The sequence below is a fragment of the Gobius niger genome (assembly GCF_951799975.1).
Source record: "Gobius niger genome assembly, chromosome: 8".
Taxonomy (NCBI): domain Eukaryota; kingdom Metazoa; phylum Chordata; class Actinopteri; order Gobiiformes; family Gobiidae; genus Gobius; species Gobius niger.
Window position 1 is genome coordinate 18,232,055 of NC_136859.1, and position 61,914 is coordinate 18,293,968.

Consider the following 61,914-nt stretch of genomic DNA (forward strand, 5'->3'; position numbering starts at 1 on the left):
CCACCATTATGATTACTGGATTCTCTAATGTGTTGTTCAAGCATTTTTAATTTGGCTGAGCGCTCACAGCGGTGCATTATGGGCCCCCTTCATTTGAATATTTTGGCACTTCACAGAGATGTCTATTGTGTCAGCGCATACCTCTGAGAATTGGTTCAACCTTTTTTTTTTTTTTCGTTCAGGTTTAAACTCCTCACCCTGAACAGTCTGCCTCTCTCAGCATCTTTGGTTCACTGATTTGAAAGCACCGGGCTATTTATGCTATGCTATTATGTAAAGTCGCACTTTCTTTGTCGAAATTTTACCCTTGGATGAATAACCAAAGCTTTTAAAATACCTCTGGTTGAAATGAAGGAATTGATATAGTGCTGTGATCTTCTTTTGTTTAGAGTCTCAGTACCAGAGCCTTAACTTTTGTTAGAGGGCGACGCTATGTTGGAAGAATTAAATGAATGCATTGTCCCTATTGGAAAATTTTTCTTTTGCATGTGACCCATCCCTCAACCTATGCGACCACAGCTCCAGGGCACCCATCTTCTAGTAAGTAAGTAAGTGCTTTATTTTGTCATTGTATAAGCGTACATAGTGGTCAGGTGTTAGTCCTGAGCCGCTGCGACAGAGCTGCGCCACCTGTGTGTCAACCTGACCAGCATGTTTTTGGAGGTAGAGGAAACCGTAGCACCCGGAAGAAACCTGGTTGGCTGCTTCAGTCTCCGTTTGTCCCTCTTTCAGAGCGTGGTGTCCTGCACTGGTCAGCTCCTCCACCTCCTCCTTCCTCTTCCTCCTGCGCATCTCCCTCTGCTCCACAACAGTCTTTCAACATCTTCTGGGAAGAGCTTAGCAGTCAACTTATCTGTTTTATTCTCCAATGAACGTCCATTAGCCAGTAGAAGGCATGTGTGGCTTAGCTGTGAGGCTTGCCCGGATACCTCCTTGTTTGTTTCCTGCAGCACCCCTTGTGATGCAACCACTGTGCTGCACATATATGGGCTCTTAGTGCCTCTTCAGTGTCTCAGAAGGTCTCAGAAGAAGAAATCTCAAATGGGTTTAGCTCTTCTGATCTTGAGCCAGGAACCTGGACGGTATTTACCTGGAGAATGACCCTAGTTTTGGGTCAGGGCTGACAAATATGAGCTCATACTGTATCTCCTCTTTCATTGCATGGCTAATGCTTAATTAAGCCATGACTTAATTAAAGGGTATCCAAACGTTCCCATTTTTCATATTGTTATCACAGTATAGTTATTGCATACCGCAACGCTTTATGTTTGGCGCTGTCCTAATACTTATTGTCTTGTGGGAATATAGAAATGATTATGCTGATGATTTGATAATACAAGTTCAAATGAAAAACACTGGCCACTGTCTTTGTTAGCACCTCCACACTGTATTGCATTATGAGGAAACTACTTAATTGTCCCATTTAGAAAGCTTGACCTTGCTGGAATCTAATTAATTAGTGTGGTATGAAGGTTAATTAGTAACGAAGGATGTCCATGCATCATAAAGCCCCTTGTCTTAACCCACTGTGGCAGTCGGGCAGAAAAACAGTCATCAGTCATCGCCTCGGTGAGAGAGCGCGTGAGAGAGAGAAAAAAAAGTCACAAGCGAGACTGCGGCGTTTACATCAAAGTTCATTTCTGTCCGGCTCCTGGTCATTGACCCTCTGCGCCATGAAAGGCAAAGGATCTACCTGCTGGGATTGTATGTTTGAATAATCAATGTGTTAATGGGATGTTGTGTTGGGCTTGATGGATGAGCTGTATGATGCAAGAGGTGTCTGGTGCACGAGAGCAGAGAGGAGCAGGGGATCAACGAGCGGGAAAACTCTCTGTGGCCCCCCGCAAACATCTGTTAATGAGGTGGATTTTTCTGTCTCGTCCACCTTAAATAAACAAAACAAAACGAAATGACTTGTTTTTTAAAGCTCTGTTAACCTCTTAACCCTCTCCTTAACCGAGTGCATTTTCTCTTGTTCGGCTTTACCCAAATCTAAAAAGTTACAGCCTACAAAAGTCATCTAGGCTTCTTCCTCATTGTGATTGTCGTTGTTGTCGTTTCTGGTTGTGTTTTCATCACTTTTTTTGTTTTGGTCACGTTGTTGTGGCTTGAGTTACGTTACACTGTGAAAAAACAAACAAAAAATGACCAAAATGTGACAAAAAAAGCAATGAAAACGTGACGAAAACGTGACAAAAAACAAGACAACAACGTGACAAAAAATCTGACAAAAATCTGACAAAACGTGACAAAAACAAGAGAAAAACATGTCCAAAAAAAAGAAGAAAAACGTGACAAAAACGGCACAAAGATGTGGCAGAAGCGTAATAACAAAAACAAGGAAGAAGCTTAGATTAGTTTTTAGGTCTTAGCTTTCAAATGAGGCGTTACACTGGCCTATAGGCTGTAAGCTCTCCAGTCAAGAAGCTTTAGATTTGGGTAAAGCTGAAGAAAATGTGCTTGGTAAAGAGGTTAAATATTTTGTCATATAACAGAGATATTACTAGGTAAAATAATAGTATAATTGAATCCCAATGTGATTTATGGATTTATAATTCTTGTTGGTTTAAGTTTGTTTCACTAAATAGCACACCAAGATAAAAATAGGAATTGTAAAGAGGTACCCAAAGTAAAACAGTTATAATAAAAGGAGGTTATTGCTAATTCACGTTAGTCAGATGAGCTAAACTTCATGTTCCTCAAAATGATTTTACATTAGCACAAAATAGCTTTTTGGTCAGTCTATGGAAATCCTTGTTAAACTATTATTATTATCTCTTTCTCACTTAACAGAGAGCAAATATTCTAATATCAACATGAACATAGAAGGTTGACGAAAGCTTTTCCCTGGATGAAATCCCAGTATGGCAGTGTTTGTGTCTTGGTGAATGTTTTTAGGACTCTAGGTGGATGTTTCTTTAAAAACAATTGTAATGATTTTACAACATTGCAAAATAAGGTTTCTCTATGACTATAAAAGCTAATCTTGTTTTATAGATGCCCTGGTATTATGCTTATGCAACCCTCGTACATTAGCATTACGGGCTTGTGATTTAATAGTCCAGTATCAATGTTATGCATATTGCGTCTTTCTTATCGGCTTCCGAGGGTCCCTGGCCTTCGGTTAAGATATAAAAGCAAGCCATTTGTTATTCCTCTGATCCCACAGGAAGCTGTCTTCAAAAGCCACTCGCTCCGGCTTTTTATATGACCCATAATCAGAACGCGGGAAATGTTTCGAGCAGAAGTGATCTCAAACTGCTGAGCGGCGCACTTTTCCCCCCATATATATCTATAGAGCTGTAATTGACAGGAAAGGTAGCTATGAGGAGGGAAGGAGCGGGCAAGAGAGGGGTTTCTTATTGTTGCAGGTGTAGGATTGCTCTGCTGTCGCTGAGTCTGCATACTGAGCCTGTGATTGGGACGATTCAGCACTGGGAAGAGGAGATTCCCGGGCTCCCAGATTGATTGCCTGCCTGTCATGGCATCTGTACTGTACAAAGTGGAGGCCTGATTGGGCCAAATAACAAAGAATTCAGTGCACCGTGAAAGGAATGTAGATCATGTCCGCGCATTTGATCCTGTCCTTCAGCTTAAAGAGAGGCATCCACGCATATACTCCATCTTACAGTGTAGATTTTGCAATTCAATTGGTATGTTTTGGGTCTAGACAAAGAAGTACCCCGTAATGAAATTGCAGATTCTAGACTGCTGCAAAAATACAATTTTCAACAGAGTAAAGAATAATAATAACTAAAGCAGTGTGATAAAAGACTATGGCCATGGGACAGATAGCCTGTAATGAGTCTTAATTAACTCTAACTAATCAGTATTGACTCTAGTGACAGTCTGAACCTGAGACTAGACCAGAATTCCCAAGCAATGTATCACCTGGTGTAAAGACTGATTGACAACAAAGTGAAACAGGAAAGACCAAGCAATGGACTTGGTGTAGATAGGTTGTACCTAGCTTTGAACAGAAGATCCACAAATCTGTCTCCACTTGCGTAGCGAATACAGTTAGCAAGTAAGTAAGTAAGTAAGCAGGTGCTTTATTTGTCATTGTCCAAGTGTTCATCCTGAGCCGCTGCAACTGAGCCGCTGCGACTCTGCCATTGTGGTCCGACCTGATAAGGAGGTCGGGGAAACCGTAGCAATCGGAGGAAACCTGGCTGGCTGCCTTCAGTCTCCTCTGACTCCTCAGAAATGGTGCAGCGCCTCCTGGGTTTGTCCCTGTGTGTCCTGCACTTGTCAGCTCCTACAGCTCCTCCTTCCTCTTCCTCCTGCGCAGCTCCCTCCGCTCCACAACAGACTTTCACCATCTTCTGGGAAGAGCTTAGCAGTTCATCTGTTTTATTCTCCAGTGAATGTCTATTAGCCAGAACAATAGAAGGCATGTGTGGCTTAGCTGTGAGTCTTGCCTGGATACCTCCTTGATGGTCCCTTTTTGTTTCATGTCACACCTCCACTGTTCTGCAGGTGTGGAGGGCTCTAGGTGCAGTAAGTAACAAAGCAATTTTATCTAACAATGACTTTGTAACGGACTCCTATGTCTTTGACAATATCTTGCCTGGCCTGGCCTGAAAATCTGCTCCAGACAGAGTTTTCTGATCCACATAAAAAGAGAATTACCTCAACACATCACTGACCTTTCCTTCAAATGCGACCATTAGTTGTTTTGTTGTACATCTAACACAGATCAAATTCAAACCAAATAGCAATTACATGCACTTTTACCCATTTTCAACAATAACAGCAATTTGGTCATGCCCCATTGCCTGAAATAGGATTTGCATTAGTATTCCTGAGTAAACTATAGATCTACGTACAATATCTTCCATCCATGATGTACACAGCCTACCAATATTATTGAATTATATTGAATGTTGTAGTAAAACAAATTTTTCACAGGCTCACTTTGCCATGTTTAGTCATACTGCGTGCCATTTTGACATCTATAGACCCTATTTCTTTGTATTTCATGCCTGTAGATGGGTGTCAGCCAGAAAAAAAGAAGAATGCATATAAAAGCTGATGTAAGATGAGGAATTGAAAAGGACTGGCAAGCGTTGCATGGCAATGAGAACAGGGACACTAATTCTTTCATTTGATGTCCTGTAATTATGGCGTCCACAGTCCCGGCTGGCACACTATCCAGATTTATGTCCCTTCCTATGCACTTGTGTGCGCGTGTGCACCTGTGTGTGTGAGGCAGATAAAGTCTGATAGACAAGGGAGAGCCAGCAGACAGTGGAGCGCGTGAGAGTAAGAAATTTAAAGAGTGTTATAAAACTGTAGAGGAAGGCGGTGATTACTATGATATAAGGTGGTGGCTGAATACATTTACATGTTCTCAGTGACAGACTCACCTTGTTCCAGCTCATGTCTTTGAGATTACAGCATCAAGATGCACAGTGCACCCCATCTGTTTCCATCCCTTCAGCTTCCTATCAAACAAAGTCTATTTCTCTTTTTGCTGAAGATGCTGTATACTAACATTGTTCAAATAGCAATTTTATGTATGTTAAGATATTCGAGGCGTTCACGGGTGTCACTTAGCTAATATTTTGCTGTATTGATTTCCTATAAAACATGATAAATCACCTGAACCTTGTGTGGTTTAGAGATTTTGCCTTGATACAGTAAGTGATCAGACTGAGGCTGAAGATGACTTAGTAGATAAGGTATTATCATGTAACATGGAGGTGCGGAAAATTGAATTATTTATCCGTATTGGACTATGAGATCATCACTTTATTGTAAGACTATGAATTATTTAATCTGATCTTATTTTTCTGTCCAGGGCTTTAACTTCCTGGACAATAGATTGCAAAGAGACAGACAATTGTTCATTTTTGCTTTCATTTATCAAGAATAATAGATTTACTAACTCTAACATAACATGTTATTGGACAGAAGCCTATACCAATAACATGAATGTTAAGATTACATTTACAGACTGGGCTGGCATGAAGAACAAACCCACAACATTTTAACTTCAGGCGCAAGCACTATGACTATGATAAAAAAAAAAAAAAATGCTACTAAAGAGTCTTCAAAGGCCATTGCAGTTTTGTGAACATTTCCTTGAAGATGAAACACTACGGTCGTTCGTCATTCTGTTATCTTCTGGCTGTTGCCTTCAACTTCTGCTTCATATAAACTCAGTGAGTCCACTTGACAGTCTTCATGTTGATGAAATTAGCTACTACTTTAAGCCCTGTTTTAAGGGCTGACATTTCCCTCCATTTAACTGTGTTAATGTTTTTTCTAACTCCCCAAAACATAGGTGTGATTAATAATATTACTGAGGAGACACAAATAATTTGTGTTCCATTATTGCAAAGGTCAGTGTCACTTTTGACTAAACAGATCTTTAATCGTGTTTACATGAAAATTTGGTCTTTAAAACAAATGGCGGAAAGCAATTAGAGGCAATGTTTTTCTCAAATGTTATAAATTGCTGTTCTTCATCCTTTTAAGATGCATGTGACCCAGACTTTATGCCACTTGTATTATGCACTGACTGATCAATACAGCTCCTCTCATACATCACTTCTGAGCCTCTGTTCTGAGATGATTCCTCTTCCTTCTCTGCACTTCCTGAAGTCCATTAGCCTCACTTAGGTTGATGTTATATGGTGAAAAATAAAAACGGTAAAAGCCGTCCTTTGGTGTCCTTAATGACTGGCCAGTGCTACGGCTTGTTTGTTGATATTGTAACCCACCTCTGCAGTGACCCAAGAACTTTTAACCCTTTTAAAGATGATTTATTGCAAATACGCATTCTTTTTAATTATCCCAGCAGCGAGGTGTCCAACAGATTTGTAAAGCCATTACTGAAAATCAATACTCAGCTTTTAGGTGATGAATTAATTAATGAAGTGTGACGTTGGCTTTGAGTGAGTCCCATTGACGAGGAGCAGGAGCCAGTAGAAAGATAGAGATGTGGTTGAGGTGATTCCTAATGATTTCATATCAGTTGGTTTGAAGCATTTTAGCACGGCACTAATTGCACTTAATTTGTGTTGTGATTGGAATAATTTGAGGGCAGAAGAGGGAAACAAACATTTCTCTGCTGGAGACGGCTGAGTAATTTCCCTTTACGCCTTTGGCAACAAATCTCCCATACTGGCTAAATGGATCATTATCACCGAGCCAATCCAACTGCAAGAGTCGTTTAAGCTCTGTTCTGCATTTCAATTGTCCCATTTATCCAAGTCTAGGCCTCCTCAAAACCAACAAAACAGTGAAGTAACAAGTTTAGCAGCTGGGATAGCAAACTCAACATGTTCATGAAATAGTGCTGGACACACCAATACTGTAAATTAAATTTAGTAATACACCCATTTTGATATATGATTGCCCCTAAATTACAGTCATAAAGTCAGAAGAATTATTATTTTTTTGTATTATTTTTTTTTAGATCATTGTCATTGGGATAGGGAGAGTAATGTGTAAAACAGGGAGCGACACATTTGTAAAAGGACCTCATATCCACTGTCAAAAAGGGGGTGTATTGTTTGGGGCTGTTATTATTCCTAAGGACCCGGGCTTACAAAATCACGGTCTTGACCAGGCCATGGTTCCTGACCTGAATCCTACTGAAAACATTAACAAATAAATCATCAGAATATATGTAATACGAACAATCTAGTGCAGGGGTGTGGGTCGAAATTCAGCCCCCACAGCGGGTCGAGGGCCACATATACGTATTGTAATATATATAGTAAATAATAATGGCCTTGTTGCGCTTTAAAAGAGCAGACCACCGTTTTTACATATTGAAATATGTTCTTACCTTAGCTTAGACAAGTTTTTTTGTACCTGTCTGGTCTTCACGCATGCCTTCAGTCATGTGTTCAGTCATACTCCTGGTATTATTACGCCTTACAATATAGTTCCCCTTTTTATCCACTTAGAAATCCACATTTTTTAATTTTGTGTAATTATACTTCATAGTGTAACACTTCACGTAACCATATTTAAATAGGGAAAACATGGAAGAGCTTGGTAGCTTCTATCTTCACCTCGTTTGGAGCTATAGAGGAGAGGAGGAGATGCTAAATGCTAACGCCGTCTGTGCTGTGTGTCTGAGGGCACACGTGAAGACCAGACAGGTACAAATGAACTTGTCTAGGCTAAGGTAAGAACATATCTCAGTATGTAAAAACGGTGGCCTATTCCTTTAACAGCCTGTGTCGCACGTTTTTCATTATTCATTTACTCCACACTCAATGGTGGTAAGTTACTATTGTAGCCACAGCTGCCCTGGGGCAGACTGACCATTTACCACATGGCTATAATATGCTGTTTATATCCTGATCTATTATTATGTCAGTTCCCTCTGCTGGACACATGTGAAAAAAAAAGCTGCCCCCTACTGGCTGGAGTGAGCATTCTGGCTATTTCTTTAAAAAATGTATAACTCTGCACAGGAATGGGCTAGAGAAATTCATACTCAGAAATTCATGCTCTACAAGGGGCCAGATTAAATCTTGTGCTTGACACATGTGATCTAGAGAGTTTCTTTTTATTGAGGGATGGTCTTGAATTTATGCATGTTTTCTTCAGCCTTATCAGCAGTTACAGGAGTAGACTCAGAACAGTATCTTGACCATCTTTTTTTTTATATTTCTAGTATCATGTTAAAATGTAAAAAAAAAATATATATATATATATATATATATATATATATATATATATATATATATATATATATATATATATATATACATATACATAGAAAAAAATACTTGTGTGTGCACCGATTTGTTGCTTTTGTTTTGTTAAAAAAAATATTCCCCTTTTCACAATAATGCTCTTTTTTGTTTGTTTTCTCAAGTCTGGCCTCTGTATTTGTAACTTGCTTCATCTTCTACACACAATACGCATATTGCCAAATGCGAACATTACAATTTCCCTATGTCTCAATTAAACCGGCTTATGGGGTGAAAATGACCACTCTTACTCTGAGTGAACTACAGTGCAACTAATAGTGCCCATTATTCACGGCCCTACAGCAGAGGTCACTGCCATGGGGTTTACTCTTTTTTTTTTTTTTTTTGCCTCTCTAAATTGGAAGTCAGGAGAAAATGAATTGAGACACCCACACGTGGAATGAGCTATAGGTTTGACTTTGACTTGTCCTCAAAGCTGCAAAGTGAAAAAAATACTTTCATATGTGTCATGTGGTCTGTTGGAGATTGCACTGGAGGTCACTGAGAGGTGTTGATGTCACGGGGAATTGTAGATGAAATATTATGATGTTGCGTTTTGTTTTTTTTCCTGTCCCTCCTTATGTTGTTGTTGTTTCTGGCGGGCTATTTTGGTTCTCCGCAAAATGTTCACTACAGACTGATATTGCTTTGACCTTAGAGAGTGTCATAACAAAATGGATCAACTTTTTTTAACACACGACTTTGAACACAGATGCAATAATGTTCTGCAAATAAATTCAAATTAGAATGAAGAGAACAAGGAAATGCAGCACAACTAGTGCAGTAGACCTCTGCGAAGGCACTGATCCCGTATGTCAGCCTGTTCATTTCCCAACATAAAGAAAATAAATTGGCAATTAAAAATCCTCCAACCCCAAAGGTCCATTGCAGAAGTGAGTTGGCAGATGGAAAATGTTTTAGGACATCTGACTTGCCTTTAAATCTGATACTGTCCCACTGAAAACAGTTTTCAAGATTTACCTCGAGCGATTCACTAACCAATCCGTCCAGAGCCAGTCTTCAATTTCCCACAACTGCCACCAGCAACTTATCTGTGATAACACACACATCTGATAAATGGGGGATTTTAATGACCAATGGTTGAATTAAGGCGATGGGTCGGAGCCTGGAACTGTTTGTCACCTTGCAAGTTCAAGGACTGGCTTTTGGAAATTGAGACATTACTTTGAAAAATCCTCTTTAGCTCGTGGTTCACTCAGATGAACTTGACCTCGATTTACCACGGCAGGATTGGTTTATCACAAATATAGTAACTTCTAACAACTTAAGTCAAATCAAATAAAATGCGTGAAACGATAAGGGAGGTTTTCCGTTAATTTCTTCTATTGAGTAACATGATGTGCAGGAAAGAAACATGTAGGAGCAATTCCCCAATTTATTTCAGTCAATAGGTCAAAATAGGATCTTCAAGTTTGTGAATCAAATGCTTTTTGTTGCCTTTGTAGGTGGGCGAAGTCACGCATAATTTAAGTTAGACACAAAGACGTTTTTGTCAAGGCACCCCACATATAAATATTTTGTTTACATTATTTGTTGCTAAGTGTACATGTGCAAAATTGGAGCAGCAGCACAGTCATTTTCTTTTTTTAACTCGCGCAACATTTACATATCAGATTTGTGGCCCTAATACAGTGGGAGGAAAATGTATGTGAACGCTTGGGAATTTCTCACATTTCTGCCTAAATTGTTCATATAATGTGGTCTGATCAAAACATATAATTAAACAGAGTCTGCTTAAACTAATACCACGCACACATTTACATGTTATATTATTATATTATATTTTTAATGGCCATATCATGGCCATTAAACATTCACAGGACAAGGAGGAAAAAGTAAGTGAACCCAGGAATCTTGCTGAACTGCAACCGTTTTGTAAAGAGGAATCGTCCAAGATTCATCCTGATCGTTGTGAGCGTCTAATCTGCAACTACAGGAAAGCAGTTATTGCTGCAAAAGAAGCAGCCAGCTAATTAATGCATGGGATCACTTGCTTATTCCACGCTAGTGTGAATGTCTCAGGTTTTTCAGCAAAATATCTTCATAAACTTGTGAATTCATTTTTCTTTTGATGGTAGCGCATTGTCCAGGCCATGAGGCCTGCACCATACTTCACAGTGAGGATGGGGTTTTGATGTTGGTGTGCTGATCTATTTTTCCTCCACACATGACGATGTGTGTTCTGAACAAACAATTCTACTTTGGTTTGTGAAAGAGCACTTGGATGCTCCACAGCACTACTGGCAAAATATTGTGTGTCCAAATTTGAATTGTTTTCAGCTTGCACTTGCTATTTAGCACCTCTCTTGATAAATGTGTAAAAAAAAACTATGAAATGCTCCGTAGCTTCTTCTTTAAATCCACTTTTTTGTTTGTAGCCTGGCCGTGTTGTTCTCTCATGCTGTGTTGGTGCATGCTGTAAACAAATACAAAACTCTAGTACTACTGATGTATTGTGTTGTCTGTGACTGTATATAATTATATGGCTCTGCACACATAATCGTTCATGGTTGTGATTGCCATTACTAATGCATTATTACACTTTATAGTGCAGTGTTTCAGCCCCTGAGTGCATCTCGTATTACTGCATCTTTTTCCACCTTATCTACTGTATTTGAATTCCACTGATAGCCCCGGCCATCAGTTATGTTCACGGCTCTTGATATCAAATGCATTGCACATATAAAACTATTGCGCATCAATTACAATCTCATCCACGTTCCGGGCCACACTATTATGCACATGGGTCTGTTTCATTATTTTTTTCTAATTACGGGCGAATGGTGGCGTCTGATAGGATTTTATGTCTTTCACTGGCTCTATTGTCTGTCGCCTAAGATGGATTTCCCCTTGGGATGAGCAATATATCAGAGATGCAGGGCCATATATTGTTTTAAGCATGAGGTAATGTAGCGCAGATCCTTCCAGGTACCTGCTAATATCGGTATGTTAATTTATGAAGCGGTGTGAAATTGCTATATGTTACAGTCTTGCCTATTTATGGACTGTCTTATAGAGCCTTTAATGTTTTTTAAAAGGTTGACCGTTACCTTTATAATGGCCATATAGTTCATTTCTTTAAATATAAAAGAAGTCATTGAAGTCCATTTATATCATTGGAATGACTGCCAGTAATATCTATGTGTAATTTAACTGTCATTAGATAAAACTAATATTTTGTGTAATGGCTGTTAATGGAGTGATTTGTCATTACTTCGGGTTAGGATTAACTGCTTTTTGCTACATATCAGTAAAACGTTATTTTATTAGTTGGATTTTGTGCGTTTGCAAGTGAATGTTTAAGCCTTTATTCATTTATTCAGTCAACCACATTTCAAAAACAACAACACAAAAGAAAAGAAAAACATAAAGGGTTTATGCTTAAAGTCTAGGTAAATCCAGCATAAAATATCTTATACATGTCAAGTGCAACTTTGTTTGATGCCTTGTTCTTTGTCGTCAAGATTTGTTATTTGTCAGAAAATGGCCAGCTGACAGACAGATGGACAGTATCAATTTAATATGGGCTCCAACTCTTAATATATATTTATGAAGCACACTTGTACCAGAGCAGAAGGTGTTCCTATGGTGCTGTATAGAGGCTGGCTCACCGATAGACACAAACTGTAGTGGAACATGGGGCCATATTACTGTTGGCCACACACACATATACAGTGCAGTTGTATCTTCCTGGAGGTTGTCAAGCTTCACTTTTACCAAGGTCAACCCCAACTCCATGTCTCATTACGATCTACAGGTGCTCACCGAATCCCAATGCTGGACTGAATGCATTGGCCTGTGTTTGTTGTTGTATGTGGGCCGGTGTTTGGTGTGTGCTGGAATGGAAATGAGCCCTCAGAGCATGGCTAAAGGGCTCTCACCCTCTCTCACAAGATAGATAGGATCTTAACAAGCATGAGAGCAGAAGGGAAGTGTGCACGCTGCAGTGTGTGCGTCCGCCGGTGATAACAGTTTTTCACATTTCTATTGCATCAAATCTCAAAGACAATTCCCCTGATTTTTCTGTCTTGTGCTCTGGCTGGGGGTGAGCTCTGCCTCTGAATTCTTCTTCAAATATTTACCACAATATACCCTCACATTGCTGCATTTCTCTGTGTACAATCTTAAAATTAAAAGTGGAAAACTCAAGACACGAGAGTCACAGCTAAGAGAGCATACATATTATATATAAAGATTTTGTTTAATTTAGTTTATGGCCACAATAGGTAAATAGACTGCAGCCTCCCAAACAATGAGAACACACTTTCATTTGAGGAAAATAATTCATATTATCGTATAATGCGTGACATCTGTAGATTTTGAATTTCAACATCCGGGGCTTGGGACCAGCAATGATAGGGGCATTCGGTGATCTCACCATCATAAATAATTAATGATTCTTTTACTTTGTCACCCTGGCCCAGGAATTCTCCACCTTCACGGTTGGCCTCCAGGGTCGTTTGAGTAGCAAAGCAGGGGTAAGTTAGTTAGCAAGAATACTTGATTCATAAACATAGACTGTAAAAAAAAAAAAAAAAAGAAAGAAACAGCGTCTGCTCACTCCTCCCTGTTTAATATATAATAACCACGTTCGAAAGGGAATCCATGGCGGATTTACAGACGCCTCCTTCCCAGCTCTGATGGATCATGTTCCTAAAAAGGGCATAAGGGCGGGATCTGCACTGTAGACTTGGCCCTCGCGGGGCGCGTAGTTAGGTCGTAGCCGCGCCTGTGCCCTTAGCTCTATTGCTAACTAGGGATGGGACAATAATGAAATTTAGAGTAACGATTATCTTCGTGAAAATAATTTGCGATTACTAATATTATCACGATATTTGCCTCTGGTTTAAAAAATTCACTGAAACTGCAACTGATTTTACAGAAATTATGGGAATTGGGTAACGACATATTCCTCTGCAGTGTCTCCTATAATTGTCATATTGACTGAGACCTAATAAAGTATATTTAAACAAATTCAACTCAGAACTCATCGAAAGAAAACAAAATTGCTGTAAATTATAAACATAGAACAAAAAACAGCAAATCTTTAGCCATAATCGAGAGAAAGTCATTGTTGCTGGTTTTATAACGTAGCACGACATGGTGAATTGAACAATTATCTTTTAGCGTGACAATCACGTTTGTATTAAAAAATGTGGGAATTGATTAATTACCAAATTTTTTATCGTGATATAATGATATTATTGTTTATTGTCCCATCCCTAATGCTAGCGGCCTGTCAATCAAAGTCCAGCCCTCATTAGTATACGAGATTTCTAAAAAGTTCCTTAGGAAAACCCACCTCACCCCTTTAATTGTAACTAACACAGCATTATCACAGGAGGAATCTATCTAGCTGTAGAAAGTTTAAAAAAAATAAGGCAGCAGGCTTAACAGTTGTAGAACGTGCGTAAAGTGCAATGCTTTCTAATGGAAAACTAGCTTGTTTTGCCGCCCATATGGAGGTACTACTGTAATGGCGGGCAATGGTGAAACATTGCAACCAATGGCCATTGGTAATAACAGAGATTTTTTTGGGGAAAAGGCCCGTGCTTAGAAAAAACAGGGTCTCGTGAGTTTGTGCGGTGTTGATTGATTAGTTTGGCGACCCCTCAAGGAGAAAAGCTGCAAGTGAAGAAGTAGTTGTGAATATGCATTGTGAAAAAACCTATGTACTTTTGGTGTTCATCCTCAACAGAACAAGGTAGAGAGCACTTTGTCTTTCCCAAATGCCATCCATGTTGCTTTGGCTGCTTTATTCCTTTCAATAAGAATTGTGAACAAGTGGCATCATTACGCTCAAGCTTTGGTCGGAAATATTTTGGTCCCAAAACTGTGATAGGCTTCACGCTGAAAGTATTTTACATTCATGCCAAAAACACTACACTGCATCTGAAATGGAACAGCACAACAGGACAGTAATCCCATATTCAATTTTGTCAACTAAAGTGAATTTGCACAAGAACACAGCCAAAGCAAGAGTGTGCACCCTGATGTTTCACTGGAGTGGCAGAGCACAATGTAGATGGATGAGATGGAGGGAGGACCGAATAGCTGAGGATGGTAGGCAGAGGATATCCAGGATGTATTCACCCTTCATTTAACAGGCAAACTCTCCCCACCTTACAAAAAAGCATGAACATACCATATCATTTGACTTGCATGAAGTGATTTCTACATGCACTAAAAAGAAGACTGTATTTTTGGTATTCTGTCTGCTCCTGAAATGTCTTGCTACAGTGCCTGTTGAAATTGTATTATATTTCCCTTGTGCATTAGCTCAATTTCACATTTTTGAAAATTCTCCTGTCTGTGTATGTGAGAGCAAATCCTTGCTAGCATTATACTGGTGGTTCATTGCACAGTGAAATAGCTGGGCCAAATGACAAGCTAGATTCCAGCAGCAGTGGAATGTGGAGCTCCTGACATATTCTCACTATCTTTGGCAAATGGCCCGCAATTCTATTCCAATGAACAAGCACCTCTACAGTACGTGTTAGTACTTCACTATTATTCTGGTCTTTCGGCATCTCAAAGAGTGCGAATGTTGTCTTTAATAGATCTAGATTAAATGGTCACATGTGTGATCATTATCATGCACTGTACCAACAAAATAAATTAGATGAATAGATTTGATAGTTCAGTCGCTGAAACATGTCAAGCTAAACAGGGGTGTCCAGAGGGCCACATGCTGAAGTTTATACGGTATTGAGGGCCACAAACCCGTGCTCAATGCAGTGAAACATTCAACTGGGTGCATTTAAAGCAGACCTAAGTAACTCTTGCCCCCAGAGGCCATAAGCGCAACTGCAGGTGTTGTAGCAAGTTACGATTTTTTAACTTATTAATTGTCTTGGAGAGTAAATACTACTCTGACAGGAAAGGCTAAGGGAGAGAGGGATATTGTACATCCAATTATACAACGGAAATATTTTTTTTCACTCAAACTTGGCTGTGAATACTGTTTCAAGTGATGTTAGCCCGCAGTTAGCTTTGCCCGTTAGCATGTTAGCTTCTTCTTTGTGATTCTATTAGTGTGTATTGCTTGCTCCGGTCCGGTGGCAGTCAAGTTGCAAACATGGTTTTCTGGCCAGAGACACCAGGGGGAGATGAAAGACCCTCCAATCATCCCATAAACACTTGTATTACCCCCACAGGGACTACGGAAAGGATTTATTAAGGTAAACACGTTACTTAGTACTGCTTTAAGTTTTAAATGTGCTCCACGCATTTATTTAGACACGGAAGTTTAATGCAGCTCTGTCTCACAGAAAAACGTTTTAGGCTATAAGCGTGCAGAATGATTACATTTGCATTAAAAAGTACCATCTCTGGCGATTTGCGCCAATTCAACAAGAAGCGTAAGGGCCACATTTGGCCCCCGGGCCGCACTTTAGGAACCACTGAGCTCAAGAAACAATTTGTTGTTAGAGAAAAAAAGTTACATATCAACGGCTGAATCATTGAGTAATAATAAAGCCAAACAAAGAGATGTCTGTTAATAAAATAATAACAATGTTTGTACACTGGGGTAAACAACAGACTTCAGGAGACCCTCAACACAACCTGTGAGAGCCAGCCTGCTGTAAGTAATTAAATATGGGCGGGTGTTAATTTGTCCTTTCCCAACACCTGAGGCCTGTCCCGCCTCATTCCACAGCACAGACTCTAATAACCCCACCAGAGATGTGCTGAGTGGTGAAGTTCTTGTACATGTAAGACATCCTGATGTAATTATTTGTGAATGCATTATGTAACCATAATCAAAGTTAATTATCACATAAATAATTTGAATTATACAATGGTTAATGTCATTAAAAGCACTGTAATTAGAAACACTCGATTGTTTTAAAGGTCATATATAGATACCCACTACATAGAATATGCCTTCACATGCAATTGTGTTCAGCTTCCCCTGCATAGCAGACCCACATACATTTTTAATGCATGATCTCTGATTTCCAGCAGTATTTATATGGTTTGTTAGATGTGATTAGAACTAGTCTAATGGGCATATGTGAAATTTTCATTGATTTTTGCATCTCACTGCCGGGCCTTGTTTTCCTTTGTCTGTCTTTTTCTTTTAAAAAGTGTTCATCAGGAACTACAGTACATATTCCTATTTTCAATTATTCTGGCTGAGGGCAATATGTTTTAATGATGAGCTGACTCTCAGAGAGCAGTGCAGCTTTGCCAGCCCGAGCAGTAATGCCTTTTGCACATGTCAGGGTCGGGCCTATAGTTGTAATCTGAGGCTCATTACAGTCGGTGAGGGCCCAGAGCTCAACGGAACACAACTTCTCCCTGCAGCGCTGAATTACTTTTCCAGCACCAGCACCACCGGGTTCCCCTCGTTCTCGCTCAGTGTTGCTCTCCTTGTCTGCGCTGCTCCACTGTTTGTCTTTGATCTCAACCCTCACTTTCCTGTCTTCTTTTCTCCCCCCTTGTCTGTCTCAATCTCAATATCAGCCTCAACCCCCATCTGTGCTCCTCTGACTCCGGCTCCTGCTCACTATCTTCCACCCTTCGTTCAGTCTCGACACTCCTCAGGGGAGTGTGCGTGGAGCAGTGGATTTGCAGTTGGAGGCTAGTTTTATTGAGTTTGCTCAGGGTCTTGGAAAGGCCTATTTACCAATAAGGTCATGATGAGGTGCAGCAAGTTTATGAGCAAATCCAAAAAAATCCCCCTCAAAGCAGCCGCAGCAGTTGTTTGCCTCTTGCATCTTCTCACACTGTGCAAAGGCTGTGTGTTAGATTTGGAGATCCTTCACAGAGGCTTATCCTGCTTGTTGAAAAGTAATGTGGTATTGATAAAATTATGAATAACCTTGCTACATTGATTCCTCTCTGCATTGAAGTTTGTTTTGCTTCTCCACTAAATTAAAACACCAATGATCTGCTCCATAGCCTTCGACAAGGAAACGGGAGAAGAGAACATATCACATACAGTGACGGATTTTGCATTTGTGCCTCCCGTGGACAGCAACAGCTCTTGAAAGTGTCTGTAGTTTGTGTGAGCAGCTTTCTGTGTAGCTTGCCTCAGGGCCACTTTAGCAACAGACAAGTAGGACTTACGCTGAATAAATATTGTACTCAATAAAACGTGCATTTTGTGGTTTGACTAACATATCATTTATGATAAAAGTTGTTCAAACAAAATCTAAAACTAGGAGCAGATGATAGAGGGTGTGATCGGTCATGATCGGAAGGTGAGGGGTTCGAATCCTGCCTCCTGAAGATGCACACTGTTGTGTTCTTGGGGAAGACACTTCACCCACCTTGCCTAGTGTCTGCGTACATTGGTGTATGAATGAGAGCGTGAAAGGGTGAGTCGTTCCTAATGTAAAGTATAAATTGTATTGTATTGTAAGCAAATTGTATTTCCGTGTCATAATGGTAATCAAAAAATGTTTTGTTTCAATTAAAAATGTTTCAATTAAACTCATTGATGGTATTGTGTCTCAGGGCTCTTTGAATCACTGAAATCGATCTCAAATACTTGATAATTACTATGCCAGGTGAGCCCAGTTAATCGAAAAACACCTGAAGAAGGATGCTCTACATCAGGGGTCCTCAGACTTTTTTCTCTGGGGGCCACATTATTGTTCCTGACTGTGATGGGGGGCCGGACCAGGTTGGCTATAATATAGAATTGTATGACCCAGGACAAAATGCCTCATAGTGAAGTAGAGATGACTCGCCTGCACTGTCGTCCCCACGACTATATCCACAAGATCAACACTTGATTCAGGCTCATGTTTGTTTCACTGTAGTGGTTTGCAAAAATAGTAATCAAGTCTTCACACTTTCTTTTAATTTCTATTTATTTTTATTTCTTCTTATTCTTATTTTTTATAACTTCTTACACTTGTATTGTGCTTTACAAGCCTGTGTCACAAGTTTCTCAAAGTACTGTCGTCATTATTCATTCTCTCCACACTCTGTGGTGGTAAGCTTCATTTACCACGTGGCTATAATGTGTTTATATTCTGATCTCTTATGTAAGTGCCCTCTGCTGGACACCTGTGGAATTATTTTTTATTTATTCAAATTGCCCCCTAGTGGCTGGAATGAGTAAACTGGTTATTTAGTTAAAATATCCTAACTCCGCACAGGAATGGGCTAGAAACTTACTTTTTTTTTTACATACTCAGGCATTTGTGCCCTACAAGTGGGGGGCCGGATTAAATCATCTCGCGGGCCGGATTTGGCCCGCGGGCCGTAGTTTGAGGACCCCTGCTCTACATTATTAAGCAGACCGCCATTTTCAGGCAATGTGGGAAAGAAAAAGAATCACTCTGCTGAAGAAAAGCGTGAAATAGTTGAATGCCTTGGACTAGATATGAAAACCTTCGATATTTCACAAAAGATGAAGCATAATCATTGTACTGTTAAGAGATTTGTGGCTGATTCAGAGCACACACGGGTTCGTGCAGATAAAGGCACACTGAGGACGGTTTCTGCCAGACAAATAAATCAGATTAAGAGAACAGCTGCTAAAGTGCCATTACAAAGCAGCAAACAGATATTTGAAGCTGCTGGTGCCTCTGGAGTCTCCCGAACACCAAAGTGTAGATCTTCCAGAGGCTGCAGTGCATGAACCTTCTATTCAGCCTCCCCTTAACTGTTAATTGAAGCTCATGAACAGAACCTGCTGCAGTGGCCCAGAAATACATGACGACTCATTTTCAAACTGTCTTGTTCACTGATGAGTGCCGTGCAACCATAGATGGGCCAGATGGATGGAGTAGTAGATGGTTGGTGAATGACCACCAAGTCCCAACAAGGCTGTGACGTCAGCAAGGAGGTGGCGCAGTCATGCTTTGGGCTGGAATCATTAGGGTCCCTGACGATGTGAAAATGACCACTGATGTGGAGTTTCTGACTGACACTTCCTTCCAAAGTACAGAAAGAAGACCTGTGCTTTCCCTAACAAAATCATCTTCATGCATGACAACGCACCATGTCCTGCTGTAAAGAATACCTCTGCATCATTGGCTGCTATGGGCATAAAAGGAGAGAAACTCATGATGTGGACCCCATCCTACCCTGACTTCAACCCTACTGAGAACCTTTGGGGCCTCAAGCAAAACATCTATGAGGCTGGGAGGCAGTTCACATCCAAACAGCAGCTATGGGAGGCTATTCTGACATCCTGCAAAGAAATCCAAGCAGAAACCCTCCAAAAGCTCACAAGTTCAGTGGATGCAAGAATTTTGAAGCTGCTTTCAAATAAGGGGTCCTATGCTAAAATGTAGCTTGACCTTTCAGTAAATATGACCTACTAATCCTGCAAATTCAATAAATGAAAATGTTCTGTTCTGTACTACCTAGAAAATGTATTGAACCGCTATTGTGTAAAATAACTCTACTCTCTCCTCTAAATTCTTCATCTCAGAGACAAACCTTCTCCTGTGTGGACGAGCTTGTCATAAGCTTCTTTCGTTTTTTCAGTGGTCGGGCTTTCCACTGCTCTATTGTTTTGAAACTTCTCCAGATCTCATTGCATCAAGAGTGTTTCTCATCCTAAAGTTTGGCCATACATTTAATGAATCAACAATTGTTCCTTAACCATATTGATTTCTTGGTGCCGGTTCATATATCTAAGTTGGAAATCTATACAAAACATACAGGCTTTACAGTGAGCGCTGGCCTTTTTGCTTTGTCATTCAGTCCATTGAATATGTATAGGAATTGAGCTCTATGTGACAGATAAAAATGTGGGATTATGTTAAGAAGAGAAACTTTTCTTTGACTCCTCGGGGTATATATGGATAATTAATCCTTTACAGGGATTTGTGTCCATCAAACAAGAGTGAAATGTTATATAAGAAAAGTATATCTGCAGGAATTTGCTCAGCTGCGACTGATCCGTTCCTTTAGTCACTTTGATATAATGGGAGGGGGCTGACTGGCATGAGCAGGTTTTTGAATGTTTGAATGCACAAATCTCAGTCAGAATAGAGATATAAGTAGGCCATGTTCAATATTCATGCATTTGGGGCATGATGGACTATTTGGAAAAGCAAGATCTGACTGTAAGACACTTTTCTGAATGGATTGAACTAATGTAGTGCTCTTTTAATGCAACTTAAATATGATTTACCTCTACACACTTTCTTAGCAAAGACCTTGTAAGTTTGATTGATCCATGGGTTGGTAGCTTAAGCCCTTTGGGTTTTTTTTACCTTGTTTTTTATTTATTTAATTTGTCTGAGCAACAAATATAATACAATAAATGCAACAAAATACAACCACTCAAAAGGAATAGGATAAAGTGTGCACTTGTAAACTTCCATATCTTGTTTGTGTTATTGCTTCGAAGAGCTTGAGTTTGCCATAGGGAATACATTTTGAGTGAAGGGTTGTCTGTCACTGTCAGTCTCTAAGTGTCGGCCCTGCGACTTATTGCTCATTGTCTATGTGTCCTGTCTCAGGCCCATATCACTCCGTTACATGACGAGATGAATATTCATTTGACACTGAGGTGTTGGATTGACTCCATAATTATTTTTGATACAACTGGTCAAAGTTCAGTCAGTTACACATTGTGATAAATGTTTTGAGCTTTTAATCTTGAAAAATAATGTCGTTATTTCAGGAAAAATATACCTAAAGTTTTGTTTTGTGTTGTTTATGTTTGTTTGAGCAAGTCTGTTCAGTCTGTCTTCTTTCTTTCTTTCTTTCTTTCTTTCTTTCTTTCTTTCTTTCTTTCTTTCTTTCTTTCTTTCTTTCTTTCTTTCTTTCTTTCTTTCTTTCTTTCTTTCTTTCGACAGCTAATTTACAAAGGTACACTCAGCAAGTCACCCATTTCTGTTTCTTAATAATAATGGCTTATTGTATTGTGCTTTACAAGCCTGTGTCACACGTTTTTCCCAATCTTTATACTCCACACTCTGTGGTGGTAAGCTACTATTGTAGCCACAGCCACCCTGGGGCAGACTGACCATTTACTACGTGGCTATAGTGTGTTGTTTATATCCTATCTCTTAAAATATCAGTGCCCTCTGCTGGACACATGTAGAATTATTTCCTTATTTTTTTAATTTAAGTTGCCCCCTAGGGACTGGAATGAGCATACTGGTAATTCCCTACAAGTTCATAACCCCACACTCTTTCCCCCCCCCATACTCACCCATACCCATACCTATGTTGCAGAGCAATGAAATATAAACATTGATTGGATTTTTTTTTTTTTTTTGGGTCTCATTATCCAGCCACATACTGACCGTTCAGCGAAGGGGTTGTTTTTGTTGTTGCTATTTTCTCTGTTCCCACCTTGACCCTTTGATCTTGTTCCTCCGTCATTACTGCTGACTCAGTGCTTTGGTCGGAGTCTGTCCTAATCTGACGCTCAAATTGACATCCCCATGGCTCTGTTGGCACACAGGATTCATGAAAGCAGCGCGGGGCTATATGTCAACTCAACAATAATGGTTTTATTATACGATGATGCCTAAGTCCAACAGACAAGACATACAGTATGCAGCACTAAGAGCAGGGCCCAGATAGGAGTGCTGCCAGCGTGATGTATTTTGTGGTTGTTCTTGTTGGTAAGGCTCCAATTCCACTGTGTTCCTATTATGCAACCCTGCTGCAAGAGCCAGATAGAAGGACGAGAGACGAGAAGACATTCCTTATTGACTTATAGTGATGCTAAATATTTAGACAGGACCAGACGGAGGGGAGAGCAACAGTATGGGTCTCTGCTGGAGTGTCGGTACAGATAGACTTGATAAATTCACGTCCACTTTCCAGACTCTGTTCCCCGGCTTTGCTGCAGGAGGAAAGGTATATATTTGATCTACTGGAGTGACATGTTTAGATTTCAAGTCACTCCCTGTTGCTCAGAAAACGAACAAATCAAATCATAGTTTTTCCTCCATGCTGTTAACATCATTACGTTTTGAAGGATAATCAAATAATGCTCGATGTTATAGCCGTACCTCCACAAATAATGGACATCTCTGTAATTGTTTCTATAATGTGAGTTTGTAGCTACACAACAGCCAACACAAGGATGAGAAAATAACTTTGCTGCAGGCTGTCTTCCCACTGTTTGTCTATTCATTGGGTTGTTGTATCGAGCACGGAGTCAATTTGTTGAAATTTTCAACCCTACTTACAAATAACGGCGATGTAATAATCTTTGGTCATCACGGAAAATAATGGCCCAGAAGCAATATTTATACAAGGGAATAGTACGTGTGAGTGAGCAAGACAGATGAAAACATACTGGTTTTAATAGGTTTTTTATTTGGCTATGTAACATGCTAACTAAAGATCTCGCCTTTATTTTGACACTGAGTCCTTGGGCAAGACACGTCACTCACCTGTCCTCCTGTGCTCTTCTACTGATGTAACCCTGTAGTTTGATTGCCATGTTGTTTTTGGTGTTGGTCAGAGAGGCCGTGGGATGCTGCGTGTTCTCCAGACAGCCCCAGGGCAGCTGTGACGAGGTAGTCCATCGTCTGTTTGCGTCTGAGCGAGTCAATGAATAATGGATTAATGTAAAGCAGCACAATATAAATCTAGCTCATTATTGTTGCTGCTTTGAACTTCATTGTTTCGCATCAATACGGGACAGCAAGTTTTACTACTAATGACATAAGAGACCATCCGCAGGGTACGTCTACCTCAACAACAACAAAACAGTATTACTTTAGATGGACTACAAATGGTATTTACTAAAACCAGAAATGTATCCAGTCCCATTTTCTTTGCATTAGTTCCAATATGTTGCTCTCTCCAGTTCCATAAATATCATTACATTGTCCGTGTCAGCATGTTGTTTGTGGGATGTGATGCCGTTTTATTGAAAGTCGCTGTGGAGAGACGACAGGAAGCAGGAGGTGGCTGGGGCGAGGACTGGCAGGAGGCCAGGTGTCTTGTTGAATGCAAATCATTAATGCTGCGGTTTTTGATCAGCTCAGAGCAACATCTAATGCCTTCAGAAAACGGGTCAGTTTGTATTGCGCTCACATCTCCTCCAAGTAAAGGGCAATTTATAGTCTATTTCAGGTGGGCCACTCCCTCAGTGACAGAGAATGGACCAGAACAAAACATGAGCGTGATGCTTTGAGCTGCCACCCGGCTCCTCCTGAACCCATATTCCACACAGTGGGCTGTGAAATCATTTCGGTCTCCCTCGGAACAGAGCCCCCCTCATGAACAAATCCATAAATTCATGAGCATCCACCTTCCACATGAAAAGAAAAAATGTGGCGAAAACAAAATGTAAGAGTGAGCTGAGAGGAAATAGGACGGGCACAGAAACCTATAGAACGGATGAAGAGAGTTGGAAAGTGGACATACAGAGGAGACAAATGAAAGCAGAGCTGCAGTGTAAGTGCTCCGAGCGGCCCAGCGTGAGTCTAGTTTGAACCCCGACTGGTTTACTGCTGGAAGACACAGACACAGTGAGAATATCTCGGCTGCTTGCACTCATAGGCACTTTTCACATAAACACAGTAATTTATGCACAGAAACACAAAACTGCCAGGCTCATATCCTTATGTGGCTCCCCTGTCCTACCTTCTCAAAGAAACTGCTTACTTATACCATGTAGCTTTTGTAAGTGTGGTTGAAATGATACTTTTCTGACTCAGGAGTTGTTTGTTCTGTTCTGAAGCCTGTCTGAAAGAGACTAAGAAACATAAAATGAATCCTAATGAATTAGGATTTACTTTCAAACTTTATCTTTATCTAACTTCGCACATATCACACACAATTTCAAAAAGTGTAAGTACTCAGGATGGATGATATTGTTGGGTAGTGTTTTCTGAAACAAGGAAGATTTTATTGGGTTTAAACCAAAATGCTTATTTTAACATGTTACTTGCCATTTTAGGGTTAGGGTTAGGGCTAGGATTAGGATTAGAGTTAGAGTTAGCAATTATGCATATCCAGATCTCAAAGTGTATTGACTTGAGACCTTACAGCCTACATGCCTGTGTGATACCTCATTTGAAAGCCAAGACCTTCTAGTTTCTAATACTATGTATAAGATCTCTGTGAGTGAAACACAACTTACATTACATTTGCCGTTCCTAACCCTAATCATAGCCCTAACCTTAAACCCTAGCCCCCTGATCAGTGGGAGGGCAAGTGACCGGTTAAGATAAATAATACAGAGCTTTTCAATCAATCAATCAATCAATCAATTTTCTATCTAGAGCACATTGCTTAATATTTTTCATACATTGTGCATGCTGTTGGTAAGCTATGGCTACTGTGGTGTTGACTGACAGAAATGTGGCCAATCTGCACTAATGGCCTCTTGACCTGCTCTCCGAGCGCTGGCGGTCACTCACATATCCCAGTCACACTGGCGTGGTCACCACGGTGGCGCAGCATTTAGCGCTTGGACTTCACAGCTAGAAGGTCTTTGGTTTGATCCCCTACCAATGTGGGGTTTGCTCCATCTCCCTGTGTCTGTGCCCATTAAAAACATGCACAATAGGACAGGATAAACAAGTGTGTTTGTGAATGTGGCGTTTACATGCATGGGTCCCATGTGTGTTGATTGACATGCAGTGTTAAATAAATAAATTCCTACACATTGGCAAGATGGGTGAAGTGTTTTTCAAAGTGTTTTGTTGGTGCTGAGATTAAAGCTTGGATGAGCGATTTGGCCACTTTTTTAAAAACAATAAATTGGAATTTTTGTTGTTTTATTTTTTCTTGAGGTATTTGATTGCCCTATGGGATTATATCATCAGCTTGGATGTTGGCAAATTGGCCGCATGGCAGTCTCCAAAAATAAATAGCTCCATCCGTATTAGAAGTTGTTTATATAAACTGATTGGTAATTTATGTGGCATGGGCCTACCTCTGCACATGTTTGTCATCATGCTGCTCTCACGGTATGTGTTTTGTTCTATGTATAACATTAATTAGGCCGGGAGTGTGCAGCTCTATGGGTGCTCTGCTGACACTTCCATGAGACTCACCACTGTGCACATGATTATGCATAAGTACAGCATGCACATGTGGACAACCCAGTCACACAGACTATACTGGCAGAGACACTGTGGCATTGTGTCATTCATCGACAAAAGGTTAACAGGTCTACACATGTCTACGCACCCGGAAGCATAATCACCGCAATTATTCCACAACAGGTGTCCGCTGGCCACTGAGCGCAATCACACGACTTCTTCTTATGCTGTTTGACATTTGATTGGTTAATATGGCTTATTATGGGGTAAAGGGCTGACAGATCAATAATTATGGTGAAGAGAGAAAAGAGAATATGGACACTTTTGTGCTTTGATGGTGTAGGTGTTGAATAGAGCATTAATGGCAGAGGTGAAAATAACCACCATTATGTCCTCTTTATTGAATAGGACACAATGTTAAGGTAATGCTTTATAAGTGCTGGTACATATTCACAGCGAAATGCAATGGAACTTATAGAGGAAACTAAAGTGCACTTTAGCTTTTTTATTATTTAAAAAACTTTAGATTCATAAAATTACAATAAATATAATCTGATACAATGCATAGTAAACAAAAAACAGTAAAGCTCTGCATTTGTTACAGGCTGTTATTAAGTCTACTTGGATATATTTTATCAAAAGGATGAATTGAGAAACATACTTACAATTACAAGTAATTGTTGATATACATTGGGTTTATTTTCAACCCCAGGGGAAGCAAGAGCCTGTTCAGGATCCAAAATAGACATACAGACAAGATTCAGTCCCAAAACTGTGCTAATAGGACTCAGTTCAGGATGCGATGGCTAGCATGGGCCTTGGCTGCCCCCTACAGGCTGATACACACATAACGTCATTGTAGAGCTATGAAGCCAATCATAACAAGGGGCTGGCCTCTCTGCTGCAATGATGTCATTGAAGCAAATGAGTGACATAAGGAGCATTATTGAATTATTCTTGTACCTCGGGCTGTTGTGGTAATGCAGGGCAGCAAACAGGAAAGAGAAGATAGAATTATGATAAGGAACATGTGGCTGGTTTATATCATGAGAAGCAGTATAAGTTAAATCGATTACAAATATATTTCTCTAATAAGAATACTTATCAATGACAAACATTGTACACAATCACTTCAGAACAGTTTGTGGCAAAGTGGAGAGAATTGAATTGATGGATGTGAAACTACAGTACAGTATATCACAATTTTCTTTGATCAAATAATCGTTCTCCCATGTCTATATTTTAGAAATGTTAGGTTAGGTTCCCTGTAGGGAAATTTGTCATCTGCATTTGACCCATACTTCAATGTTGTTGGGGCAACCAGTAAGGAGCAGCGGCAGTGCAGCGCCCCGGGACCCATCTCCAAATGATCTGAAGGCTCAAAGTCAGTCCTATTATGCATGTTTTTAGAGGTAGGGGAAACTGGAGCCCCGGGAAGAAACCTGCACAGACACAGAGAAGCCCCACCGGGCCCAGGATTGAACCGGGGACTTTCCTGCTGTGAAACAAGGAACGACTGTGCCACCAAAGATATGCTGACTCTGTCAAATTCAAAAGTAAAAGATTTAGAGAAGAACATTTGAGTTGAACTGCAATCATTTTAGAGCAGTTGAAGATGTGTTTACAGATTTGATCTAACTGTTAACTATTTGGTGTGTTAGTTCTTTCTGCCGTTCTGTCTCTCGAACTAGTAGTATATATTTGCTTTAAGTATGGGCAAAATTGTGTATACAGTGTTAATTAAACCAATTCTCTACTGTTTGTTTTTCATAGCTCCAGAGAAGACATCCAATTTGACATCTAACATACAGTACATGCACACAGCAACTGCTCCTCTTGCCAATTGAAGCCTTCCACTGGCATGGCTCTGCAAATGGATGTCAGTGTTATTTATAATCTGTGGTCTGGCGAAAACCCAGAGGTGCAAAAATACTGGAAAAATAATGCTTGCTAATGAGAAGGCAATGCTAAATTATGCAAATCATGTCTCTGAGCCATTAAAGGACTTAGAATTTTCTTAATAAATTGCGGGGCATCTTTCTTTCTTTCGTTCTTTTTTTTTTTTTTTTGTCCTCGTTCCTATTAAGTCAATGGCATGAGGCTTGGATCTATAGGGGAGCTGCGTTTAACTCTAATTGCTCTTCTCTCATTTTCACCCAGACTGTTTTTGCCCTAATGAGTGATACATTACGGCAAACTTCTTGGAATTATATTAGCATTTAATGGGGGACAATAAAGTACATTGGGGACGCAGTATCTGATGTGACAGAGCAATTAAGAGTGTGTTTTATGAGTGTCCCGCTGTCTTTAAGTGTGGCCTACGCTGTGGAGAGTTGCTAATTTGGATCAGGGCTCAAGCGTTTGACCATCAGGGCTGTGGTAATCACAGGAGAGTCACTTTGTTCACGCACTTTGTTGCGAGCGTTTAGCACCGTGCAAGAGAGACCGGGATAAATGAGGGTGAAATCTGTTATGTTAAATGTTCTTGCTGCGCACAGTGAAATTGGTACAATGTATGCTCTAGTACAGGCGAATATGTACATTCTTACATGCAGCAATGGAATTAAAGGGATATTTCAGGATTTTTGACATAGAGCCTTTCCTATTATCCAGAGTGTAGTAGATTTCTGGAGATATATTTCTTTTTTAATTCATGCAGTTCTTATATTTGAAGAGTTTAGTGATGCTAGGCTAGTTCTAGCTAGTGCATGTCTATGGTAACTAGTAGCCTGCATTAAAAATCTCTTCAAAATCATTGGGTCGTGCTCCAAACGTTGCTATATCTGATTTGTAGAAAGCTCCTTTGTGAATTCCACGTGTAGTAATGCCGGCCACAGGTAAACAAACTACTGTAGATCCAGTAACCTAGCAGATAACTCCGCTGCTGCGTAGCTTACAACCAGGAAGCTGATGCTGCTCAAATTAAAGGAGCTATATCATGCTATTTTAGCCATTCCAAAGTTAAGTATAGGCATGTATATGATATATTGTACCTCTACCATTATGGAGCACTAATTTTTGTGATAAATATAAGTGTTTTCTGGAGGTATTTTTCAAACCCGGAAGACACAACGCTTCGATTCAGTTAACTCCGCCCCCTCTCTCCGCACATACTTTACCGTAATATAAATAAACAACAATAAGTGAAGTTACTTCACGATGCAGTTATACGGAGTTGACATCTGCAACACAGCTTCATAAATGGCTAACACACATGCTAATATGCTAACACACAAGCTAACCCACGTTTGGATTGACTCACCCTCTGCTCCATCGCTGTTTACATTGTGGGACTCGCGTTGGTTATAAAAGTTAATCCACTTTGGTTCTGGGGAAGGTTCACCAAACATCCATCAGAGACAGTCACAGAAAAACACCATTTTGGTGATAGTCGCTGAATCCCGGAGAAAAAAAACTGCTTCTGAGAGAGTGGCCTCTTCTTGAAAAAGGTTGAATAAACTTCCGTCCTCGTAGCCAAACGCGCTTCTTTTTCTCCGTCCATGACATTATCGTTAAGTAAGAATAAAGAACAGATGTGTCCAGATATAACGAGCTCCATCTTCAGCTGCAGCGCAAACATGACTGATCTGTTCAGACGCGATGTGTTTGTTTTGGCCTCAGCTGACCTGGAAGCACCTCGGGCACATCCTTTTTTATTTTTATTATTTTTATTTTTTATTTTTTTCTCTTTGTTTCTCTCTTACGACAGAAATAATGAAAAAGCTGTTTTACAAATTAAAATCAGGCCGTAAGCATAGAATTAAGACATTACATTACAGACATCGAGCACTTCCGTTCCGCTGTTACGACACAACTGAACACTCAGTCGTTCACCAGGAGATGGCGGCGCAGCTGCTCAGAGAGCAGGATTCAGGAGAATTACTGAGAGCTGCATGAATGAAGCCGCAAACCACTCTGGGGGTGTTTTTGATAAGGAAATAGCATAACAACATGGCTAAAAGCTCTAAAATGTCGATTTTGCATGATATAGGACCTTTAAAGTTATTTTAAATGCAAAATGGTTATATTTAAAACATTATTCAGTCATCAGACATTTATATTATTTATTATTATTATTTGCCTCAGGTGCACTGTGGGGTCAGAAAGTTTTTAATGCAGGCTACTAGTTACCATAGACATGCACTAGCCTAGCACCACAAAGCTGCATTAATAAAACAAAATATCTCTCCAGAAATCAACAACACCCTGGATAACTAGGCAATAGGCTCTATGTCAAAAATCCTGAAATATCCCTTCAATATGACAAAAAAGTCATATATTTTTTGTCGATGTCATATGTATTCCTGAACAGATTTTATAGTCATCATACATGTGTGCACATAACAGTGAGTTTCGTAGTTTACCAGTCTTCTGTTTCCTGATTGAGTTTATGTCTAACCAATAGCTTTCAGTGTTGTTTTTTCATCTATGTCTAGTTTCTCATCGGCGGGCCATGTTATTGTATACGATAGACAAATAATTAGAAGACTGGCTTCACTTGCACCACTGAGACTGTAAGCATTTGTTTGTGTTGATTCGAGTTCTCTGAAGCCAGACACAGTTCCTCCATAATATGGACTAATCCATGGCAAGAACAAACAGAATTGACCTGTGAGAGGCAGAACACAGAAAACTGTAATCCCTCGCCCAACAGACAATCAATCCTCACACTGGCCTCTGGATGACACTGTTCAACCCCCTATTTGTCTTTCTTCTATGCATTGTGGTGGTCTGTCAGATGTTTGTGTGTGCATACATTTGATGTTTACCCATCTCAGATCGCTGTAAATTCCCAAAACGCAACTCCATAGTGATATTTACAAATACAGCTCATCAACTGCTGCACCTTAAAGAAGTACTAAATAACTTGTTTAGCTTAATAAATCCTTTCCGTAGTCCCTCTGGGGGTAATAGTGTTAATGGGATGATTGGGGGGGTCTTTCATGTCCCCCCAGAAAACCACAATTGCAACTTTCCCTGCTCCGACCCGGAGACCCAATACACACTAAGAATCACAAAGAAGAAGCTAACAGGCTAACGGGTAAAGCAAACTGCGGGCTAGCACCACTTAAACAGTATTTACAGCCAAAGTTGAGTGAAAAAAAAAATCTCCATTGTGTAATTGGATGTACAATATCCCTCTCTCCTTGTTTCTTTTCTGTCAGCGTAATATTTACTCTCAATTAATGAGAGAAAAAAAACATGCTGCGACACCTGCAGTTGCACTTATGGCCTCTAGGGACATGAGTTACTTGGTACTGCTTTAATTCAAGTATTAATTGTATTTATGGTACACAAAAACAAATAAACAGAAGTTGTAAACCATTGTTGTTCAGTGCGCTTAATAGAAAATAAATGCTTTAAAAATACAATATAATGACACATTTGGTGTAAGCGAAAGACCATCTCTGAATTGTTTTGACAGAATGCTTTGATGTTTAAACACCTAAAGACCAGTCGCCAATTGTATAAGACTTCTAAAACCGCTCCTAGAAAACCATGTAAGTCAAATAACCATATGGCACGATGTTTGCCCACAATCTACATTCAATAAGTGCTCATTTAATTATAGATTTGAGAACATCCATTAACTGAAGGTCAACTTTTCACAAAGGGGATGCAAGCAAATTTCAAGCTGCCATTTCCCATCCTGACCGCACCTCCACGCGTAATTCTGTTTGCACAATGGTTTGTGTGATGCAAATCTCTGGGCATTTCTATTAACTGCCAAAAAAAACGCCTGTTTAATAACTCGGCCGCGTGTTCACACTGATGTAAAAATGCACAGGGGCCAATGGTAATCTCCAGCGGGTGCAACCCAAAGCGGGGCAGCCATTGTTGCGCCCCGTAATCCCGTCCCCTTTGAAACTTTCACACAAGCGCCCCGATAGATGTTGTTGGCCGGCACATCTGGTGGGTCTGCCTGTTCACAAACTGATATTGAAAAGCCTGCTGCGAGTCCAAGGTGCTGTAGTTTATACAAATATAAGATGGTGCCATTTGAAGGGAGGCGGAAAAGCAAATCAACAAGGAGCTTAAAGTCAAATGTGTTGTTTAATTTGAGATTTAAAATTCTGCACTCTGGCACAATGTGATACGACTTCAAAAGTGTCTATAATTACTCCGAAGTATTTCAGAAAGTCCGCTTCATAAACAACTGCATAGAATCTTAGAAGTGGCTCAATATTTGTACTTATGTAAATCGATTTCAAAAGTATCTCTCCGCTTCCTTGGATTCCTTGGATTCTTTTATTGGTGTGAATCCTCGCTCCCAAAAGTAATCCGTTTCAGCCCCCATTCATGACCTAACCCTTTGGCTGTTGTAATTAACATATCTAATGCCAGTAACCTAATTACCTGTAGCGCAGTGTAATGGACTTTAGTTGTACAAAGCCATTTTCATATGATTGCTTCATATGTTTGCCAATACTTACAGGTTAAAAAGTGCACGCTGCCATACATGCTGTTTAGAAAATAGAGAAAATTACCTGCAGGAATGTGCCATTGTGACAGTAATAGAAATTAGCCTCCCACAAATGTGATTATACCTGTGTAATTCCACCGCCGCCTAAACCAACTCGGAGTGACTCAGCCTCTTAGGTGCGCGGATGTTTATTGCGTCGTGGAAAATAATTGGAAGTGCGGTTATCTCGGCAGCGAGCTTTGAGAAGGAAGATGGTTTCTGGTGTGATTTGCACTTCAAAAAAAAAAAAAAAAAAAAAAAAGAGAGGAAAAACACTATGTTTGCATCTTTGTCTGGTTTCATTGACGAGACTCAGCAATGAGCCAGATCAGAAAAGTCAAAATAACCTGTATGTTTCATTATAAACAAAGTAAGTAAGTAAAAGTTACTCTCAACAGCTTATTCAGGCACACAATCTATAAATATACACTCATGAAGCCAAATGTCCAGCGAGAAATGCAGACAGAGGGAGAGTGAAGGAGCTTTTAAAAGTTAGAAAAGCCATAGTTTTTGACTTTGACTTCCAAACTAAGCCATTTGTGCACTCAGTTATTTAAATTGTTTTTTTTTGTTTTTTTGGCTGGAGCTCATTTATTCAGGACGTCTCATTTAAAAAATGGAACCCATTAGTTCATGTTTTGTTGACAGTAATGAAATAGAGTATTTCAAAGAGTTAAACTCGCCAAAGCAAAAACATTCAGTTAATTGGACGAATCTTCCAAGTGCCGTATAGTCTGTGTAAGTAAAAACTGTCTTTGTTATTCCCACATCATTGGTTAATGACTTCTTCCTATTTAGATCAAATTAGGCCAAGCTCTAATTGATTGTAATGGAAATGAGTTGGCCACACTGTCAAAAGCTGTCATTGCCGTATAGCCCCATTCTAAGTGTCTTTATGCCACTGGCTAATTGTTGGTCTGATTGCACTGGCCTTCCACTGTGCTGCTTTCCATGCTAATCAGCTAATTATTGAACAACAACGTAGTCTGATAATTCAATCGGGCCAGACGCTAATGAACACACCGTTTTAGTAACAAGTATGTGGCGTTTTGGTTCCTATTATGCTTTTTTAACCGGCCTGAGGAAATGCCCTTCTTGAAGACTATATGAAATATATGAAAGATGTGACTTGGCCTTGAGCTGTTTTGCATGAGTTGCACAGTGCACACCTTTCAAACGCATATGGCTGTAGAGGAGGGGGAAAAAAGCCTTCATTCTAAAAAGAAATTCCCTTTTCAATCTACAAAGCGCACATTGCAATGTGAAGAAAATGACTTGGGATTTGGGGATGAGTTACCCAAAAGTAATGCTAATATTATATAAATTTGGTCCCAATTTCCTTCCAGGCGGATTCAGTCACAAAAAGGTTCATTTTTTGCCCTTTGACATGACAGAATCAAATACCGGGGATTGGTTTAAGCGTTATTTAATGGTGAGGCAGGATTCACAAGGCTGTGAGCTGATGGCAAAGGGCACCAAAAGCTTTATCCCTTATTTAATGTCTTAATGTCTGCTAGTCGATAGAGTAGGGTTGAAAAAATGAAAGTGAGAAAGTTTGAGGTCGGAGGAAAAAACGGGACAACTTCTTCGAAGAGTAAGTCAAGCCATGGAACAAGACCAATAGCGAGGCATATTTATAATGAAAAGAGCAAGAGAGAGATTCCTCTGCTTCAGATGATGCCCCAACTCACGGCGGGGAGCCAAATGAATGTTCTGATTTTTTCAAACCATAAAATGGCCAATTCTGAAGGTTTACTCCTACACAGGGAGAATTAAGCTGGTTTGACTGAGCTCAGGCGCAGTTATCATATCCCCCAGCCGGACTGTGCACACAGGCAGGGCACACAGAACTCAGGAAGGCGACTTGAAAGCATGTGTTGGATTCCTATGGCAGAGCGCAGAGTTGAAAAAGAGCGGCTGTCTGTTCTGTAGGCTTTATTGGTCTCTGTCATACAAAGCGCAGCCAGGGGCGGTGTATCAGAGGCGGGGTGTGGGTGGGGGGGCAGCAGCACTACTTAATGTAGTCGGGAAGTTGTCTGTAGGAATTCATGAAGGAGCCGACTGCAGGCACTTCTCACTCCGTGCTTTCAAGCATCACCTGTCACAGGCCCGGGCTATCAAACATCTCCTCCTGTGTGCTCCCTCTTTTCATCTCAGGAAAACAATATCGCTGTAGCTACCTTTTGCTGTGTTTGTGCCAGTCAGTCAGGAACTTATTAAGTCTGTTTACATTCACAAGTGAAGAATAATATTACTGAGGATTTAAATGGATGCAGAAGTGACATAACTTTATTGTTCAAGATGATGAAAACAGTGCAGGGTTTGAAGTGAATCTTGTTAACACTGTGTGTACTCTATGAAAGTGAAGCCACAAGTGGCTCAGTGGTTAGCACATTCTTCCATGGATCCAGAGGTGGTGTCCTTGGGCAAGACCTGTCCTTGCCTATGCTGAATGGGTATATGAGTGGCTTTGGGTGTTGGGAGTAAATAAGAATAATGCATACGTAACAAACCATGAAACACAAATCTGCCTGTCTAAGCTATAAGACATTTTTTTGTTTTTATTTTGCTGCCTCATATAGCGGACTTTAGTGACACACACGCACAAACATCCACATTGTTTAAGTTTCCTGTTGATTCTGTTGTTATTGTTAGCACATATGAAGGTACAGTGGGGCAAAAAAGTGTTTAGTCAGCCACCAATTGTGCAAGTTCTCCCACTTAAAATAATGACAGAGGTCTGTAATTTTCATCATAGGTACACTTCAACTGTGAGAGACAGAATGTGAAAAAAAAATCCAGGAATTCACATTGTAGGATTTTTAAAGAATTTATTTGTAAATTATGGTGGAAAATAAGTATTTGGTCAATAACAAAAATTCAACTCAATACTTTGTAATATAACCTTTGTTGGCAATAACAGAGGTCAAACGATTACTATAGGTCTGTACCAGGTTTGCACACACAGTAGCTGGTATTTTGGGCCATTCCTCCATGCAGATCTTCTCGAGAGCAGTGATGTTTTGGGGCTGTCGCCGAGCAACACGGACTTTCAACTCCCTCCACAGATTTTCTATGGGGTTGAGGTCTGGAGACTGGCTAGGCCACTCCAGGACCTTCAAATGCTTCTACGGTCACTTGGTGTGAAAAAATCAACCGTGGGAGCAATTATCAGAAAATGGAAGACATACAAGACCACTGATAATCTTCCTCGATCTGGGGCTCCACGCAAGATCTCATCCTGTGGGGTCAAAATGATCATGAGAACGGTGAGCAACAATCCCAGAACGACACGGGGGGACCTGGTGAATGACCTGCAGAGAGCTGGGACCAAAGTAACAAAGGTTACCATCAGTAACACACTACAACGACAGGGAATCAAATCCTGCAGTGCCAGACGTGTCCCCCTGCTTAAGCCAGTGCATGTCCAGGCCCGTCTGAAGTTTGCCAGAGAGCACATGGATGATACAGCAGAGGATTGGGAGAATGTCATATGGTCAGAAGAAACCAAAGTAGAACTTTTTGGTATAAACTCAACTCGTCGTGTTTGGAGGAAGAAGAATACTGAGTTGCATCCCAAGAACACCATACCTACTGTGAAGCATGGGGGTGGAAACATCATGCTTTGGGGCTGTTTTTCTGCTAAGGGGACAGGACGACTGATCCGTGTTAAGGAAAGAATGAATGGGGCCATGTATCGTGAGATTTTGAGCCAAAAACTCCTTCCATCAGTGAGAGCTTTGAAGATGAAACGTGGCTGGGTCTTCCAGGATGACAATGATCCCAAACACACCGCCCGGGCAACGAAGGAGTGGCTCCGTAAGAAGCATTTGAAAGTCCTGGAGTGGCCTAGCCAGTCTGCAGACCTCAACCCCATAGAAAATCTGTGGAGGGAGTTGAAAGTCCGTGTTGCTCGGTGACACCCCCAGAACATCACTGCTCTCGAGAAGATCTGCATGGAGGAATGGGCCAAAATACCAGCTACTGTGTGTGCAAACCTGGTACAGACCTATAGTAATCGTTTGACCTCTGTTATTGCCAACAAAGGTTATATTACAAAGTATTGAGTTGAATTTTTGTTATTGACCAAATACTTATTTTCCACCATAATTTACAAATAAATTCTTTAAAAATCCTACAATGTGAATTCCTGGATTTTTAAAGAATTTACTGTCTCTCACAGTTGAAGTGTACCTATGATGAAAATTACGGACCTCTGTCATTATTTTAAGTGGGAGAAATTGCACAATTGGTGGCTGACTAAATCCTTTTTTGCCCCACTGTATATCCACTCCCTGTAATTCAATAAAGAGAGATGTTCATATTGAGTTTCACTCACTGTTGGTGTCTTCAACTGAGCTGTACATACATACAAAAAAACATAAAGGTGAAAGACAGTGGGAAGTGCACTCCAAGGTCTTATCTGTGCCAATATCTCACTCCTCCAAAGGCACTCTATGGAACAGGGTGTTCTAGAATCTAATTTGTTGCTTTTTCCAACTCTGTTTACCCATTTACACTAATGGATTTATTGGCAAAAATACAAGGTTACACTTTAGTCAAAGTAAATGAGAAATAAATACTTTTTTTTTTGTTTTGAGGCAGAAAAGCAATGAATGATAACTTTAGTAATTTACTTAATTATATCTGAAGACTTTGAAGAAAGCCTCGACTGAGTTCTTTTACTGATTGACTTAGTCTTTGAAACAGTTTAGAGAATTGTGTGGCTCACATATATTGGACAACCATTTTAAAGACAAAAAGAGGGCAAAAATAATGACTGTTTTACAACACTCCAGTATGAGGGAAATAGTTAAGTGTGTCATTTATATTAAAGTTTTAAAAATCTTCCACGTTGCCCTCTTATTAGCATATAACACTTTTAAACCCGCATAATGACATTAATGATAACAATACCACAAATGATGGCCTCATAATTTGTAGTCGTGTACACTGGCCATAATTAGATTTTATTGCTGTGATGTTTCTATATTTTCTTGGTGTCATGAGCATCTGGTTGACTATTAAATTATCAGGACATTATTACTGTTTTAGGGAAACAAAGATAATTGTCTGCATTGGTAGCGATTAATGTCACATAATTTAGAAACACCACAATGATGAAACTCATATCTGCAATTATGTTAATATATTGTATTGTCCTGCATCCGTCTGCACGTAATATGCATATAAAAGACAAGTAAAGAGCTCATACAACTTTAATCGCATTAGTTAAAGGCACACAGCATACATTTTTAAATCATTTTGGAAGTTCAGTCAGAGTTGAAAATATCTAAAGAACTGCATGTATGTTACACTCACAGACATTGACAGTTGCCTTTCTGAGAGCTGCACCGATCTCTCATGCATTTTCTATTGTTATACTTATACTGTAGACAGACACTTCCTTATGTGCTTAAACTACAGTATATACGGTGAATTAATAATACTCTTCCATTTGGGAAAGTCTGGCATATAAATTAAAGATTTATACCAAATCACTCCAAAGGAATCTATTCAATCTCCTATTACGCTGGATTCAAAGGGCCTAGATTATAGCTCAGTATGCAGGGGTGGCCTATACTTAAAGATAGCCATCCGTGTGAATCCTGCCCATACTTGCCGAACCCCAGAGAGCAGGAGATAGGGGAGAAAATGAAAGGTGGTCTGGGAGCGTGTGTGTGCGTGCGTGCATGCGTGTGTGTGTGTGTGTGTGTGTGTGTGTGTGTATGTGTATGTGTGTGTGTGTGTGTGTGTGTGTGTGTGTGTGTGCGTGTGTGTGTGTGTGTGTGTGTGTGTGTGTGTGTGTGTGTGTGTACAGTACATGTTTTGTGTGCATGTGCATGTATGAGAGAGGAGGAGGAGGAAGCTCTCGGATGAAGAGCTTCCGTCCAAATCCATCATGATGAAACTCTCCTTTGCACCAGGAGGCCTCAGCTCCTTTAAGGTCTGCAGCCTTTGATGGCTATCATTTTAAAAATATCTTACTTTCCAAATGTGGCTGGCTGGGAAAAAAGTCGGAATGGTATTTCTTCCGACATTTTGATGTATCTGGATAAATATTGGAAAAGTTAATCATTTTCAAGGCCATCGTTGGATTTGCCTGGTGCAAGACATTTGACTTATACAGCTCAATATGATTCATGCTTGTCTCCTCCATCTAGGCCGTTTCATCTGCCGGATTTGTGTTGATTTGTTTGGGGCTTCTTATGGATGGCTTTTGTCCCGCTGTGTCGGAACCTGACTTTGGCCTTTGACCCTTATTAAAGAGAGGCAGTCGACTCATGGCCCTCAGATCAATGAGATAAAAGGGAATGCATATGTGCATGTGATCCCCCTTCATGTGGGAATATGTGCGTCTAAGCAGAGCTCAGACATTGTGCATGTGGCCTGATGACAAGTTGTCTTAAAAAAAACAACAGCAGAAAGGACAATGAACGACTGCAAAAGACGCTTTATACGAGATTATTGATTACCCTTGCTGGCAAATCTTTGCTTCTTTATACATTCTATCCATGGATTCCCAGCGCATAATAAGAAAAGATTAACTTTATTGATCCGACTGCGGGGAAATTCACTCACATGACCATCTGTGCATATTATATGTGCGTATGTGAATTGTTAAGGCAGGCTTATATATGTGGATGTTGCTTATATCCAAAGTGTTGATGCTGCTTGCTGCTTAAGGACAAAGATGGACAAAGATGTATATTTTACCACCAAAAAGAAAATAGTTTCCAAATCCAAGAACAAGGTTAAGTAAAAAAGGGAATACTCACTTGCTTGAGTGTAAGCAGTCAAAAACAAACATCCACGTTGAAATAAAGGATTTGTAACTTTTTTCCACCTCCCAGAGTGATGTTTGTTTTTGACGGTTTACAGTACTGTCACTCTAGCAGGTCAGTATACGTTTTACTTCTACTAGTATCGGCCTCATCCTAGAAGAGAACCTGTTCGGCACACTTTCCAAGTACCCTGCAGGGCTCACTTTTGCTATGTTTTTACCCAGAACAAGTTTATTCCTCCTTCATGTAAATATTTTTCATGGTTGAAGAGATAAAGCTCCTGTAAATCAAGCCATATCTTGTCTTTGTATGTCAGTGGTAAATGCACCGAACGCGTGTCATTGGACAGAGTGAAGAAGAGATTACCTGCTGAGAACCCACGGTAACACAGAGAGGACATGTGGACTCCATGCAGAGCGATTGCAGTCTGCTGGCCTGAGGATCAAACCCAAAACCTCTGTGCTGAGAGGTGAGAGCGCCATGGAGCACCCCATCATCATGATCATAAATCTTAATCATTCCTAATGAAGGACAATCATATTTCAACTCATACTATCAATCATCATCACACCAAAAACATTTAGAAAATGCATTTTGACCAGGCTTAATATCTTTATCCTCAAAAGGAGGCTGTGGTCACCCCTCCACGCCCTTTCCTCAGCATCTGCCCACCTAGCTCCAAAACATCCCTACACCAAATTTATTCATTCATTTAGTCATCCATTCACCCAATCATTTTGGCTCTCCTCACCATTTGAGAGGAGGTGAATAGGCCCATTGTGCTTGCAACCTGTGTACCTCAACCCCTCAAGCACTCTGGCCAATTTCTGCATCCATGCTGTCCCCTTAAGAGGAGAGAGCTGAAATGAAAAGCCCTGTCCTTCTTTTGCTCACCCCCTCTCTCTACTTCCCCCTGCTGCCATCATCCTACCATCCTCATCTCCTCTCCAAAAACAACCCATAATGGTGCGGACTGGAGGCTGTCTGTCTGTTTTTTTTCCTGCCAAAAGAGGGGTGTGTGAGTGTAAGAGAGGGAGAGAAGCAGAGCAGCAGCAGTGAGCTCATCATCCTTGATTACGCCTGTCACCACCAGGTAGGAGGCAGCAATTAGCCTTGGCCAGGCCTGTTCCACTGAGACACGCGCACACACACATATACACACAGCAATAATTATGCAGACATAGCACACACACACGCATTCACACACAAGCGCGAGGGGCCCATACACTCGGGAGAGGCCAGGCTGAATGAGTGTGGCATCTGTTAGAGAGTGATTTGGCTGGCAAAGTGAGAGAAAGGATGGATGAATGTGCGGAGGAGAGCAGCAGCAGCGGCAGCGGCGGCGGCGGCGGTGCACTGGCATGGAGGGACAGCACAAGAGTCACGCTGAAGGACAGGGGGGAGGGATTCAGGCAGGAAAGTTAGTTATCAGGAGCTATAGGTTAGTGGTTTTACTGCACAGGCGGCTGATTGGTCATAAAGGTGGAGGAGCAGGTTAAATATACAGATAAAAATAGAAGGAGAGCCATTAAAATGATGTGCAATATGGTATACAGGCAGGAAGATTGTATTGTTAGGGAGAGTGTGAGTTTTCCAAGTTGGCACATGCAGTTAAAACTACATACAAACTTGCTTCCGCTGGTCCCAAGTTGTCGTCTGACTATAAAGCGGAAACAAATCATTCCAATGTAAAGTTATATAAAATATGATTTTCTCCACAGCACATCTTGAAGATCCACCATAATTCCTAACTCGGCATGTGATAAAATGTTCATTTAAACCGCTTAGAAATGGGTGTTCAATTGCAGGAAACCAATAAAAGGGTAAACAGATGGAGTAAGCAAAGAGAAAGTCAATGAAGAAAAGGGCTGGGGAAGGAGATGTGGGATGCTGAGATGGACGCGGAGAGAAGATTGGCTGCCTGGTTTTGATAGTGTGTGCCAAATCGATTGTGGCTGACTAATCCAGTTAGTTATGGCAGGAGCATGCAGAAGAGGCGCTTATGGGACTGTTACAGTGTGCAGTCTGCTGTATGCTTCCTGCCCCGTGCGTCCGCCTGCGCCTGTGTGTGTTTACACGTGTGTTTGTGTGAAGCATGTCCAAATCTGACACCAGGCAAAGCTAGAGCCATGCTGTCTGTCAGACTTCCCTCCCGGAGCAAAGAGACAACCAGCTCTCAAGACATCATCCAGCGATGCAAGATGGTGTCATATTTAGGTTTCTGCATGGCGTTTACTCTACCTTTAAATTTTGACAGCAGATGGCCAGATGCACAGTAATATGGTGTCTTAATTCCTTGTCTAAACTTGTATTAATTAGAGTCTTATAAGCACACATTTTGAATCGCACACAAACAAGGACAGATGGAGGCTGCTGGCAGTTGTAACCAGTTGCAAAGTATTTTTTTTCCCTTCCAGTAGAACTAGAGCTGTTTACATTTGTAGTTACACTCCAAACCAACTCGGCACATACAATCTAAAAATTGTACATTTCCGCGGTAGTAAGGATGGCTGCTGTAAAAGTTGTAAAGAATGGGGAGAGTCACACATTGTGGCAGCAAAGCTATAGGGTGCTTAGCATGCAGTGGCCCTCAGCCTGCTCTTTACAATGAGCCACTTATGTAGAAAGGGAACGCTGGCATGTTAAATCACTTCATCTATAATTGCCTGCATTTACTTCTCCTTAGAGGCCCAAACATAAGAAAATTCTCTTAGGCCCAATAAATGTTGCTGCGGACCGTATTTGTGATTAGGGGCTGGGGGCGGAGGATGGGCTTTGACGCTCATTTTTCACAAACAATTTTTCCATTTTTCTTCACAGGCAGACAGTTGGCATTAGATTAGGACAGGCCTAACAGAGGCAGGGCCGCTAGCAAATTGTGTGGCTTGAAGGGCAAATGCCCCTCTGAATTTATCAACTTATGGCTCCAGTGAGCTGCGAGGGATGATGATGACCTCAAGATACCCTCCTAAGGATGCCTTTTACCGTCACTATGCCTTTTACCGTCAGCCATAGGCGTCAGTGACGCCGCAGGTTTTTTTTTAACCATTTTGAACTCGTAAGTAAATTGGCCATACATACATTTCTAACGCCTCATATGTTTAATTGTGTCATAATTTTCTATAAGTCAATAAGGCTTTTGCAACTGCACAGTCGATTTAAATCTCTAACCTTATGGGGTTGCTGTTCCATGTGATGAGTTGAACTTACCACACGGTGCACATTAGCAGCATATTAAAGCTCTGTGCTAGTTTCCAGTGTTAGCTGATGAATGTAATTGAACAATAATTGTGATTTTGATTGATTTGTGTAATTAAGTTTACTAACCAGTTTACTTTTACATATTAACTTAAAAACACAGGAAAACAAGTATTTATGTTGGCGTTTTTGGAATTTGAGGTGCAAAATAATTTTTCTATAGCCGTAAGAGAAAGTGCAAGGCATGGGTCAAAATATTATTATATTTCTTCTTTTGATTATACTTTATGTTACAGAACACTTGATCTTATTTGTATCATGATTTTTCATATAACTTCTGCCTAAAATGCCGAAATAGTGTTCCATTTATTAATGTGTAAATTGGATGCTGATGTGCTGGAAATAAAAATCTTTATAGACTTAATGAAGAATTTAACCATAGTGTGGATATTTTACAAGAAAGAATATTCCAAATACAGAAAGTAGCTTTTATACATTTTTGGTTTCCAAAGTTTTGGATAGATCTTCAATTTGAAATTGTTCCATGTTCATGACTCACGGCATAGCCCACTAGCTGCCAATGTTCTTTTAAACTATTTTTTGTTTGTTTTTTCTCAAAAAGACTCAGGAGATTTTGAATGGGATTTTGACTTCTGGCACCATCAGGTAATGGCGTACACTTGTATTGTGCTTTTTAAGCCTGTATTATTATTTTCTCAAAGCACTACACTCATTACTCATTTACACCATACTCGTGGTGGTAAGTTATAGCCACAGTAGACTGACAGAAGCAATGCTGCCAATCTGCGCCTCCGACCACCACCAACCTTTCACTCGCACAGGCAAACACACTCTCATTCATTCTCGCCTAATGTACATGTTTTTACTGGTAGGGACTACCGGAGTACCCAGAGAAAGCCTCCTCAGACACAGGGCGAACATGCTAAATCAGGATCGTACCCGGGACCTTCTAGCTGGGAAGCAGAGGTACTAACTGCTGCTCCACCGTGCCTCCAAAGTAGGCTGGACTCTTTGCTCCATTAGTCATGACCTTATAATCAATTGGAAATTAAACTCTGTATATCAGTGAAAAAGTCTGTTGAGTTATGTTCATGACATATGATCTGAAAAGTACAATTAATGCAGACCAAACAGGCTGTATTAAAATGTCCATACATCAACAACCTAAGATTAGCATCTCTTATCATGTCAACCTGGAAAAAGGTGATACATGGATCATGGTGGGTACATTCTGGGCATGATTTATTGATGACACTGGAGTCATTTGTTCTTATTATAATTATCACCCCATCGAGATAATCAAAGCTCCAGTTAATAGAATGGAGTGAAAGGTCACCCTTACTAATTCCTTCAAAATGAAAGATGAGCTGTTTCAGTCGATGCAGATGTACAAAAGTAACAGACGCTCGCTACGCAAGTAAGTCATTAAATAATAATATCTGTTATCATAATTTACATTTGTATCAGTGAGAGAGTGCTCAAAAGTGTGTTATTTAACTAATGGAGATTTTAAAATTACAGTATAATATGTTAGATTACCCGCAGTGACCAGCAGCATTGTTTCCCTGCTCTTTCTAACTATCATTTTTGACTAATGTTACTCAGAATGCTGTTTGCAATAGAGAAAAGCATTGTCATGAAATGGGAAAATGTCAAAGAAATTCCAGTGACTTCCAATTGCTTCATAGGTGCATGTATTAAGTAAAGAGTCGGTTATCCTTTCATCATTTGTTTGGTCTTGTTACATCTCAAGCGGGGTCCATCTGTCCACTTCTGTGCTCTCCCTGTGTTGGAGGCATTTATCTTTACTGTTGTGGTCTGGTGGACGTTTATTTCACCCACATTTCCTCGGAGCAGATCCTGAGGTGTTCCCAGTCTGTTACACATACATCACGTCTCCAGTGTCTATCCGTTCCTCTGGGCTTGGCTCCGGGTAAAGCACCATTTGAACCGTTTCCACAAAGTGTGCCAGGCAGGTTTTCCCATCCAGCGCCTGAAGCGCCTCACCTGCTCTTTTTCACCGGGAGGAAATAGAGTTGTGTATCTCTCTGCTACAGTAGCTTTATCTACTGGAGTCAAGACAAACTTTGGACATTTTAGACTGTTTCCATCCAGCATGAGGTTGAGAGAGTTTTGATTAATGGCTGAGAACAGTTTGTCACATAATGTTTGACATGTATGATTGTGTTTGTCTCACCCTTGTCTGTGTCTTGCATTGTTGTTGCTGATAGGATTCTTCACTTTTTTAAGCTTGTACATTTATTGGGAGGTAACGCTCCAGGTCGCCATTTATCCTCCTTTTTTTATGATTTATTTTACAACTCTGGATTGTAGTACTCTTTTTTTTGTTTTCTAATAATGCTTGTACACTGCAGGTTATAAATACAAAATCTAATTGTGGGCTTGCGATTAGAGGAGCGCCATTATGTTCCAATTTGATAGACCTGTGAACACCACCTAAGGTCCATGGCTGGGGCTTCGCTAAATGATCCAACTCCCTTGAGAATGAGCACAAGAACCGAAGATTATGTAATTAATAAATGCAGTGTTGCATCTAATGGGGTTCATTGTTGCACTTCCTCTTTACAAATTAGTTGATATGAATACAGTGTAAGTTAAGTTAAAAAATGTAGCAATGGCTTTGTGTTTATTTCTTATATACAAAGGTTTCATTAGATCAGAAATAAAAGTTTGTATTAACAACAGTACAATGTATTATGTATCAAAATGTAAGAGAAAAAGCAGAAATTAGGTTGGAAATACCATTGCCTACGCATTTTTCAGCAGCCTCTCGATCTAAATGGCTAATATAGACACAGAGAATGTTTAATTTTACAATAAAGGGCATGCCTTCTCCTTAATGAGATTATGTCGACAGTAATTGGTCCAGGAAGTGAGCTAATTCAGATTTACTGTTTATAACACGGAGGTGGACTGGATCTCTAAACACACTTTAGCTCGAGGTGACCTTCTCTTCTTGGATGTTTTCCAGTGCTGAGTGTTAATCTGGTGCCTTGTGTGCATCCTTGCCATGTGCTTTTTGGCTCTCGCCCCAACATTTCTTGGAAAAAGAGCAATAAAACCTCTGGTAGAGCGAAGCAATGGAGGTATAGCATGTACAGAGGTGACACTCGAATTCAGATTATCTTTTATGAAAGCAAACATATGGCCTTGTAGGCATGGGGTAAGTTGATATATATATATAAACTGTAAGTGTGCAGCACTAGCTCATGAGTTGGACAAATGTCACCCAAGTGTTAACGGCACGATCTCAGCTCCCAGTTTGTGTTGTTTTACCTTTGGGCACAGCACTTAGCCCACTTTACCTCCAGTGTCTTTGTGAAAGTGTTTGGCTCCTTTATGTGAAGTGCACTGACTGTATCAAGAAGAAGAGCTTTATATATTACCATTCATGGCATTTTATTGTTTTTGATGGACAATTTGTGCTTTTACAAAGGATCATTTGCTTTTAATGTACATTTCAAAGTCATGGCTGACAGAAAAACAATGCCGCACATAGGTTTGATGTTTCGAGTAGATGTCATTCTATTGCGCTATATATTACGTCTAATCCTGTAATGTGTAATTATGACACGTGTCCGCTTCAATTGCTCTCGTTTTAAATCCATTAAAGCACATCAGAGGCAGCCAAATATAATAAAGAAAACTCAGATCTTTACTAAATCAATGCAATTACTGTAATCAACAAAATCTCGCTATCGCGGTGGACCTTTGGGAACTGAGTGGGCCAAATACACGGCACGCACCCATGATTGCTTTTGCCTTTGCTGTTGAGGCTGTTATGGCTGCATTAAATTACCAAGTCTCTCATAACAGCTACTATTGCCGAGCCTAGCACTGTCTCGGCTGATTCAATTGCGGACATATAAAAAGCCGGAACATGGGCCTGTAATCAATGGATAATTTCCATGTTACGTGTCCTGTGGTCTTCTGCCATGTCAAATGCAATCAAAAGTGTCAAAACCTGTAAAATTCTCAGCTGGTGCGGACATGCAGGAGGGCCACTCAGTGTGTGTGGCTGCCTTTATTTAACCACTCAATATAGGAGCTCCGTGCGCTTTGAACAACACATGAACCGACCCACTGTGGTGTGAATCCAATTTTCAACACCCAGTAGGTGTCATAGTGCACCTTATGTCAATTCCTCGCTTTTTACACTTTTCGCTCACATTGTTGTAATGAACGACAGTGCAGCTCACTCATACTAATTAAACCAATGTATTAGGTGTACCGCAACTAAATACCTCATTTGCATACACACCGAATGTTTGAGGGCATGTTCTTTACTATCTATAAAATATGCGTCACATTCTGGACTTTTAAGACTTTTAGTTTTCCGGTGATTCTGTCTTTTATCTGTACCTCAAATAACACGGTTCCTGTTAGGTGTTCTTTCATACAATTTTAAATTTTCCACTAAAAAGCCACATTGTTGAGCATTCCAGGTTGCATGTTACGTCACAACAACAACAAACTGGTACTAAAAGCTGATGTAAACAAACATGTAAGCAACTGCTGTTGTGTCCCTGGGCAAGACGCTTTACCCACTTTGCCCCCAGTGCCTGACACTGGTGTATGAATGGGTGAGTGGTTCCTTGATGTAAAGCACTTTGAGTGCCTAATGAAGGTAGAAAAGCTCTGTATAAATGTGACACTTGCCATTTTACTAAACATGCTACACTGCAAAAGGCATATCTTGTTTAAATTACTCGAAATAAGAATATTGTACCCACATTTGAGTAGTTTTGACTTGCCAAGTCAAAACACAAACAAAACACAAAGTAAAAATAGTTTTAAAGCAGTACTAAGTAACTTGTTCACCTTAATACATCTTTTTGTAGTCCCTTTGGGGATACAAGTGTTTATGAGATGATTGGGGGGTCTTTCATCTCCCCCTGGTGTCTCTGGCCAGAAAACCACAGTTGCAGCTTCCCCTGCTCTGACCCGGAGGTGCAATACACTCTACACTAATCACAAAAAAGAAGCTAACAGGCTAGCGGGCAAAGCTAACTGCGGGCTAGCGCCACTTAAACAGTATTGACAGCTAAGTTTGAGTGAAAAAAAGTATCTCCATTGTGTAATTGGATGTACAATATCCCTCTCTTCCTTTGTCTTTTCTGTCAGCGTAGTATTTACTCTCACGGACAATTAATGAGTAAAAAAACGTAACATACGGCACCCGCAGTTGTGCTTATGGCCTCTAGGGGCATGAGTCACTTAGTTCTGCTTTAAGATCTTGTTTTATGTGCAAAAATACTTGTTCCTGTTAGCAGACCATTTTTAAACATTGCTCAAATCAAGGGAAAATATACTAATAATACGTACATTTGACTTATTGTTAGATAACGTTTTGTAGTGTAATCATCAGCTACAAATAAACAATGTTATTTTTGCTGTGGGTTATCAGAATAAAGCATTGGAAACAGGACTAAATGGAAACCCATTTAAAAGGCAGCAAAATCTTCATGGAGACAAGCTGCCAATGTCCTGCTCCCAACAAAGTTATAAGGAGAGTCAAGTCCATTCATAGCAAAAACATGATTTTTGAAGTAATTTGCCCAAACCAAAAACATTTATCATGGGAAAAAAAGCAGAATGTCACTCTAAGAACCTTATTCACTTTACTCTATTTATTGGATGAAATGTTACGCGTATGGCTTTAAAACAGTTGTATCTTGTATTTAGAAGTCGCAAGCCAGTTTGTCATTGTGCCAGTGCAAAGCCCTGTTAAATGACGAGGATTTCCAGAAAGTTCATCTGACATTAAGACCAATCTGCTCTGGCAACCCTGGAAAGTACAAGTTTAATAGAAAGAAGGAGCTTTTTGTGTGTGTATCACATTGTTAATAATAGACAATGAACCAAGATAAGGATGACCCAGATCATAGTCATTTACAATAATTACAATTCTGTGTAAAACTTGATTTCAGCAGCTCCTCTGTCTTTAGGCGTGAACTTTTTTTCTTTCTTTTTTTTTTTTTGCTTGCTAATGGCATTACATCTCTTTGTTATGCCTCAGTGGTGCAGACAGCAGTCCCTCAGTAATTAAGTACAAATGGTAGAGAGAGAAAGAGGGGGAGAACGGGGAAAAAGAGGCAGGCTCAGCTGGTTTCCCTGAACATAAAAACAGGTCTAATTAACAGCGCTGACTTCACACATGAGATTGACTCAAAGGGGAGCGAATTGAAGGCAATTACTCATTGAACAGAATTTCATTTATAGCGGATTCATATGGAAACTTATGCACATTTATTTGGTTAAGTGTGACAAGACAAAAACTTGATTTATTATTGCCAAAGGTGTAAAAGAGTTTGGTGTGGAATCATGGCATTGATGGATACAAGTTGGGCTGCTCAATAAATGGTCAATTTATCAGCAAACGCAATAAGAGCAATTATCAGAGGAGACTGAGTGCTGATTGTAAATGTACTTACATCTTAGAAAAAATGCACAAGGGAAGCCATTTCCTTATTATTTGTTTAACATTTGGGTCGCATTGTTTACTTTATTTCGGACACTGAAACAATGGTCCATATTAAAAGAAAGAAACACATGTTGTTAATGGAATCCAAAAATTGCTATAACTTTGTGTCATGATCTGCTTTCTGTTGCCATGTTGTGGTTTGTTGTCTTGTGTTTATGTCCTCATGTTTTATTTTGACATGTTGGTCTCTGTTTCTGGCCTGCCCCGCCCTAATGTGTTTCACCTGTGCATCATTCCCTCATGTATTTCTACCCCTATGTTTCCCTTGATCTTTGTCGGTTCATTATCTTCATGTCCGAGCCCTGCCTGTGAGTTTGTTTTTCATTTGCTCCTGCTTTATTTAGGTTTTTTGTCAGTTTCTTGTTGTTGGACTTTTGCACTTATCTTCATTAAATCAGTTTTGTTGCAGTCTGCATTTTGGGCCCATCTTTCCTCATTTTTACTTTAAACCATGACTCATTGTTGTTGCAATGTTGGCGGTTATTGCATATGGTTATGGTATACCGTATTTTCCGGACTATAAGTCGCTCCGGAGTATAAGTAACACTAGCCAAAAAGTGCATAATGAAGAAGAAAAAAACATATATAAGTCGCTCCGGAGTATAAGTCACACCAGCCAAAAAGTGCATAATGAAGAAGAAAAAAACATATATAAGTCGCTCTGGAGTATAAGTCACACCAGCCAAAAAGTGCATAATGAAGAAGAAAAAAACATATAAGTCGCTACGGAGTATAAGTCACACCAGCCAAAAAGTGCATAATGAAGAAGAAAAAATATAAGTCGCACCTTAGTATAAGTTGCACCCCAGACAAACTATGAAAAAAAGTGCGACTTATAGTCTGGAAAATACGGCAGTCATGAGACGTTTAAAGTTTGATTTTTAATTGTTAATAGCTAGTGCAACGCAGTAATCCCAATTGTTCACCACTTTGTACTCACATCGATTACTCCTCCTACTCACCATTTCCACTGCTGCTGCAACTACATTTTAACTTCACTGAGCACGTCAAACACACACAAGCAAGGTTGAAGATTACAATCAATTTTTTTTTTACATCGCACCAGTTATCCAGTTTTAGCTTTGTCTGAATTTGTTCCGGGTCGCCAACAGTAAAGTTACCTAGTATGTGGCCAGTGCTTTGTCATCAGTTTTGTTTGACAAGGTATAGGGGGGGAAAAAAATGTAGCGTCCATGATGAATGGCTAGTCAGGGTCCCACTGGAGAATAACGTAACTCCTGCCTTCCCCTGTCTGTCCGCGCCTCCTGTCTTTCTCTGCTTGACAGTGTTTTTTCATTTTTCATCCCTTTTTTCCTCCTCTCACCCGCTGTCTTCATCACACAAAACCCTGGCAACCTCTCCTGCCTGATCTTAACCCTATCTTTCTCTCCCGTCTGGAAAGCCACTTCTCCCCACACCATCTCCGTAGCTTCCCCTATGGAGCGGATAGAGAAGGCAACATTATTCTAGTGGAGGAGCAGGTGAGGGTTAAAAGGCAGCCGCGGCCTAGTCTTCCAGGAATTAGAGGGAAAGAGCTCAGGGAAGCGGGGGATAAAGAGGGAGCCCTGTTTAAAATTCTGACACCTCTCCACTATAAAGTAGGATTTCTGAGCCACTTGGGGCACGAGGAGGGAGGAAAAGAGACTTAAGCAGATGCGGAGAGGGTAAATGCGCGGCCTTTGTTATTCCTGACAAGCTCACAGAATGGAAATGTCATTAGCTCACTGTAAATATTCAAAACTTCATCTCTCCTGCCTTCACTGTCTTTGATACGGCACTTTTTTGTACGCCGTTGTTTTGTCTTTAGGCGCATACGTAGATTATCCGCGTTGGAGAATGTGGGGGGGAAAAGAACTCCTTCCTTTTGGATTTCATTTAATAATTCAAGCCGATAGTTAGACAAAGAAAGTACGAGAAGAAGTTGGTGGAATAATTCATTTCCATTTACGTTATAGGAACGGTATAGGATGCATTATGCTGAAAGCGTTTCATGAAAATTACATTCACTGTCAGGATAGATAAGGGTTTTTGCTTAGTTAATGATTAATATCTGTCACGGTCAGTCCTTTATTGAGTTTGATATACCTTATTTAGTAATTAACTTTTAACATCAAACTTGACACCCCTCCGTTCCATTGTAGGATAGAAAGTTAAGTTGTTTTGCTTTGGTTCTTCAAATTTGTATCATGGGATTAGGAGGATGTGCTGTATCTGTCTCTGTCTGTCACATCCACGTGCAATTACGCCACAATGGTATATGACTGAAGACTTCGTGTGACCCCAAAGAGAGAGATAAAAAGCAATAAGACAGGCAGTGGCGGCGATAAATAAAGATGGTCTCTACGTGAAGTCCCTTGTCCAGTACTGAGCCAGAACCGGGCGGAGGTACTGCGCACAAACAAACTCGCCACCGAAGACGACCCAAGCAGATGACAGCGTTCCCAGCCAACATCTTCAAGGACAAATGGAACCGCGCTGCCAGCCATGGAGCACCTTAGGGCAGCCAGCAGAAACTCTCCCCACTACCAACAACATATATTTGTCATTTAGCCCTCAGCCATCCAGCTCCCCAGGGACATTTGGAATGCCTCATCAAATGATGCCGATGTTCCCTTTCACTGGTTTTGTGTTGTGTGCCCAAAAGCTGCGAGGCACATTCATCTTTGGAATAACCCAATCCCGCGTTCGCTCCCCTCGCCCCTTGTGGGTCTGTCGAGAGGCCTGCTGATGTGGGTTATTTGTTCCCTCATGCTGAACACATGAAGTCTTTTAGCTTGATGTTGTTGCCGCATTCTCGAAACAATTTCAAACTGGTATTTCGCAATTTGAGCCTGTAACAATTTTGTGCTGTGTGTGTGTGTGTGTGCCAAGGTGCGGAGTAAGATGTCAATGGGGTATCAAGTCAAGTCGGTTTTATTTATATAGACTGAAATTACAAACCACCCATTTGCCTCAGGGAGCTTACAATCTGTAAGATATGTGGCACTCGGAAAACCCCTTTTAAAGAGAAAATGGAAGAGGATAATCCAGGATATGAAGAGAGCTTCCAGCTGCTGCTTGGGACATAAACCACATGGGGATCTATATGGACAAGATATACCAAATTATACTCCGGGCACCAACTGTGGGAGGGAGGAAGATATTGTTATGAGTTTGGAGCAAGTTGACACATATACAAGATGTGAAAAAAATAGGGTATAAAGGGCCTGCATCTAGATTTGTTTGACCACAGACAAAGTGAAGAAGATATTAATCAGTTTACAGTCCTCATACTAGAGTTGAGTTAGGCTTATATTTCTGTTACTATGGATTTAGATATAGTTAAAGGTGTGTGTCCAGTTACCATACTATTATGCTTAAGGTGCCATGCTACTCAATCACCATACTATTATTGCTCTTTTGTATATTTGCATTTTGCATCGACTCAGACTGTTGTTATATGGTCATAAATTATCGCTACACTTTAAAACTGCAAAACCATCCTGCTCTGTTGCATTGTTGTTGCGTGTGATTGTGTGTTTGTATGTATGTGTGGCTTCATACAATGTTCAGTCTAGTGATATATTGTTTACCCTCTTAGCCCACACCTGAGCCACGCTTATTTTGTCCAGTTTGGCATTACCCAAATCGAAAAGCTCATTGAAAAAAAGTGCAATAGCGAGGAAGAACACGCAACAAAAACGTGACAAAAAAGCAACAAAAGAGCGACAAAAACGTGCGGGAAACATGACAAACAAGCATTAAAAAAAAAAGCTATGAAAATGCAACAAAACACAAGAAACAGAAGAGATGAAAAAAAGAGATGAAAACACAATCTAAATGTGACAAAAAAGCGCTGACAAAACAGTTCTGATCAGTTTTGTAGGTCTTAGCTTTCAAATGAGGTGTTACACTGGCCGATTGGCTATAAACTCCAGTCATAAAGCTTTTTGATTTGGGTGAAACTAAACTGGAGAAAATGTGCTCGGTAAGAGTTTAAAGGTATCAATAATTAATGTAAAATAATAATGACATTTTCCTCCGCCCAATTGTGGGTAAATGCACCATTTACGCAGGCAAAACGCTCCCTTCTACCATAACAACCCTGGAGGAGAATCTCACAAACTCAAGCTAAAACAGTCCCTAATCTTAAACCGACAGATACACAGTACACGGGCATAAGGAAATGGGCGTGCTCATTATCCATTGTGGGTCCGAGGTTTCCCCATCCCGGCGCGGCTGTGTGTGTGCGGGCAGCTCGTTAGAAAGAATGGAAAGGTACTGAACATCAGTACTATGCATGACTTCTTTTATGAGGCTCGCACACACTTAAATTGGTGACATTTGGCCTTTAATGGGCTGGCTGAAAACTCATATCCCTTCTAACTACTGAATAAGGACTTCTAATGAACACCCAACCAGCTTAGAGAGTTAGTGGCTGCTACTCACTGGACTGAGAAACCAGGGGAAGGCAATTATCAAGGTTCCCAAACATACCACAGATAGTGAATTTGCTTTCCATAGCAATGTTTTTAACCTTGGTTTTCGGACCCTACTTTTATTGAATTAAAAGGCGCCCCAACGCTTTTCATACGACTTCTGAAACAATTGTAAAGGAAAAAGCATGCACAAACTTAACAACTTGTTCTTAAAATAACATGCAAGCAGTTTCGAGACCTTAATCATACGGTATAGCCCGAGAAGACAAACTCCTGGATCAGCTCATTCATAATGATCTGCAAGGGCCACACTGCACCCGACTCACTGACCCAGCCAGCTGTAAACTTGCTGAGGGGGAACATATACCACATGTTTTATACTTCAGCTTCTCTTTCATTTTTTAGCACGGTGCCGCTCTATTGATCTATGAGCGAGGTGATTGGACGTTGCGATTAATGACCTCAGATGAAAGAAGTATTCCTCGGAGATCCATTCCCTGAAACACCGCTAGATTATTCCTTCCACCTTTTTGCCTTTTTCGCTACAGCTTTATCAAAAGTGAGCGGGACAGGTCGTCAGTGGGGGCACGCCGAGAAACCCCGGACACTCCCCCCCTGAGATCCGCTGTGTAAAGGTAAGGTAATTTTTGTGAAGACCAAGCATCTCCATCTCACTCATTCTGTCATTTGTTCATTCTTTCATAGCGCACCCCCTGTCCCGTATCCGTGCCCCCCCCCCCCAACCCCACTCCCCACCGTTTCAATGCTCAAGTCCTCAATTATTTTCAGACTGCCAGGCAAGGCACTGTGGGGCACAGGGGACCATTTGGACTTAGTACATTAAAGAATTCATGATTTGAAACCACCACAGCCCACCCTGACGACTCTATGATATGACTTTTCAGCGCCTCAAGCTCCTTCCCTGGTTCGCCCCTTTTTCCAGCAGACTGGCTTTCATTCCCCCTGACGACTGACATTGATCTATCCTTGAGTCTTTTAGCTCCAGGACTCCCATACCTTCAACTTCTGACTCCTGACCATTAAAAGAAACAGAGCAGCCGATATTTATGAATGTGTCCGTAATGATTTCCTTGTCCGTTTCTCGTGTCGCCATCTGTAAATTGGGCTGTTGGTGTCGGGCGCATATAGTGACAGACATGACAGCGCAGCGCAAAAAAAAAAAAAAAAAAAAAGAAGAGATGAAATGTCTCCGTGTAACACTTGAAATCAATCTGTGGAGAAATGGGCGTGTGGAGTGGAAACGGGGACAAGGACGGAACAGGACGCTGACTTTAGAGACAAAGTTGGAAGGAGGTTGAACACTTTCTGATCTAATTTCAAGAAAAGTATTATTCAAGGAAACTTTCAGAGTATGTTTTACTCAGCTGCTTTCTCCACACTGTGTACTACATCGGCTACAGCATGTTTGATGAGATTTAGAAGCAAGTGGCCTGATTGGAAAGACGGTTGTAATGCTTGTAGAATAACACTGGTAGAATGGTCAACAGATACAGCATTATCCATAAAAGTTGTTGTTTTATTTATGGTAGAAACACTGTCTTTTCTTTTCTTTTTTATTTAACCTGGGACGTACCGCTAAGACCAACCAGCTCCTTTTCAGGGGAGGCCTGCCCCTTTGACCTACTGTACATGTTATAGAAGGAAAGCTAGAGCGCCGGTTGGCCCAGGATTAATCATGTTGTTGTTGTTGTGAGGCACTGACAACTGACACTGTACAAAGAAAGACATCGGCTTCAAAATAATTCAATTACACACAGATTCAAATGAATCCTTTTTTTGAGCAGTGAACAGAAATAGGGCCGACAGTGGCTCAGGCGGTAGAGAGGTCGTGTAGTGGTGTTGTGTTATTGGGCAAAACACTTTACCCACCTAACTCTGAATGTGGTGTAAAGCAGTGTTTTCAACTGGTGGGACGGGACCCTAAAGTGGGTCGCCAGCCATTACCAGAAAAATTGCTTTCAGTATTTATCAACTGAAAAGGTATTGAAGTTAAAATCACTGGTAATGGATTCATTATGATTGCAGCCTTTGAGACATATTAACTGCGTATTCAACAAACAATCATTTGTAAGGAAAATACAGTAATACGTTTGTTACAGTAATACGATTGTTACATATAACAAATTCAGTTATATTCTGGGTCACGGCTTGAGTTGCAGTTGAGAACCACTGGTGTAAAGCATGGGTTTACCAAAAAGCACAAACAGACATTACTGATGATAATCCTCTTAGCACATAGTAAGATGTAGCAATACAAGTGAGTATACTATTTTTGTTTACGTAACATTTCGGGAGCTTCTTCAGATTTTAAGTATTTTTTTCAAATTCCGAAAATGAGTCATCCTTCTCAAACTGCTCTCATTTACAGTACAATGTTGACATCGTTTAAATGTATTGATCAACATAGACCGACGACTTCTCGGCTTTGCAAGTATCATACATGCATATATAAGAAAACTGACTCCTAACTCTTTTCATCTTCAAATCCATACAGATGCCGAACCACCACCGCCTGCCTGCATCATCAAAGCCAGCGGTGCTGTAAAGCTGAAAATGACAGTTGATTAGCACCAACACGAGGCTGAAAGGCTGTTTGACTGAAGTAAGAGCAATGAACAGTAAGTGCTCCATGATAGCGAAAGAGAGAAAGAGCGGCTCCTCGGTCTGCACCTGTTTGCTCTTGACCAGAAACGATGACATCACCCGCTTATCACTTCGGCAGCGACAACAACATGCTGTAGATATCTGCTGCAATACATGGCAATGACTTCCCTGTACCTCTGCGACGCTTACTACTCGCTTCATTCATAAAATTGCATCAATCAATCGAATTCCGTCAATAACAACGAAAATATTTAGTGATTACCTGCTTTTAGCAATCAGAAAAGCCCTTTGAGCGATTGTATTTTTTAAGCCACAGCTCATCCAAAACATTTCTCTTTTTTACAATATAATAGTCTACACTTATCCAGATGGTCAGTCATTCACTCTTAGTACCTTTTCATTCACCTTATTCAAAAACCCTTTTCTCTACAAAAAATACTCCACTTTCCCTACAGTAGATCCTGTGCACAATGTAACAGGAGCATACTGCCATCTCCTGACCACTCTCGGCACTTCATTTGTTGTCAAACTGGGACTTTCAATCTGAGACATCTGGTTGCAGACATAGCAAATAATGTTGCTCACCCTCTGGAGATTTGTTTCTTTCTTTTTTTTCTCCTTTTGCTTTTGACGGCCTAGCTATTGGTATTTTCTACTTATTTACTTCTTTGTTTTGGGAGAAGCAGAGATGAGAGAGAGTGTATGAGTGGACACTGTTTCGTGGTGTCCCTGTGGTTGTTAAGACACTGTCACTCCCTTAACACGTGTTTTTCTTGAAAGCCGGAGTATACTTCCACTGCTCTGCTATACGACAGACCCTGCCAAACAAGCCCGCCTCGCAGTGGGCGGCATGCTACTCGCAGTGTGACTTCCCTAATGGCCATAATAGAGGACAAGCCCATTTATTACGACTGGGGGGTGAGGTATGTGTACGGCTACAATTAAGGAGAAAAACATCCCGGTGCTTGTAAAGGGCAGTAATGTGAGCTGGGGAGATGTGATGGATGCGGAGGGAGCGGCACTCGCAGGCTGGTGGGAATATCTTATTATCAGAGGTGGCGCGCAGATCTGTCACCGAGGTAAATTAGAGAGGGAGGAGAAGGAGTAAAAGAAGTGGAGGAAAAATGAAGACAGAAAGTCGAGGGAAGAAGGAAGAAAGTGGATAAGCCCAGGAGTTGGCTCGTCGACATGTTTATGTGAACTTTGGCTGTGTGTGGCGTTTGAGTGAAGTTTTGTTGTCATTAACTCATGGAAATGTTGAAGAACTTTAAAAGTGGACGTCTGTTCACACACAAAAAAAAACAATCAGAGGGAAACATACAGTATGAAAGCTATGATAAGGCATTGTCTGAAACTGGGTAAACAGACCATTTCTGGAAATGTTTATAATACAGTATTTTGGTGTTTTCTGACAAAGTCTCCCTGAAATGTCGCCAAGAACCTGAATTTTATGTGTTAAAAGATTTACCAACTTTCTTTAGAGATACTGTGTTAATGATATATTATGATATTTTATGAAACCATTTCAATACGGTATGCTCCATTAGAACTGCTGTGTGTAGGCTCTGCATAATGATTATGAACCAATCCTGGAAGAGTTGTTGGTGTATTTTCAGCCAAATAACTTTTTTTTTCTAAGAGGTCAAATAGAAAAGAGAGAGATAAGGCCTTTATATTCAAACATAAACTGAGTATTTGTGTTTTTCCTCAGCAAACAGTGACAAAACCATACAAAAAATATATACCAAATGAAGACCAAAACAAAGCTAGAATGTGGCTTAATTTGGAAAAATCATGTAAACACTGAACCATAGCACAAGTTTGTTTTGGGATGTGTAAAAAAAAAAAAGTCATTTTGCTATATATATTATGGCTTCTGGTGATAATGATATTGTGTCATGTATATATTGTGCAGCCCAATTACAAATCAAAATGTTCTACTTTACATACAGCTTTGAAAACACTTCTTTACCCTTCACTTTTCTCATGCAACTTTACTTCGTATAGGTACAGTGCGCTTACATCACCGTATACCATATGTTTCATTCCTACAAAGATTGAAACACATTGAATATTAAGATGTATAAACTCATTCCCGCGTGTGCACATGCTGAAAGTGGCTGCACCCAAGAGTTACTGCTGTTCTGGAGACATATTCTGCAGTAACAAGACATGTGCATATAGTACTTTAAAACAGCATCTATTTAAATTTGGTCTGTCTGGCAGCGGCAGCGGCGAGCAGTATACCCCCGGGACCCCAGTCAGACGCACCATCTGGGTGGTCAGTAGCAGGCAAATCTCCATTACACTGACAGGTGACAGTTAACTGAATAAATTATCTTTTTTTTCCTCCACAGAATGATCAAAAGCGCGTGTGTGTGTGTGTTTCTGTCCTATAACCAAATCTGCATTCATTCTCTCGGACAGCAAATGCCAACGAGCCCGACTTATACCGCCATTAGAGGTAGAAAAATGAAAATACTAACTTCGTCCAAAATGGAGATTCATATCGTTTTTTTTCTTTTTTTTCCCCCGCCATCACTCTGGGGTCACTCTGATGATTATGTATCGGCGTGACATTTTGAACTGGAATTGATTCAAATGGGACGTCCGCGCTCATGGATCTCTGTTATTTAGACTGTACATGAGCTGAAATTGTGGAATGTATTAAAGGGATGATTTCATTATGGCCGCTGATTGGTAAAGTCCGACTCATAGTACGGGACACTGGCTGCTCGCACGAAGCAATCAGGCGGAGGTTAACTCTGCACTGACTTGGACTTTAAAATACCCATATTTTGCCAAGGCCTAATGAGAAAATTAAATTGAACTAGGCTAATTTAAATGTCAAATAGGCAAGGACCAAAATGGGCTGTGTTGCAGTTCGCGTTGTATTTACATATCTGTGTTATATTAAGGGTGAAAGTCAGGACAACTTCTAAATCTTCATATTGAAATCCCTGCATTGGTATTATTCAGCATTATGAATGTTGCATTGCCCTTTATTTTTTTTTAATACCTTCTATATCATATATATGTTAAACTTTTGTGCATGTGTTTACATTTACTGTGAATAAGTTCCTGATTCTTACTTTCAAAAGATCCACAAATAAATATGGATAATGATTGTTTGGAGACAAAACGCCACGCTGAATCGGGATCTTTGCATGTTTTCATACACAGGAAAGAGCAATAGTAGGACTGAAGCTGAGATCTCCTTTAGAATGGAGGGCAAACGGTCTGCCATCTTGTCTTAGATAAAACATGACTTAAAAGTGCTTGAAATGTTGGGAATATTGCTGATTTGGAACAGATCTGGACTATCTTATTGCCCATGGAACAAGCATGTTTATTCTTACCTTTGACTTTTTTGTCTCATTTTAAGTGTTTTAAAAAGCAGTACTAAGTAACTTGTTTACCTTAATACATCCTGACCAGAAAACCATGCTTGCAACATCCCTGCACCGGGTTGGTGTCACCAATACACATTAATGGAATCACGAAGAAGCTAACAGGCTAACGCACAAAGCTAACTGTGGGCTAGCGCCACTTAAACAGTAAAATTATCTCTATTGTGTAATTGGATGTACAATATCCCTCTCTCCCTTTGTCTTTTCTGTCAGTGTAGTATTTACTCTCACGGACAATTAATGAGTAAAAAAAACGTAACATGCTATGACACCTGCAGTGGCGCTTATGGCCTCTAGGAGCATGAGTTACTTAGTTCTGCTTTAAGTGCACAAGTTAATTTATCTAATTAATGCTCGTTCTATTGGCAATCTTATTTCAAGACAGTCCAAACCTACTCAAAAGCACATGTCTTAATTAAAGCACAATGTAAGCAATTAATCGATTTTTTTTGGTTCCAGAGCACACGCCAATTAAAAATTGGGATGTCAGGAAATAAACATCCAGTTTTAAGGCGTGCGAATATGCTATGTAGAAACCATGCAATGTATTCCCATCTCTTTCTTATCTGAATCTCTCCATATCCTTAAAATAGGACTAAAATGTCACCGTCCACTATCTCATGTTTGACATTTCTTTAGCATTGGGCATAAACTCAAAAGTCCAGGTAGCCATAATAAATGTATGTTATTTTCAACATTTTGGCACACTGACCTTAACATTTAACAGCTTACAGTTTTTTTTATCCTTAATAAATAATTTCTAGATGTTGTTTTGCCAATATGTTGTGCGGTGAGCGACAGTGTAGTTTAATGCACAAATGGATAATCCCTATGCTGTGGAGGCTCTAGTATGATAAGAACATGCTTGGACCCATTGATATCATCATCTGCCAAAAGCAGGGAGGTAGAGTTTAAATGTAAAAAATGGGGAAGGGGGGGTGAAAAAGATCGAAATACGGTCTGTAAGAGAATTAGTGATAATATGGGACAGAATGGGCAAGAATAAAACCTCATTCGGAAAAGCAGGAGCACTGACAAAGGCAGTCTGACAGCAGGAGATGGAGATAGAGAGTGGCAGATGGGCAATATTAAATCAAAGTTAAGCAACGCTACTCTGCTCTTTATCTCACCCAAATATGCTAATCCAGTGAGAAGCTGCTGATAGGACTGATACAGCCTGGCTGCTCTGTCTGTGTTTGTGAATAGTGAAAAGGAAAAAATGGTGTCTCATTTGAGCCGTGCATTAGGCTTCATTACCATTTAGTCATGACCAAATTGCACACTTAAAATGCAGTAATGGAAAATGAAAGGAAATGGGATAGAAATTTACTGCATGCCAAAAAGTAAAACTGGATATTTGTATATCTGTATAAGGAAGTATCAGTGGTGATAGGACAGCAATTGAAAAGCTGCATGTTAATGCTCTCAGTCATCCAAGCTGTCCCAATCGAAACGGCCTTAAAAAAAAAAGCAAATTTATCGGCAAATCTTTCTTACAAGTAATATTGAAAATGATTTCTTGATTTTTTTAAAACATTACTGGGCCCATTTTATGTTAAATCAACATTTTAATTCATGATAAGATAATAACATAGCAGTTAGTGCTCGTGCTTCACAGCAAGAAGGCCCTTTGTTTGATTCCCACCTGGACGGGGCCTTTCAGTGTGGAGTTTGCATGGAGTACGCCGGTTTCCCTTAATACTAAAAATATGTACAATGGGGGGCAAGACTCCCCTGGAAAGAGATACTTAATCTCAGGGGGACTTTCCTGGTTCAGTAAAGGTAAATGAAAAATATGAGTTTGTGTCATTCCATATGGCCTTGTGAACCCACTTAAAGAAGTAATACATAACTTGTTTACCTTAATAAATCCTTTTCGAAGGCCTTCTGGGGGTAACAAATGTTAATGGGATGATTGGGGGGTCTTTCGTCTCCCCCTGGTGTCTCTGGCCAGAAAACCACACTTACAGCTTTCCGTGCTCCGACCCGGAGGTCCTAATACACACTAATGGAATCACAAAGAAGAAGCTAGCAGGCTAACGGGCAAAGCTAACTGTGGGCTAGCGCCACTTAAACCAGGGGTCACCAACGTGGTGCCCGCGGGCACCCAGGGGCCCTTTGGGGCATGTCCAGTAGCCCTTGGGACTTTTCTAAAGTGTAAAACACTTCATTTTCTTGAATCTAATTCTTAAAATTACAGTTATTTCAGTTCTTGTGACTCAGTGAGAGTTTAAAATAAAGCTATTTTAATATAATATGGGGTCAATATCCTATAAGTGAACAGTGTACGTTTAAGTCTTTAGGATTTGTTTTTAACTGGTAGCCCTCGAACAACTTAATGCACTTAAAGTAGCCCTCAGCTGAAATAAGGTTGGTGACCCCTGACTTAAACAGTATTTATAGGCAAGTTGGAGTGAAAAAAATCATCTCCATTATGTAATTGGATGTACAATATCCCTCTCTCCCTTTGTCTTTTCTGTCAGTGTAGTATTTACTTTTATTATTTATCATTATTTGCTATGCCCGATCCCGTCAGACCTCGGAAGCTAAGCCTGGCAGGACTTGGATGAGAGACCGTTTGGGAACACCAGGAAGCCTAGCGAATGTAGTGTGTGAGTGAGTGGTTGGTGGTGGTGGCTGATGTGCAAAGACTGACCACCGAGTATGGAGTGAATGAATAATGCACAAAATTGTAAAGCGACTTTGAGCATCAAGAGAAGCGCTATATAAGACTAATGCATTATTATTATTATTATAACTTTCACGGACAATTAATGAGTTAAAAAAAAAAATGCAACATGACACTTG

The 61,914-nt window shown here is 40.4% G+C and overlaps 1 long non-coding RNA gene across 1 annotated transcript; it reads left to right on the plus strand.

The window, feature by feature from the left end:
- Positions 1–39,865: 39,865 nt before the first annotated feature.
- On the plus strand, positions 39,866–55,704 carry LOC306967354. Its single transcript, XR_013793183.1, has 3 exons — positions 39,866–40,022; positions 53,620–53,706; positions 55,587–55,704. It is a non-coding gene; the product is annotated as an uncharacterized lncRNA (long non-coding RNA).
- Positions 55,705–61,914: the final 6,210 nt, after the last annotated feature.